Source organism: Thalassophryne amazonica, chromosome 12 (assembly GCF_902500255.1).
Source record: "Thalassophryne amazonica chromosome 12, fThaAma1.1, whole genome shotgun sequence".
Classification (NCBI taxonomy): Eukaryota; Metazoa; Chordata; class Actinopteri; order Batrachoidiformes; family Batrachoididae; genus Thalassophryne; species Thalassophryne amazonica.
Window position 1 is genome coordinate 12,578,784 of NC_047114.1, and position 70,032 is coordinate 12,648,815.

The following is a 70,032-nucleotide window of genomic DNA, read 5'->3' on the forward strand; positions in this document are numbered from 1 at the left end:
AAAAAAAAAACCTCTGCTGCTTCTCTGTTCCATTCACAGGAGACAACAGAGACAGGTGCACTTTTTTATTCACCTCTCTGATTATGCCGATCCAGGAGCCTGATTTTTTTGATGAAGCACAAAAAAAAAAATCAAACACCAATGCTGCTACCCCCCCGGGCATTTGGTGCCCTAACGCGCAGTGCGTGTTGCGTGTGTGTGAAACTACGGCACTGAACGACATACAGAGAGACAGTGAGTCTCACTGCACAACATGCCAGCAGTTAGCCCAGTGATTGTGCAATCCAAGGTGAGGCACAGTTGGCTGCTGCCTCACCACATGTCTCTGCTCAGTATTTGAACGACAATTCAGCGATTTTGAATAAAAAAATAATCTAAAACTGGTGAAGTTAAAAGTAAAATCACTTTACAGTACAAGTCACTGGATAAATATAACCATTTATTTTTTCATTTGACTTTTTTTTTTCATGACAGATGAGGCACAGCCTCACCTGACTGCACGTCACTGCTTAAATCTAGAGTCGGTAACTCCCTTCAGAAACACTTTTTGTTACATCGGGTGAAATGGTCCTTCTATCCTAACAGTCATCAATACAGTATGTATCCAGAAAAAGGAACGAAAAAAATCAGACATCTGTAGCAGCTGTAGAATCGATAAAACTCAGATCAGTATAAGCCCCGCGGTGCGCTCTCAAAAAACCAGATCAGATGCCTTCATGTCTAGTTCTTCCTGCTTGTGTCACTAGGCTCAATGCTCCCCTCTGTTCCTCCCTCCTCCGCATGTGTACACTCATCTCGTTTCACCGAAGACGTTCATTTCGGTACAATGGCAGAGGGAATACAGCTGAAACTATCACTTCCACCATTACGTTTAACGGCTCACCCGATAGAAGCCAAGGGAAAGAAAGCCGGAGGCAGAAAAGGCTGCGATGTAAAGGGCTCGGGATGGCCAAGAGGTCAGACAAGAGTCAACATCGGTGCGGCATTTTCTCAGTGGAAACAACTGAAGGATCTGAATGTTACTACTGTACTTTTAAAAATAAAACATTACAATAATACAGTTTACTTAAGGCCCCCTGATATGAGCATGTCTTTGATTCACGCATTAGCACGCACATCGTTGTGATGATCTGTGATCCCAGCTGGATGCCATTCTTTGTTCTACCGCAGGGGTGGGCAACTTGTTCCAGAAAGGGCCAAGAGGGTGCAGGTTTTCTTTGCAGCACGTGACTCCATCAGGTGATTTCACTGATTAACTGATTCCATCTGTTCAAAGTGATATTAATCAGTGAAATCATCTGATGGAGTCAGTGGCTGCAAAGAAAACCTGCACCCTCTTGGCCCTTTCTGGAACAAGTTACCCACCCCTGTTCTACCGCCTGCCACGCGCTCTGCACTGGCCGCTGTGTATATAAAATAATTATTTTGTGTTGGATTAATCATTTTCTCTGCAAATTGCAGTTGAAAATGGCTGTAATCACTTTCTGAATCACAGAGCATTTTCGCGCAAGCGCCTACCAAGTTGCAGAAAGCATTTTGAGCCATCTAAAAAGGTAATTATTTGTCATGTTTACATTGTCATGGCTTGGTAAAACAGTTGTGTGTTCTTTCCTTCTTGTGTGCAGCTGTTAAAGTACACTCAACAAAAATATAAACGCAACACTTTTGGTTTTGCTCCCATTTTGTATGAGATGAACTCAAAGATCTAAAACTTTTCCACATACACAATATCACAATTTCCCTCAAATATTGTTCACAAACCAGTCTAAATCTGTGATAGTGAGCACTTCTCCTTTGCTGACATAATCCATCCCACCTCACAGGTGTGCCATATCAAGATGCTGATTAGACACCATGATTAGTGCACTGGTGTGCCTTAGACTACCCACAATAAAAGGCCACTCTGAAAGGTGCAGTTTTATCACACAGCACAATGCCACAGATGTTGCAAGATTTGAGGGAGCGTGCAATTGGCATGCTGACAGCAGGAATGTCAACCAGAGCTGTTGCTTGTGTATTGAATGTTCATTTCTCTACCATAAGCCGTCTCCAAAGGCGTTTCAGAGAATTTGGCAGTACATCCAACCAGCCTCACAACCGCAGACCACGTGTAACCACACCAGCCCAGGACCTCCACATCCAGCATGTTCACCTCCAAGATCGTCTGAGACCGGCCACTCGGACAGCTTCTGAAACAATCGGTTTGCATAACCAAAGAATTTCTGCACAAACTGTCAGAAACCGTCTCAGGGAAGCTCATCTGCATGCTTGTCGTCCTCATCGGGGTCTCGACCTGACTCCAGTTCGTCGTCGTAACCGACTTGAGTGGGCAAATGCTCACATTCGCTGGTGTTTGGCACGTTGGAGAGGTGTTCTCTTCATGGATGATCCCGGTTCCACATGTCCAGGGCAGATGGCAGACAGCATGTGTGGCGTTGTGGGTGAGCAGTTTTCTGATGTCAATGTGTGTATCGAGTGGTTATGGGTATGGTATGGGCAGGCGTCGGTATGGACGAAGACACAGGTGCATTTATTGATGGCATTTTGAATGCACAGAGATACCATGACGAGATCCTGAGGCCCATTGTTGTGCCATACATCCAAGAACATCACCTCATGTTGCAGCAGGATAATGCACGGCCCCATGTTGCAAGGATCTGTACACAATTCTTGGAAGCTGAAAATGTCCCAGTTCTTGCATGGCCGGCATACTCACCGGACATGTCACCCATTGAGCATGTTTGGGATGCTCTGGACCGGTGTATACGACAGCATGTACCAGTCCCTGCCAATATCCAGCAACTTCGCACAGCCATTGAAGAGGAGTGGACCAACATTCCACAGGCCACAATTGACAACCTGATCAACTCTATGCGAAGGAGATGTGTTGCACTGCATAAGGCAAATGGTGGTCACACCAGATACTGACTGGTATCCCCCCCAATAAAACAAAACTGCACCTTTCAGAGTGGCCTTTTATTGTGGACAGTCTAAGGCACACCTGTGCACTAATCATGGTGTCTAATCAGCATCTTGGTATGGCACACCTGTGAGGTGGGATGGATTATCTCAGCAAAGGAGAAGTGCTCACTATCACAGATTGAGACTGGTTTGTGAACAATATTTGAGGGAAAAGGTGATATTGTGTATGTGGAAAAAGTTTTAGATCTTTGAGTTCATCTCATACAAAATGGGAGCAAAACCAAAAGTGTTGCGTTTATATTTTTGTTGAGTGTATCAATGTCAAAAAGGAAGCTCAGTGGGTACTGATTGTGTCTGTATTTAGCCACTGAATCCTAAATAACAGAATCATTTGATCATGAAACTTCAAAGATTTGCAGTTTTGGTTTTAATTTTTGTGATTTTTTTTTTTTGCCAGCTTGCAATCGGCTGAGACGGACGCATTTTTCTCTTCTCCCTCCCTCCTTATCTTTCCTGCTTCTGTGGTGTGTTGTCTGTGAGGCTGCAGCTTTGCTCTTCTGGAAAATGACAAAAATGGATCTGTTAAAGTGGTCTCTGAACGCAATTGACACTATTTTTTCCACAAGACATTCGGGGGCGGAGGACCCGACCTGTCCTGCCAGGACGCATGTGATGGGTTACGTGATGGACTCGTGGAGGAGATGGCAGGTCATGTGCCTTTACACGCTTTCTGTGGAGGACGTCGAAGATGTGTATATATTTGGCTTGGTGGTGACCGGCTTTCTGCTGTGTGGAGCGGGCATGGCGCTGGTTTACCGGAAAATTAAGAAAGTGGAAGGAGCATTAATTTGGCCGTCCAGGCTGCCCTACATGATTGATTCGATTGGGAAGGCAGTGGCTGCGCAGTTGGCGGGTGTTAACTGCACGCTGGAAAACATCTCGGGCAGGATTGCAGCTCTGGAAACCCGCTTTGACCGTCAGTAAAGACCACATCCTACATTCAGATGTATTGAGAGCCACTCTGTTCTCAGAACTGGGAATCTTTCAGGCGTCTGCTAATCTGGATATTAATTTGGCTTCCCCAAACACAGCTGCACTTCAAGGCCGCTGTGATAAAAAACCTACTCAAGAAGATCAACACTTAAGCCTCACTCCCTGGTCATCCCCCTCCCCTCAGCTTCTCCAGCTCTGACGTTGACTATGGACAGTGGACTGCTCAGGGCTGAGCCCCTCCCCCTTCAGGATTGTTGGACAAGGCCGTTGACGGCGCCTAATAGGCTCCTCCGGATGTGTTCTGATAAACTGGACCTTCAAATCTCGGTTGTCGGCCTGCGTCTTTGTTTGTCTGTGTGATTATTGTTTTCTGTGCTGATAGCCGCTGCGTTACACAGCAGCAATGAGGGTTTTTTCTCTTCTTCCTCGTGTGTGCTTTTTATATGTGTTTATGTACCAGGCCGGCCTATGTGTGTTATGTGTGTGTCGTTTGTTATGGGTCGGTCTTGGTTTGCTCAGCCCTGCTGTTGACCAAGGCAGGGATGTACATCTGGAGCTGGTCCCCGGGCGCGTAATGGCGACTTCTGCTCCTAAATGGCAATTAGGATGGGTTAAATGCAGTAGACACATTTCATTGTGCAGGGAACATGTTCTTTTGTGCATATAACAATAAAATTCTTTTGAATCCTTGAATCCTTGAAATGCCAAATGAGAGCTTCCACCTCACGTGGAATGACAGCAGCCTTTTTAGCTGGTATAGAGAATTTTAAAAAGCAGGGCTCTCCTCAAACAATGGAATAACCACCGTCATATTACCATCTCAGTGTCAACATGCCGATTTTCAAATTCAGGGTGTTCACTCTGTTTTCTTGGATAATTTTACTTAAATTTATTGAGACTCATCAGTTTGCAGCCACACGGCATCATTTTACTCTGCATCATTGTTTTTCTGATTGAGTCAGGGTTTGCACTTATGCCATCTTGATGTGAAATAAACAAGGCTGGATACAATATCGAATGTACCATGTCCCCGGGAAAACCCTATTTGAGCTGGGGTGGCAGCTTGCAGCATCTCTCTCTGTCTCACGGCGCGGTGGCAATGAGGGTTTTTACAGACATGTTTACACTTTGTTTTTCTTTTAAAAGTCTGTGCATGTCCTCTGGCTGTGTTAGTGTGGATAAAAAACAAGACGGGACCTGCTGCAAATTAAATAAATACATAAATACAGTACTTTGTTTTCTTCCTCATATACGTCCAAAGGCTGAATGGGACACACGCAGATAAAACTTTCTTACCTGTCAATCAGGTAGCACTTTCTGCATAAATAACCATGTTTATCCACGTGTGGGTTTCATTCTTGTTCACGACTGTGACCGTCTCTGACATAGGCGTAGGCAGCAGGGTGAGGGGTGGTAACAGCCCCCCCAACACCCTTTGTGAGTAAAGATCCACTTTTGAAGACATTTGGCACATACCACCACTACTACTACTATGGTCTATATGCACGGTCTATTTCCGCATTCCACCTTCGATTGCAGCGGAACGTCCGGTGGAGGCAACACAATGGAAGAGCGCACTTCAAACATGGCTGAGGTTACGGAGATTTCACGCTGTTTACTGGAGCTTCCGCAAGTATCAGTAAATGATGTGAGGCGGATTGTCAGGTTGTCTGCCTCAATACCCCAGAGCCTGATGGAGAAGGGATTTAAATTTTATGAGTTCTTATATAACCGGCTTTGAAGGTAAGTTGATAATGCTAATGCTAGCGCTAACTCGTAACTTGAGAAAATGTTTCAGACTTTTCACAACGATAGCTCACCTACAGACTTATGTTAACGCGTTTAATGATATCACATGATGTATTTGTAATGTTTCAGTGTCAGGTAAAAACAGTCTGTTAGGAGAAGTGACCATTAGAGCGCGGTGTTATCGGTCCATGAAGAAGTCAGAGGCTCCACACACACAGAGTAGGATGAGCTGTCAAACTGTCACATTCATAGTCTGGTTGGACTTGTTCTGTTGTTCTACATTCTAAAACATTTATATTTAAGATGAGCTCTGAATTCAGCTAAAATGGTGATGCAGATCATGGGCAAACTGAGTATTCATCTCCAGTTGTGATGGCAAGGAGTTCCTGTTCTTGTGTGGCTGGCAGGGCATTATGTAATCATTTGGTTGCCCTGCTCTATCAGACTGCACATTACTCAGAGTGGAATGTCAGTAGTCCCACCTGTCCTGTCATGCACCGAAACCAAGCAAAAGTGGCATAAACCTCGGACCATGGTTGAAATTATTGAATGTTGTACCATTTTAGTTGCAACAGTTTTTGTTATTAACAATGTTATTTTACAGGGTTTAAAGCCTGGCCCAGTGGACAACATGGTAGTTGTTAAAGCCAAACCAGGGGCTACTGCAACTACTGGAATAAGGTTTCTTTCACTTTTCAGTTTAATTGGCTCAGCACCTAATAACAAAATCACCTTAAGATGAGTTATGGCAAAGATGTATACCTTTATAGATAAGTAAATAAGTCAACAAATAAGTTAATTTAAAGTTAATAAATAAAATAAGTTAGTAATAAGTTGGCAAATAGTTAATAAATAGAATAAGTTAAGAAGTTAAAGTTAAATAGAATACGTCAATAAATAAGTTAGCAAATAGTTAAATAGAATAAGTCAAATAAGTTAGTAAATAGTTAATAAATAAAATAATAAGTCAAATAAGATACATTAATTAAATACTATACCTAATTTTTTTTGTTTTCCCCCCCCAGATCAACACACAACAGAGCATACCGGGGTGAGCATCCAGCTCTTTCAACTCTGAACCCTGCAGCTCACTATGCTGCTTTTAAGCCAGATGAACTCCCAGATAGCTGCAGGATGAACATATCAGCTAACAAACCTCTCGTTGATTCAGTGTTTGGTAAAGTTCAAACTGGCAGCATCCTGTCCTATCATCATCCTCCACCATCTCCTCAAGGACTTACCATGCACCATGATGCCCCGCTTTTTCCAAGACTACCGCTTGATGACTACCATATTCCTCCAAGTGACTGTAGTTTTGTGCCCACAACCCAGGAGCTGTTTCATGTGCGCTCACTGTACATCACCTTGTCTCAATCCCGCCACATTGAAGCCTCAACCAGAAAACAAAGTGCAACACCAGAGTGGCATCTCCTTCGAAGAGAGAGACCAACAGCATCACACTTCCGAGAGGTTTGTCATGTGCGAGGAGACAAATCTACAGAGAATCTGGCACAGAGGATCATCCGGGGCACAAGACAAACTGCGCTGATGAGGAGAGGGCTCAACATGGAAGCAGGAGCTTTAAAAGATTATGCGACCATGAAGAACCTCAACCTAACACCATGCGGTCTAATTATTCATCCAGATGCACCGTGGCTTGGAGCATCATCTGATGGGCTGGTGTATGATCCTTTGGAGAGACCAACATGTGGCCTGGTTGAGATCAAGTGTCCAAATGCTCAGAGTTATGTTGATTGTGGATACCTCACTGTGCACCAGGGTCAGCGCAAACTGAAGGAGAGTCACGCATACTACTGGCAGGTCCAGGGACAGCTGCTGGTAACTGGAATGGGGTGGTGTGATTTTGTTGTGTGTGCCAATAACGATATGTTTGTTCAGCGTATATATAGAAATGAGGAAGTCTTGTGCAAATTAAAACAGAAATGTGATTCGTTTTTCTTTTACACTTACCTTCGTAAGTACATTAGCTTTTTGAACTTGGGTCTTCTCTAATTCTGGCTCTCCTGGGTTGGTGAAATGCTTTGGGTGGGTGTACTGTATATATGAGGTCTGTCAATAAAGTATAGGTCCTTTTTATTTTTTTCAAAAACTATATGGATTTCATTCACATGTTTTCACATCAGACATGCTTGAACCCTCGTGCGCATGCGTGACTTTTTCCACGCCTGTCGGTGACGTCATTCGCCTGTGAGCACTCCTTGTGGGAGGAGTGGTCCAGCCCCTCGTCGGAATTCCTTTGTCTGAGAAGTTTCTGAGAGACTGGCGCTTTGTTTGATCAAAATTTTTTCTAAACCTGTGAGACACATCGAAGTGGACACGGTTTGAAAAATTAAGCTGGTTTTCGGTGAAAATTTTAACGGTTGATGAGAGATTTTGAGGTGATACTGTCGCTTTAAGGACTTCCCACGGTGTGAGACGTCACGCAGCACTCCCAGGCGCCGTCGTCAGCCTGTGTCAAGCTGAAAACCTCCACATTTCAGGCTCTATTAATCCAGGACGTTGTGAGAGAACAGAGAAGTTTCAGAAGAAGTCGGTTTCAGCATTTTATCCGGATATTCCACTGTTAAAGATTTTTTTAATGAAAGACGTGCGGGCGGATTGCAGCGTCGGCTCGCAGCCGCTGCGACGCTCCGCCACAGGAAAAACACCTCTGTTGGAAGCCTTAAGGACAAGTTGGAACATGTCCAGCTGTTAAACAATTTCTCATATACTCACTCCACTGAAAGCCATCAAAAGCCGCCTGGATTTTACAAATGGTTATCAATACGGAGGTGTTTTTCCTGTGCCGCCGCACCGCGCCGGCTGCGTCCCGACGTGCAGACCCGTCCGCACGTCTTTCATTAAAAAAATCTCCTTTAACAGTAGAATATCCGGATAAAATGCTGAAACCGACTTCTTCTGAAACTTCTCTGTTCTCTCACGACGTCCTGGATTAATAGAGCCTGAAATGTGGAGGTTTTCAGCTTGAAACAGGCTGACGTCGGTGCCTGAGAGCGCAGCGCGACGTCTCGCTCCGTGGGAAGTCCTTAAAGCGACAGTATCACCTCAAAATCTCTCAGCCGTTAAAATTTTAACTACTGTGCAGAGGAAAAAAAAACAAAAAAAAAAAACGGGGTGGGGGTTGTCCTGTTCGTGGTTACAACGCGCTCAACTTTTGTTCAGAATCAGCTTCTTATCACTGGTAACGACACGACTTTCCCCTCACTCATTCCCGCAGCTTCACAGTGCTTTAAACGGTCCACAGAGTTCAATAGCGACACAAAGCACGCAGCGAAACGAGACGAGTCATTGGATAAATGCTGGGCTTTGTCCCGCCCATTGGACGCTCAGCGTGTCGGGGGGTCTATGGGGCAGTGGGCTGGCCATTACCAAAAAATAGTACTGATAAGTATATAAAAAGTAAACTAGAACTATACTTGAAACATACTTGCATATACTACTTTTTGGTAAGGGGGCCTCGGCTGGCTCGGACGCTCAGCTTCTGCATGATGATTGGATGATCTGTCTGAGGCTGAATCCCTTTTTGATTGACAGCGAAATGAGCGAATCAGCGATCTTTTGGTGTAAACATCCGTGGGAGCATTTTTTAATTTTCATTCTGTTCTGAGTTGAACCGGTGACTTTCCTAATCCTCTTAGCGGCATTTTCTTTGTTAAAAACGACTAGCGACAAATCGAGCTTCTATTTCTGGTGGGGTTTTTTTGTAGCTGCTTGTGTTTGGAGACTGATTTCTATCACTCTTTCTTACTTCTATCGCAGTTTCTGTCCCTACCGAGCAGCGGGTGCTGCTGAGCTCCTTCACCGTCACAAAGCACTCACAGGCGGACAAACTTCACACTAGCCTCGCGCCAGTCCCAGCTAGCGAGCTAGCTAGGTAGCAAGCTGCACATAATGGCAGACAATTTGAATGTTGTGGACTGGATTTTGGCGAAGCTATTTGATAGTCTTCCTTACGAAGAAGCCGTGGCTGCTGTCATGGCTTCAGCTCTCAATGGTTTGCACGCCAAAGTTAAAGCAATAGCCCCCAGTGCAATGTTTGTGCATTGCTATGCACACAGACTGAATCTGGTTCTGTCTCAGGGGGCTAAATGCTTGAGTGCAGAATATTTTTTGCATTACTCTCTGGGTTTGCCACATTTTACTCAAAATCCACAAAGAGGATGTCTTTTCTTGAGTCTGCAGGCTGCTCAAGGTTGCCCAGAAATGCTCCTACTCGATGGAATTTCACATCACGCATAGTGAGCACTGTGGCAAACAATTATGATGCCCTCCTGTAAACCTTTGAGATGATCATTGCAGATAAGTCCATGGATGATGACACATTAGACTGTGCCAATTTCTTTGCGTTTGTTATTGCAGTAGTCATTAAAACCTGAAATTTGTTCTTGAAAATAGCTGTTGTGAGTTAATTTGTGGGATTGTGGGTGTTCTGGACGAAGTTAGTGTTTTCATGGGTGGTGGGGCGGAGTTGGTGGCCATGTTAGTGTGTGCGGGGGGGGGGGGGCACGCAGGGGGTTTCACCCAGGGAGTAAATCACTCTAGGACCACCACTGGGTCTGTGATGGTAGTTTGTTAAGAGGCAGGTTACAGCAAACAGTTGATTGATGCTCCCAGTTAAGGACAAGGGGATCACTGAACTGAAAAGTTTGTGTTCTTTCACCCTTCCTATGACACGCTCAACATGGATTCTGAGCTGCGCAATTGACTGGGTCTTCCTCACCTCTGCATAAGATAGCTGTTTCTTCTTCTTAAGAAAAGCAGGTATGTGGACTGTGCAGGGGACCAGATCCTCTACAAGGAATCCCTTGTCCACCATTATGGCCATTGAGGGCTTCAGGAGAGACACCAGTCTAGACTGTTTGAGGATTTCCCGGTCACTGATGGAGCCTTCATAGAGAGGGGAGATGAAGGTGACTGGTCCATGGGGGGCGATTCCGACCAAACCTTTGAAAGTGCTGAGACTTGTAGCTGGAGTACAGCTCACTTTTCAGCACTAGAGAGTCAGGTGTTTGGCAGTATATCTCTGTGCAGTCCAGAATGAGTGTCTGCATAATCACCAAAGACCTCTGGCATGTTCTGCTTGATGGTCTCCTCATCCTGCCAAATTCCAATTGAGCCCAGCACCTCATACAAAAAGTTAACCCAGGTAGTGATGATGTGGCTCACAGTTGACTGGTGGATCTTGAATCTGTTAGCCAGATCCTTCTGCACCAGGTGTAATGACAGGTAGCACATGAAGAGGAAGAATTCATCGATAGGCTGAAGAGACTGTAAAGAAAATACAAAATAACATTAACTTTGTCCTTCGGGAAGTCCTTTTATAATTAGCATTTTGCAAATACATATTATACATTTAAAAATCTACTTATGGTTGCAAAAGCATGTCGAAAATCCTGTCCTTGATTTGCAGTGTGTGTCCTAGACACACGCACCATGTCAGGTAAGGCTGGTGTGCATAACTAGCAAACCTGTTCATCTGAAATAAAGAAATATTAATAACTTTAATCAACTTTTGATTTCCCTAAATCTAATTACAATGAATGATACAATGCAGGAAGAATTGAAGAAACTTGTGTAAAGTGTGAATTTACTGACAATTGAAAGTTGCTGTTTGAGCGTGTGACAAGCAGATGGCACTGTTGCATTCCTTATAAACAAGCTTAACTACAATGTGACGTTCATCAAAATTAAACTTGTAAAAATGAGACAATGCAACAGCTTAAATTAGGTTTATAGTCTGTCAAGTGTTAGCCAATTATCATCATGATACTTAATTGTTAATGTTCAAAATAATTTTAAAACATTTTTAGTCATTCAAAAATTCTTCTTACCTTGTATACAACCTGATGTCATCATCGGAGCAAGCAAACCTCTCCAAGCCAAACTTGCAGCTGATGGTCATCTCCTCCATCTTCCTCTGTAGAGCTGCCACCTTTGACCGGAGCGCGTCGTTCTCCTCCAGTGCCAAATCCACTGCAGCTGGCTCAGCAGAGCCGCAGTAGTCGTGGTCAGGCACAGTCTCCATCACTGGTTCCTCCACGTGATCGGGGAAAGGGTTAGGTCGCTCTGTTCGTTCCCAAACACAGGGACGAGGGGCAGGAACAGCATAATTGTTCCACTCAAAACGAACGGGGACAGCTCCTTTCTTTAGCATACGGCGCCCCTTTGTGGATGAGGGCTCGATGATATCAGCGGGCAGAAAATGACGAGAACAAACTCTAGTGTTAGTTGTAACTACAAAACGATCCCTGCTAATATTTATGAGCCATTTCCTCTGCTGCTCAACATTAGTGGGGAAAGTGAAGAAACTCGAAGAGGAATTAAAGCGCGCAGAGGCTGTACATTTAGGTACACAGCAGTGATAGCTTGACGTGCTATCCTCTCTCCTCATGAAAATAAACCTATTCTTTAATGTCATGGGCGAAATACACAAAAATATGAAACAATACAATACGAAAATATGGCAAAAACACTAAAAACTTTGTAAAAAAAAAAATGTTTTCTTTGAATAGAATCACTCACTCATAATACGGTGGCCCTGAAGTGCAAAACACAACAGCAAATCGCACAACACAACAGCAAAAGAGAAACAACAACATTAACCAAAACAGAAAAGGTAGGTACCTTCAGGTGACACGAATCGTTGCTGATTGGACCGTGGTCCGTCCTGTCCTGTGAACCGGAAGGTTTACATGTTTTCAAAATATGAGCGCCGCTAGTGAAAACATACGCGCTTATTAAAGAATATTTTGATGCAGGACAAGAATATGACGTTATATTGGATATGCTGTCAATTCATAACATAAACAGTCTTTGTACGCCGAAGACACGTTTAAAAGAAGCAGGGCTGAACAGAAGACTAAATTATTCCCCACTCCCGGAGTTGAGGCCTGCAATTCTGATTGAGCAGAATCGGGCAACTCTTCGGTTATCAGACTATGTGGTAAGCTCTCCAACAAAAACACAGGATTCGCGTTAAACGTGATGTAGTCATGAGGTTATTGAAACAACTGAATTTGAAATAAACTGAAACCATTTACCCACCTACATGCCATATGTAGTTTGGACCATAGGTACATCTTGTAAACCTCCTGCATGTTCTCAAAGCCGTCCCTCGTGGATTCAGTTGTAATTTAGTCTTCTGTTCAGCCCTGCTTCTTTTAAACGTGTCTTCGGCGTACGAAGACTAATGTTTATGTTATGAATTGTCGACAGCATATCCAATATAACGTCATATTCTTGTCCTGCATCAAAATATTAAATCAAATTAATTTTATTTATATAGCGCCAAATCACAACAAACAGTTGCCCCAAGGTGCAACCTCTAATTTTAAACTCAGATAAAACTGAAGTTATTGTACTTGGCCCCACAAATCTTAGAAACATGGTGTCTAACCAGATCCTTACTCTGGATGGCATTACCCTGACCTCTAGTAATACTGTGAGAAATCTTGGAGTCATTTTTGATCAGGATATGTCATTCAAAGCGCATATTAAACAATATGTAAGACTGCTTTTTTGCATTTACTCAATATCTCTAAAATTAGAAAGGTCTTGTCTCAGAGTGATGCTGAAAAACTAATTCATGTAGTTATTTCCTCTAGGCTGGACTATTGTATTCATTATTATCAGTTTGTCCTAAAAGTTTCCCTGAAAAGCCTTCAGTTAATTCAAATGCTGCAGCTAGAGTACTGACGGGGACTAGAAGGAGAGAGCATATCTCACCCATATTGGCCTCTCTTCATTGGCTTCCTGGTAATTCTAGATACAATTTAAAATTCTTCTTACTTATAAGGTTTTGAATAATCAGGTCCATCTTATCTTAGGGACCTCATAGTACCATATCACCCCATAGAGCGCTTCGCTCTCAGACTGCAGGCTTACGTGTAGTTCCTAGGGTTTGTAAGAGTAAGAATGGGAGGCAGAGCCTTCAGCTTTCAGGCTCCTCTCCTGTGGAACCAGCTCCCAATTCAGATCAGGGAGACAGACACCCTCTCTACTTTAAGATTAGGCTTAAAACTTTCCTTTTTGCTAAAGCTTACAGTTAGGGCTGGATCAGGTGACCCTGAACCATCCCTTAGTTATGCTGCTATAGACTTAGACTGCTGGGGGGTTCCATAATGCACTGAGTGTTTCTTTCTCTTTTGCTCTGTATGCACACCACTCTGCATTTAATCATTAGTGATTGATCTCTGCTCCCCTCCACAGCATGTCGTTTTCCTGGTTCTCTCCCTCACCCCAACCAGTCCCAGCAGAAGACTGCCCCTCCCTGAGCCTGGTTCTGCTGGAGGTTTCTTCCTGTTAAAAGGGAGTTTTTCCTTCCCACTGGCCAAGTGCTTGCTCACAGGGGGTCGTTTTGACCATTGGGTTTTTTACGTAATTATTGTATGGCCTTGCCTTACAATATAAAGCGCCTTGGGGCAACTGTTTGTTGTGATTTGGCGCTATATAAATAAAATTGATTGATTGATTGATTGAATGCCCTCCTCGTCGGGATCCCCGGCAAAAGTCTACAAAAGCTGCAGCACATTCAGAACTGTGCTGCCCGGGTCCTGACAAGGAGGCGCAAATATGACCACATCACTCCAGTCCTCAGATCCCTTCATTGGCTGCCCATTCAACAAAGAATTCAGTACAAACTCTGTCTCCTTACGCACCAATGCATACATGGAACTGCCCCTGCCTACCTTAGTGAACTCCTCACGCCACACACCGCCCCAAGAACCCTCCGCTCCACCACGTCCACCTACCGCTTGCACCAGCCCAGATCCAAGCTCTCCGCCATGGGAGACAGGGCCTTCCAGGTAGTCGCCCCACAGCTCTGGAATGCCCTTCCAGAGACCCTGAGGGCCCCACAGAGTGTGGGGGCATTTAAAAAAGGCCTCAAGACATTTTTACTTAAAAGGGCCCTTTAAAAAGTTAAAAATGTTTAAATGTTTGATTTTATCTGTCTGGTTATGTTTTATGAATATATTTTGTTTTTGACCCTGTACATTGTTTTTAGTCTCTGCTCTGTAGCACTTTGAGATTCCATGAATGTAAAGTGCATTACAAATAAAATGTATTATTATTATTATATTGTAAGGCAAAAGCCATACAATAATTACAGAAAAACCCCAATGGTCAAAACTACCCCCTATGAGCAAGCACTTGGCGACAGTGGGAAGGAATAAGAGCACGTACGTTTCACTAGCGGCGCTCGTATTTTGAAAACATGTAACCTTCCGGTTCACAGGACAGGACGGACCACCATCCAATCAGCCACAATTCGTGTCGCCCTAAGGTACCTACCTTTTCCGTTTTGGTTAATGTTGTTGTTTCTCTTTTGCTGTTGTGTGATTTGCTGTTGTGCTGTGTGATTTGCTGTTGTGATGTGCACTTCAGGGCCACCATACAACCCGCTCAAACCGCATCAAACACGTAACTGGAAATGCAACCCCTGACAGCAAACCGGAAATACGTCACACCACTGCATGCATATGTCCATTGATATTTTTAACAATGAAAACATTCAACACCGGTTTACCCTGAGTGTCCTAGTTTTACTCCTACAATTCTGTGCTAAGTGGAATTGAGGATATATAATAAAACAAAAAATGGTTTACTTAAAAACAAAATTTGTATCATGATTTTTTTCTTGTCTCTTTAGTTTGGAATTTTAGATAAGATGTAAAACTGAACGTGCCAGAAATAGCTTCCACTGGTATTTGAAAAAGGCAGAAATGCTGGAGCGTCGCCCCAACCTGACCTTTTCCTGTAAATTTCTGGGGAGAGAAATAAAAACGGGACCGAAGACTTTTGAATATGAAAATTTCTGCTCGATTTATTGAGTATTAAAATCAGCACAGCTATGCAGCAGTTATGATGTCCATGTAGCTATACTGGGGTCTGCAAGTCCTGTTGGCTGAAGCTAACTGATAAATGTGGTTTTTGGATCCTTTGACCCCATCACACTCGGCTCCTCTGGTTTGGGTTTAGAACAAAACTTGGACCCTGAAGTGCTTCTGCTTGGTGGTGTTGTGTTTCATGGCCATCTTCAGCATCCATCTGGACTTCATCATCTGCACGTACTGCATATCCTTGTGCTTCTGCTGGATCCCGGCCTTACCTAAAACACACAGAGGCAGCGGGTAATCAAGTGCTGCTACAGACGACTTGTTGTGGTTAAAATGGGCCTAACAATCTAACATAAAATACTAAATTACAGCCAGACAAACAGGCCGCCATTTTGTCTTTTGATATTAAACTATTATTTAAGTATGGACCATTTATTGGTTAACCATAGGGGATTTTCATGCACCTACGGCTAACTGCAGCTAACAGAGTTTACTGTGCATCAAGCTCCACAAAAAGTTTATGTTTACTCTTTTTACAGAATCTTTCAAGAGTGAAGTTTCAAGATGTGTACGGATTAACAGACACTCCCCCACAGCCCGCTCCAAACTGGATGAAGGATATAGTTTATTTTTGAGCACGTCATCTACAACTATGAGGGTTAGTAGCTTAGCTAGCTTAGCATTAGCTCTGATATAAACACTGTCAACGTAATGTGTGCAGTCAAGGGTAACATTAAACCTAACTAAACCATTTATCCGCTTTTGCATCCTGTCGAGTGACACAAATGACTGAGTACCTTATTCATGTACCGACCATCCCTGGTTCTCAAGACCAGGCACCTAAGTGGCTCTACTCTATTCTACTCTTCTGTTCTACTCTTTTCTTTTTTTTTTTTTAGATATTTAGATATACCTTAGTATACACTACTAGAGTTCTACTTTAGAATTGGAATATATTATAGAAGACATACCTTACTGAATTTTCATGTGTCTGAGGGCTGGGCGCTCTGGAAAATTCTGCTTGCTGGGGGTGGCCAAGTTCAGCCAAATATTACGTTTATCGGAATGCCCATTTCAATAAAATATCTGATTTCCTCACAAATACAGAAGAAACCACCTGTCTGTCTATTATTTTTCTCCCTTTCCATACCTCCACCAACAAAGTTCTGTTTTTGCCTCCGTTTGTCTGTTTGTGAACACCCCGTAACCCACAATTCTTCATATATCGTCATGATTTATTTATTTATTTGTTTTTTAACAGAGGATTCATATCCTGATAGGCAAGAACTGATTCAATTTTCAAGGTCAAAGTCAGGAAAAATCTTGGAAAATTGGGAAAATCCCTGTCTTTAACATTAAATGAATTTTCAAAAATGTATAACTGTCAAAAAAGATCAAAGTTCTTTCATGTTAGAGAGTGTTATGTAGGATAGTATCCTTTATTGTCAAAGTTTGATCTGGATCTGATCCAGATTACAAATTTTGGGGCAGTTTTGGGGCCATTTAAATTTCACATTGAAATTTAATGTATATTTTACATTACATCTTAATCAAACATGCCCCAATCACACTCACATTTGAAAGTGAGGTGCAGACTGGCACTCAGTATCACCTGACAAACTTTGATCCAGTGTGGCAGACCGAACGGTCCCCCTGATGACGCGGTTCACATTGAAAACCCTATTTAATGAATATTTTACATTATATCTTAACCAAACATGCCCCAATCACACTCACATTTGAAAGTGAGGTGCAGACTGGCACTCAGTATCACCTGACAAACTTTGATCCAGTGTGGCAGACCGAACGGTCCCCCTGATGACGCGGTTCACATTGAAAACCCTATTTAATGAATATTTTACATTATATCTTAACCAAACATGCCCCAATCACTCTCACATTTGAAAGTGAGGTGCAGACTGGCACTCAGTATCACCTGACAAACTTTGATCCAGTGTCGCAGACCGAACGGTCCCCTTAAAAATCGGTCCCCCTGATGACGCGGTTCAGATTGAAAACCCTATTTAATGAATATTTTACATTATATCTTAACCAAAAGTGCCTCAATCAAAAGGTGCAAACTGGCACTCTCAATGAGATTCCCAGGTACTTGTAGCTGTCCTGCATGTCCCCTATCCTGCCTTCTGGCAACTCCACCCCCTCAGTCCAGATCACCTTCCCTCTCTTGCCACCATTGAGCCACACTTATCCAGTCTGAATGACATCTTGATATCCTCACTGTAGATCCCGGTGAGGTATATCACTGACTACGTTTACATGCCGTTAATATTAAGGTCAATATTCCGGTTTCTGAATCATTAGGAATAACCCGTTTACATGCTTAAGTAGACAGTTACTCCTGTATACATGGTCATTGATATCATTTGGAATATCCCCATCTAAACAGCGACGCATGTCGTCCACTGGTGCTTGATTTGGTCTGGCATTCGTGCAAATCCTGCTTCGTGTAAAACCCCTCACTACACACTTTTCTTAAACAGGCATTAACATTTTCTCATTTCTCTCCTGCGGGCTGCCTCTGCATCAAAACAGCGAGCGTCGTCTCTGGACCTGTTGCCAGATTTGGCGCAGCTACGCACAGTAGAGGGGGGTGGTGTGAGTTTACTGAGCCCGCAGACGGTAAGCGCATCGGAGGCAGAGCAATCGTGGTGATATGCCAACCGGTGCCGCGACCGGCCCGCCTGATAAGGACACAGAAATGCCAACCGGTGCCGCGACCAGCCCACCTGATAAGGACGCAGAACACAATGCGCTGTTTATCTATGTTTCTGTGGTGTCCGGTGGGCTGCGCGCGCCGCATACAAGTAGTTGCCGTACTCAAAAGACCAAGATTCCTTGCGGATAGGACATGCACAGAACACATAATAATGTTCCTTTCTTTGGGGATATCCCAATGTGCGTTTATTTGACCTGATATTCGGGTTACAAAAGGAGTAACCCAGGGGTCTTATTCGGGTTTTTAAAAACCGGAATATGAGCATATTCGGGTTTTTGCGGGTGTTTACATGGCCGTGCGCAACTGGGTTATTGCTAATATTCCGGTTATGAAAGGGTTATTGGCTGCATGTAAACGTAGTCAGTGAGTCAACGTCTTGCTTACTGTTGGCGTACAGCTAGATGTCATCCATGTACAGGAGGTGGCTGATGGTTATTCCACTCCTGAATTGGTATCTGTAGCCGTCCTTTGTAATGAATTGGCTGAGGGGGTTGAGGCCTATGCAGAAGAGCCATGGGGACAGTGCATTACCTTGGTGCATTCTGCACTTGATGGTGACTTGTGTGATTGCCTTGAAATTGAGACGGTGGTGGAAGACATCAAACACAATACACTTTTAAACCATGGTACCAGTGTCGCAGACCAAATGGTCCACCCTGCCTTCACTGCATATGCGTCATTTCGGAGCATCAGCAGTGATTCACTGATTATTGCCTCATTTCTGCTTAAAACTGCATTCCAGTCATCTGTCTCAATGACAGATATCTGAAGCTTTTGTACAACAATCATTTCCACATAAATTCAGTATTATTTCATAATAAAAGATGGGAGCGATCAGAGCGCCACAGTAGTACGTCTGGAATCCATATCCAGCGGCACAGACAATTTGAACAAGAGAGCCGGGTGGAAATTTGCCGCCACCCATGGCTAGATCCCTGCGGAAGAGACCTCTCTCGAACAGCTCAGCTTCAGTTCAAAAACCTCCCCCTCCCCTCCTCACGATCAGCAGCAAACAGAGCAGAGAGCAAGCAGCACTTGAGAGGTTTACGTTGGTATTGTAAGCCAATACCGGATTGGACCCATGCTTAATTAGGCTTCTCAATAATTCTCTTACACACTGACTCCTCCACCACCTTGAGTAACCGTCATTATTATTATCAACCTCTAAGTATTTATCATAATTGCTTTGGTCACAATTTATGCATCCATGCACCTTGTGGTTGAGCAACACAGCTCCATAACTCCACAATATTGCACAAAACTGCCAATACTGCACATCTAAACTGTACATGCTTTGTGTTGTCATTTCGGCTGCTCCCGTCTCGGGACGGGGTCGCCACAGCGGATACAGCCAGATCTGCACTGGTAAATGGCACAAGTTTTACGCCGGATGCCCTTCCTGACGTAACCCGGAGAAACAGACACACACAGCTGCTGGTGTTCCAAAGAGGTCTCCCATCCAAGTACTTAACCAGATGCTGCACTGCTTAGCTTCTGAGATCTGACAGAATCAGGCTGACACAGAGCAGACCAGCTGCAAAATGTACATGCTTAATGTATCCTTTTTTTAAATTATCTGATGTGATGCAAATTTTCTAGGGAGAATGAACAGAGTAACCATTTCATTGTGCGGTATGACTGCCTGTTTGTGTTGTGCACATGACAATAAAAAAAATCGTAAACTCGTAAAATAAATAAATAAATAAAAATGTGCCACTTAATATCCCCAAAATACGGTACTCACAGACCATTAGGACTTGCTAAGACTTTGGCAAGGCTGCTTTTAACTATATAGGCATGTCTGAAGCTTACCCAGGTCTCCACCCCAGCCCAGGGCTCTGTACTGCCGGAGGACCCTTCCCACAGCGTTCTTGTTGTGTGACACAGCTACCGCTCTCTGGATTCCAAACCTCTGCTTGTAGTACCGCATGAGGGAGCGGTGACCAATCTTAGCCCCTGAAGAAACACAGCAGAGTAGTTACATGTAAACAGATTAAACTTGTTTCGGTTACAAGACAATCCAGCGTCTATCTTTGCAGGATTTTCTCTGGGGTCTAAAAGCTGTTAGCTACTGTGGCAAATTGGTGGCACTTTAATTTTGTCACACGACAAGTGAGTTAGCACACCATATCACAGCACAGCTCATCTAAACGATTATAACGAGATGTTAAATCTATCATGAACATACTTTACAGCTGCTCGTAATTGGAATGAAGATGCAACTGTTTTACCAAGCCATTACAATATAAACATTACAAAGAATGACCTTTTAGAGAGAGAAGAAAAAACCTCCATCTGAAACGGTCCTTTGTGATTCTGGAGGGATTAGAGGTGCTTTCATCAGCCAAACTCAGATAAAAAATGATTAATCCACTACGAAATAACTATTTTATATACACAGCGTCCAGCACACAAAGCACGGCATTCAGCTGGGACCACAGCGGGTGGGATTGTCACGACTAAGCGCGCGAGAGTGCGGAGCCAAAAATGTATACAAGTGTCAGGGAACCTTAAGGCACACCTGTGTTTTCTAATCAGCATCTTGATATGCCACACCTGTGAGGTGGGATGATTCTTGTCTGAAAGAAATAGATCTTTTTTTGTACATAGATCTTTGAGTTCAACTCATGAAAAATGGGAGCAAAAACAAAAAGTGCTGTTTTTATATTTGTGTTCAAGGTATATACAGTTGTGCTCAAAGGTTTACATACCCTGGCAGAATTTTTTTTTTTGGGCCATTTTTCAGAGAATATGAATGATAACACAAACACTGATAACACTGAAGTCATTTATTGTCAAACAACTGTGTTTCCTCTTTTCAAATCATGACAACAGAAACTCACCAAATGACCCTGATCAAAAAGTTTACATGCCCTTGTTCTTAATACCGTGTATTGCCCCCTTTAACATCAATGAAAGCTTGGAGTCTTTTGTGGTAGTTGTGGACGAGGCTCTGATCCATCATAATCATTCAGATGCGCTGTACTGTGTGTCACTGTGTGTCACTGCGTACAGCGCATCTGAACTTGAAATTGAGATCATGAACAGATGTTACATCTGTAACAACAGCAATCAGAAATTTCTGAGGTCCACCAATCAAAATCCAGATCATCTTCAAAATTCATGGAGTCTTCCATGCCCTAATATCTATCTGTGGTGCAAATTTAGTCACAATCCATGAAGTAGTTTTGGAGTAATCCTTCAAAGCCTACATCCCCAATTCCAATGAAGTTGGCGCGTTGTGAAAAATGTAAATAAAAGATTACAACGATTTGCAAATCCTCTTCAACCCATATTCAATTGAATACCAGAAAGACAAGACATTTAATGTTCAAACTGATAAACCTTATTGTTTTTGTGCAAATATTTGCTCATTTTGAAATGGATGCCTGCAACACATTTCAAAAAAGCTGGGACAGTGGTATGTTTACCACTGTGTTACATCACCTTTCCTTCTAACAACACTCAATAAGCATTTGGGAACTGAGGACACTAATTGTTGAAGCTTTGTTGGTGGAATTCTTTCCCATTCTTGTTTGATGTATGACTTCAGTTGTTCAACAGTCCGGAGTTTCCGTTGTTGTATTTTGCGCTTCATAATGTCTCACGCATTTTCAATAGGCGACAGGTCTGGACTGCAGGCAGGCCAGTCTAATACCCGCACTCTTTTACTACGAAGCCACACTGTTGTAACACGTGCAGAATGTGGCAGCATGTGTTGCTCCAAAACCTGGATGTACCTTTCAGCATTGATGGTGCCATCACAGATGTGTAAGTTGCCCATGCCATGGACAATAACACACCCCCATACCATCACAGATGCTGGTTTTTGAACTTTGCACTAGTAACAATCTGGATGGTCTTTTTCCTCTTTAGTCCAGAGAACACAACGTCCATGATTTCCAAAAACAATTTGAAATGTGGACTCATCAGACCACAGCACACTTTTCCACTTTGCATCTGTTCACTTAAAATGAGCTCGGGCCCAGAGAAGGTGGTGGTGTTTCTGGATGTTGTTGATATATGGCTTTCGATTTGCATGGTAGAGTTTTAACTTGCACTTGTAGATGCCTGAAACATTGCACTTGTAGATGTCTGATCCAGACAACCAATGATTTATAAATGAAAATCATGAAAATCATCAGGGGTGCCAAAACGTTTGCATACAACTGTAAGTAAAGTTAGTGATGGACAGTTTCAGTTCTGTTCCTGGTGTTGTATATTATTTTGTACTGCTGAAGTCCACAGGTTACATTTCAGTGAGATGTCTGGCAGTGTCATGTTTGTTAAGAAACACAGGGTTAATGTTAAAGGACAATTTGTTGTAGTCAAAAAGTGAAATGACATGAATTAAATGAAATGTTTGAAAATAAAAACAAAGCTAATGATACTGGTAGCAGTTACAGTCAAAAAGTAAGGAACTGACGAATAAAACATTTTCAAAGTCATCATAAGACTGTAATGTATCATTAAGTATTCGTATCGGCACTCAGTATCGATGAGTACCCAAATAAGTACTCGTACTTGTACTCAGTCTGGGGAAAAAGTGGTATCGGTGTATCCCTAATTCTATTTATTAACCCTATTAGCTCAACCAATAATTTGCACCACTTTTTACCAAAATTGGAGCAACTTTAACTTTTGACCCCTGTACAAAGTGAACCTGACCTTTGTCACCATTTTTTTCCCCTATAACATTCAGTCATAGATAGTCTAAACTATACCTTTTTGTAATCTGATCAGACAAATAATGGGGTGTAATTTTCATTTTTAAATTTTGACCCCTGTGTAATTCATCAATTCACCCTCTCTGGCTGCCTATTGAAAATTCAAGTGGCCAGTTTTTTTTTTCTTCAAAAGAGTAATGTCTTATGCTGCATTTACACATAACGACAACAAGTCAGGAATGCCACGAAGTATACATTCTTAGCCACTGATCACGAATGTGATGATTCAAGCAGAGGCGTCAGCAGTCCTCAGGAACTGTTGCAACCCGTTACCACGCGTTATGATTAACAGCACGTATCGCTGGTGAATTATCACGAACCATTACGCACTGTCAATAATAATGTTCCGCACTGTTGTGCACTTATTGCACGTAACAGTGCAGCGTTATGTTCTGTCATGAATCTGTCAGGAATGTTGTGAATCAGGTGAATTGTCTTCCACTCCCCCGCTATATTCATGCAACTGTGAGCTGCTGAACAGTTCACATCGCTCCAGATTGCTCCTCAACATCCAGATGAATCCACAGCAGAAGAACTTTGTGATTGTAGGCTTAATTGGGCTCGGTGTCATGGAGTTGTGCAGAAAGGAGGAAATGGAGAGAGCCAGATGTCTGGCTGCACGCGGCTCTCGTCTGGCTCAGACTCATTTTCCCAAACATCAGGCACGGCAGCAGGTGGAACACCTGCAGGAGCGCGCCGAGGAGCACTGGAATGAGGCTTAGCCCACTTGACGTCACTGTCATTCTTTGGCAAACTGCAGCAATGAAACTGAACATGGTGCAGCAAGGTTTAATGAGCTGTCTCAGAGAAAATCATGCAGAAAAAGAGAAGTTGGCTGGATGACGTTCACAGATTTCCATGAAGCTTTCCAGAAGTGAAGAACAAACACTTGGACCCATAACATTTCTTTTTTACTCCATAAAATGTTCTGAACAACTTTAGACAATTTTTTAAATGATCCACTTTTAGCCATTTCTCTCTCTACATTGAAATATAGAGTAAAAAAAAAGCCAATTTTTGAAAGTGAAAGTTCTCAATTTTCGACATCTGTATCACTATTCCACGTGTACCAGAATCTAGGAAATATATTTTTCTAAATGTTTTTAGAGTCTGTAGTGTGGTATATTGCAGTGTAAATTAGCAAAGTCTCTGACATTCTCTTTTCTGAGGCAATGTCAAATTCCCTACTGTCTTTAATGAGATGTCTGAGAGAAAATCATGCAGGGGGTGGCTGGATGACCGACTCAGATTTTGATGAAATTTTCACCATACGAGGTCTGTTAGAAAAGTATTGGACCTTTTTATTTTTTGCAAAAACCTGATGGATTTGAATTATGTGCGCATGCGTGAACTTTTTCACGCCTGTCGATTGCATCATTTGCTGGTAAGCAGCATTTGTGTGCGGACATGTGTTGTGCTCTCGGCGGATTTTCATTGCAAGGAAAATTGCGGAACAACTGGAGCAGCACTGCATCAAATTTTGCCAGAAACTGGGTGACAGCCAGGTGGAAACCATTCGGAAGATTCAGGCGGCTTTTGGTGACGACACTATGGGCATCACACAGATTAAGGAGCGGTACAACCGGTTTAAAGATGTCCGCACAACGGTGGAGAGCGCGCTGCGCTCCGGTTGGCCATCAACATGCTGAAATGACCAGATCATTTCCAAAGTGAACGCTGTGGTGATGTGGGACCGTCGTGTGACTATCTCAGAAATTGCAGAAGAGGTGGACATCAGCACTTTTTCGGCACATTCCACTGTGACAGAAGATTTGGCCATGAAAAGAGTGGCAGTGAAATTTGTGCCGAAGCTGACGGCGGAGCAAAAGCACCTTCGTGTTGAAGTCTCACAGGACATGCTGGACTCCAAAAAATGATGCCCACCTCTTCCACAATTTCTCAGATAGTCACACAACTGAAAAGCCACCGAAAGCCGTCTGAATCTTCCGAATGGTTTCCATCTGGCTGTCGCCCAGTTTCTGGCAAAATTTGATTCAGTAGCGCTGCTCCAGTCGTTCCGCCATTTTCCTTGCAAAGAAAATCCACCGAGAGCACAACACATCCTCACACAAAGGCTGCTTACCAGTAAATGACGGAATCAACAGGCGTGAAAAAATTCACACATGTGCACGAAGGTTCAAGGTTGGCTGATGCAAGCACACGTAATTCAAATCCATCAATTTTTTGCAAAAAATAAAAAGGTCCAATACTTTTCTAACAGACCTCGTATACCCTTCAAGTAGATTGATTAGTAATGGCAAAGTTTATATATATACATAGTTTTTCCATCAGGCAAAATTTTACTTGAATTTTGTTCAGTTCAAAATTTGACGTTAAAATGGCCTCACATTGCGTTACATTAAAATATAAAAATGGCCAAATTTGACATATTGGTTCTCAATTCTCGGCGAGTAGATAGAAAAAGTGATTATGATTCCTCATACAGGGTACCAGTGACCTTCAAAAAAAAACCACTGTTTGTTCTGTGGCATATTTCCTTATATTTCTGTAACTGACACTTTTTGAATCCTATATACTGTAGGGTAAGAGTAAGAGACTATTTAAAGCGGAATCCTGCAAATGAGGGTACAAGCATCAAATTTGACAAATACTCCTTAGACATTACTCTTTTGAAATAACCGATGAGCCACCTAATTTTTTAATTTTTAGGCAGCCAGGTAGGGGTCAATTGAAGAATTACACAGGGGTCAAATTTTTAAAATGCTCCAATCATGTTGAAAACAATATCACATTATTTACTTGATCGTAACGATTCCAAAAAGGTATAGTTTGAACTATGACTGAATTCATGGAATTACAGGGTAAAAACAGCAAAAATGGTGACAAAGGTCAGTTTCAGTTTGTACAGAATCAGAATCGCCTTTATTGTCATTGTAATTTGCATTACGAGATTTGAGTGCAACTCCAAAAAGGTGCTTTCCGTGGTGTGAGTAATTTTTAGCCAAATAAAAGATAGTGAAATTTAACGGTAAATTATTCAGAGTATATGTACAAGTAATACAAACATAAGGTAAAATAAAATAAAATAAAACGAGAATTATATACAACTGTGGAATCATACTGCACGGGAATATTGCACATGGTTTACAGATATTGCACAAGAAACTTGAAGGTGCGTTTTAGAGTGATTTGTTTTTGTTCAGTGCAGTGATCGCTCTGGGGAGAAAGCTGTCCCTGAGTCTGTTTGTCCTAGTTTTGAAAGACCTATACCATCGGCCAGAGGGTAGTAGGTCAAACAGATGGTTGCTGGGGTGGGATGTGTATTTGCTGATGCTGGCAGCTCTGCTGAGGTAGCGAGAGTTGGCAATGTCCTCCAGGCTGGGCAGAGAGCAGCCAATGAACCCCTGGGCCGTTTTGATCACCCTCTGCAGCGCTCTCCTGTCTGCTGCTGAGGACCCCCCGTACCACGCTGTGATGCAGTACATCAGGATGCTCTCGATGGTGGCTCTGTAGAACAACACCAGCAGCTTCTCCTCCAGATTGTTTCTCTTGAGCACCCTCAGGAAGTGGAGTCGCTGCTGGGCTTTCTTCACCACCACTGTGGTGTTGGCAGTCCAGGAGAGGCTGTTAGAGAGCTGCACTCCCAGGAACCTGATGGAGCTGACCCTTTCCACACAGTCCTCTTGGATGTAGAGCGGGTCTGGGTCAGCCCTGTTCTTCCTGAAGTCCAGGATTATTTCTTTTGTTTTTGTGGTGTTCAGCAGCAGGTTGTTAGCTGAACACCACGCTGTCAGTCAATTTACCTCGTCTCTGTAGTCGGTCTCATCCCCCCCTGAGATGAGCCCAATCGCAGTGGTATCATCCGCAAACTTTATGATGGTGTTTGTGAGATGGGTCGGAGAGCAGTCGTGCGTGTAAAGGGTGAACAGGAAGGGGCTCAGTACACAGCCTTGAGGGGAACCGGTGCTGAGTGTGATGGTGGAGGAAAGGTGGGGGCCAAGTTTCACGGACTGTGGGCGGTTTGTGAGGAAATCCTTGATCCACTGGCAGATGGGGGTGGAGATGCCCAGATGTGAAAGTTTCTGGACCAGGATCTCTGGGATGATGTGGTTGAAGGCTGAGCTGAAATCCAGGAAAAGCATCCTCACATAGCTCCCCTGGTGCTCCAGGTGGCTCAGCGCGGTGTGGAGAGCTGTGGTGACAGCGTCCTCTGTGGAGCGGTTTGCCCTGTAGGCAAACTGGTGGAGGTCCAGAGTGGGAGGCAGACAGGCTCTGATGAGCTGAGAGACCAGTCTTTCAAAGCACTTCATGACCACAGGCGTAAGTGCAACAGGCCTGTAGTCATATACAAGGGTCAAAAGTTAAAATTGCTCAAATTTTGTTAAAAAAAAAAGATGCAAATTATTGGTTGAGTTAATAGCATTTTAAAAAGGAATAGTTTGCACCATATGTCATGCTTAGTTATCATGTTACAGGGTAACATATGTCACATGTCATAGAATCCAATGGACGTCAACCTTGTTTGTCCTTTACTTTGGAGACTATGCATTCAACGCTGTCAAAACTATTCCATTTATTCATCCTATTAGCTCAACCAATAATTTCCATCACTTTTTAACAAAATTGGGGCAACTTTAACTTTTGACCCCTGTACAAACTGAAACTGACCTTTGTCACCATTCTTGCTGTTTTTACCCCGTAACTGGATAACATTCAATCATAGATAGCCCAAACTGTATCTTTTTGGAATTGTTATGATCAAGCAAATAATGTGATATAGTTTTCAATATTATTAGAGCATCTTCTAATTTTGGCCCCTGTGTAATTCTTCAGTTGACCTCTACCTGGCTGCCTATTAAAAACTCAGGTGGCTCATCGGTTATTTCAAAAGAGTAATGTCTAAGGTGTATTTGTGCTGAATTTTATGATTGTATCACCATTTGCAGGATTGTTTCAGTTATCTGCTGCACCAATAGGTGAGCATTTTCCAGGCCAAATCTGGGTGAGTGGGAAATTTTAAATTCCTCATAAATCAGTCAATTTTCTGAAATAAGATGTGCTTTCCTATGTTTTCCAGTACGCAGAATCGATTTATACGGTTATGTTGGTGATTAGAGGAGAACAAGGTAATTGATAAAGGTCAAGGTCATTTATCAAATTTTCCAATTTTTCACTTATCTTTTGTGATAACAGGACATTTTAGCACCTAAAATGATAAAATTTAGTTTCTGACTACATCAATTGATAGAACATATTGTTAGCATAAAGTTAATTGCTAACATGCATAGTTTTAAGTATCTTTGCATTCCGTGAGGTTATCAAATTGAGCATATTAAACACAGAAGTTGATGAAAAACTTGTGTTAAATTTTTTTATACCAATATATGTACATTTACCATAAGATATGCACATGTGTAATCAGAATACTGCAGTGTTACCCAAGGCCAAGACCTTTGTATCTGGGGTTTTGTCTGAATTTGCGCTGAGTATTTCTAATTTTGAAATGTCAGGGCCACTGAATTCACAGTGAGAATTCTTGAGATGTATATCTTGGTAAAGACTGAAGAAATCATTATTCATGGGTTGACTTACTTCAAGAAGTTGACAAAAGTTTGGACTGAGAGGTCACATTGTTCTTGTCTTGTTCATATGACCATATCTGTGTGTGGCTAAGACAACCATTTCTTTGTACAGAGCCCCACTAGCTACCTATCAAAAACAGAAAGGCAGCTATATCAATACAAATACAATTTCTAATTAATTTGCAATCTTTGGTGTCATAGATATGTCATTACCTTGGTAAGCTAACACAAAATGTACACTAGCTTTATCTGTTTTAAGAGAAGATTTATCGTTGCACAGTACTAGTTACATATAATAGGACACTGTGAATGTAAACTTCTACTTTTACATTATGGAGTTTGTAAACTTTGCATATCATGGTAGGAGTGGAGAAAATACCTCTCTGTAATAAATGTATATTGGTATAAAAAAAAAAATTTTAACACAAGCTTTTCATAAACTTCTGCTGCATTTAGAATGATCTATATGATAACTTCACGAAATGCAAAGATACTTAAAACTGTACATGTCAGCAAATAACTTTATGCTAATATGTTTTATCAATTGATGAAGTCAAACTAAATTTTAACACTTCAGGTACTAAAATGTCTTGTTAACCACAAATGATGTGTGATAAATTGTAAAATTTGAGAATGACCTTGACCTTTATCAATGACCATGATCTCTAATTACCAAAATAACCTTATAAATCTTATTTGCTGAATTACTGTAAGCTTCTTATGAGAAATTTCAAATTTCCCACTCACCCAGATTTGGCCCTGAAAGTGCTCACCTATAGGATTCAATAAGTGTCAATTACAGAAATAAGGAAATATGCCACAGAACCAAGAGTGGTTTTTGAAGGTCACTGACACCCCGTATGAGGAATCACACTCACTTTTTCTACTACCCGTCAAGAAATGAGAACCAATATGTCAAAGTTGACCATTTTTACTATATTTTTAAAGTAACACAATCTGAGGCCATTTTGACATCAGATTTTGAACTGACCAAAATTCAAGTAAAATTATGCCATTCCACTTTGCCATTCCTAAATCAAATCAAATTTATTTATATAGCGCCAAATCACAACAACAGTCGCCCCAAGGCGCTTTATATTGTAAGGCAAAAGCCATACAATAATCACAGAAAAACCCCAACGGTCAAAACGACCCCCTATGAGCAAGCACTTGGCGACAGTGGGAAGGAAAAACTCCCTTTTAACAGGAAGAAACCTCCAGCAGAACCAGGCTCAGGGAGGGGCAGTCTTCTGCTGGGACTGGTTGGGGCTGAGGGGAGAGAATCAGGAAAAAGACATGCTGTGGAGGGGAGCAGAGATCAATCACTAATGATTAAATGCAGAGTGGTGTATACAGAGCAAAAAGAGAGAGAAACACTCAGTGCATCATGGGAACCCCCCAGCAGTCTAAGTCTATAGCAGCATAACTAAGGGATGGCTCAGGGTCACCTGATCCAGCCCTAACTATAAGCTTTAGCAAAAAGGAAAGTTTTAAGCGTAATCTTACAAGTAGAGAGGGTGTCTGTCTCCCTGATCCGAATTGGGAGCTGGTTCCACTGTGTTGCACTGTGTTGGTATATGGCATTGGAGAACATAAAGAAGGAATCATATCCTTAAACCTAGTTACAGCGCTTTCCGAAAGACTTCTACTGTAATGAAACTTATTCCCCACTGCTGGGTAGTCCATTAAAGTAAATGTAAATGTTATTAAGAAATGATCAGACAGAAGGGGGTTTTCAGGGAATACTGTTAAGTCTTCAATTTCCATACCATAAGTCAAAACAGATCTAAAGTATGATTAAAGTGGTGGATGGACTCATTTACATTTTGAGCAAAGCCAATTGAGTCTAATAATAGATTAAATGCAGTGTTGAGGCTGTCATTCTCAGCATCTGTGTGGATGTTAAAATCGCCCACTATAATTATCTTATCTGAGCTAAGCACTAAGTCAGACAAAAGGTCTGAAAATTCACAGAGAAACTCACAGTAACAACCAGGTGGATGATAGATAACAACAAATAAAACTGGTTTTTGGGACTTCCAATTTGGATGGACAAGACTAAGAGTCAAGCTTTCAAATGAATTAAAGCTCTGTCTGGGTTTTTGATTAATTAATAAGCTGGAGTGGAAGATTGCTGCTAATCCTCCCCCTCGGCCTGTGCTATGAGCATTCTGACAGTTAGTGTGACTCGAGAGTGTTGACTCATTTAAACTAACATATTCATCCTGCTGTAACCAGGTTTCTGTAAGGCAGAATAAATCAATATGCTGATCAATTATTATATCATTTACTAACAGGGACTTAGAAGAGAGAGACCTAATGTTTAATAGACCACATTTAACTGTTTTAGTCTGTGGTGCAGTTGAAGGTGCTATATTATTTTTTCTTTTTGAATTTTTATGCTTAAATAGATTTTTACTGGTTGTTGGTGGTCTGGGAGCAGGCACCGTCTCTACGGGGATGGGGTATTGGGGGGATGGCAGGGGGAGAGAAGCTGCAGAGAGGTGTGTAAGACTACAACTCTGCTTCCTGGTCCCAACCCTGGGTAGTCACGGTTTGGAGGGTTTAATAAAATTGGCCAGATTTCTAGAAATGAGAGCTGCTCCATCCAAAGTGGGATGGATGCCGTCTCTCGTAACAAGACCAGGTTTTCCCCAGAAGCTTTGCCAATTATCTACGAAGCCCACCTCATTTTTTTCTTTTATATCTAGCTTATCTAGATTATATCTAGCTCTCCTAATCAATCTACTTGAAGGGTATATGGTGAAAATTTCGGCAAAATCGGAGTCGGTCATCCAGCCACCCCCACGATTTTCTCCAAGACAGCTCATTAATTGTGCGCATGTGAGAGAAAACAGTGATTTGTAGTGGCACGCAGAGAAATGTGATGCTGCGTTATAGTTTGTGTCAAAACTTGACAGTTTCCATGTCAATTCGGAACAACAAGAACCATCACAGAAACCACTACGAATGCTGACACTTTGTTAAGGATAACCCTGATCAAGACGTATCAACATGCTCAGTTTGGAGCTCCACGACATGAGGCGAAATGAGGGTGGTGCGTGACATTTGTGGACGATTTTTCACAGCCAAAGACATGCTCCATGAATATCACGCACTGTTAAGAAACCTATTCAGATGCATTAAGTCACATTAAGAATGTTAGGAATGTGCCAATAATGTCAGAAAAATGACATTCATGACGCGTCCTGTCTATGTGAAAACACAGCATAAGGTGTATTTGTTTTAATCTGGTGCTTTGTTCACCATCTGAAGGATTGTTTCAGTTATCTGCTGCACTATAACTTTTCTGACACCTCCTGGTTAAAACCCAAAAAGTCATGAGGCCCCACTTTCAGAGTCTGTATTCATACTGAAAATCAAGATGAAGGGAGCTTTTGCCCTTCTGCTCCAAAGGAGGTTTCTATCCTCCCTGAATTCACCTTAAGGGACACCTGCGTTTGACAGGTGTCCCGCTGAGCAAACTCCCCAGCTGTCACTGTCCGTTAAGGGGGTCACGCTCAGCACGGCCAGGTGCTTGACACCAGCAGCGAGAGCCCACTTGGGGCTCGCCTCCACGCCTCACCATAGTGACCCCCCCCCCCCCCCGACCCAAAAAATATATATTTGTGGAGATAGGGCTTGCGATCAAGATTTCCTGAAGCAATTGATTGATAAACTGAAATCTGTAAATCAGCGCTCTTCAACTCCAGTCCTCAAGGGCCACAGTTCTGCAAGATGTGTCTCTGCTTCAACACATGTATAATAAAAGACTGTGCTGCTGTGCACCGTTCACTTGAGCTTCTGATGTCTGACACTTTCTTGTGTACATGAATGCATCACTCCCTCTGTGCCTGCACATGTAGAGCAATACAGGCAGGAGTGATTATGGCAAGGTTTGACTTTTCTTTTGTGATGATGTCGGATGGATGTTTCTTTGTTGTGTGCGTCCATGACTATGTAAGTTACAAAGTTCTACAAGCTTGTTATGTTCTGTGATAGTTTATTTGTCATCATAAGTGCAATATAGGGAGTTATAGGAGTTACATGGACTTAGCTAGCAAAGCGATGACTTGGCAGAATGAATCAACTATGCGCTGTTTATGTGCATGTACACTATAAACCTGTTCAATATAATTGAGCATTTATTCAGTATTGTTTTTCATATCTTTATGCTAATATTAATAGCTTTCAGTTCTGATATAAATTGTATGTACTTGTGTTTTCTGGCCGATTGGTGTTTATGGTAGATTGTAGTTGTTAATCACTCTGTATTTTCTATATAAACAGTCAATTCTCAAAAGAGACTCTGCATCTTCTTCATCATACTCTCACCTGAACCATCGCAATTAGTGTCCTGACCCGATACCCCTAAGTGTTTGCTGCCACACCTAGTGATCCGTCCACGCAGACGTAGCCACCCACCACCCTACCTCCAGGACTATGAGGTCAATTACCCTAGGAGGCACCACAGCCCAGTCGATGAGCATGCCAGACAGACTACTACCACTGCTGTTCTCCAATGTCTTCATAGCATGAGGGAAGAAAATGAGCAACTGAGACTTGATGTGCAACACCTTACTAAGATTATATCTAGCTCTCCAGTATGCAGTATGCTACCTCACCATATGCTGTGTCACGGCCCAGATGCAATGAGGAGAAGATGCCTCCCACACCTGCACACACTAGTACGTTGACGCCATTCAGTGGTCATCAGGACCCACGTCAGCATAACAGTGCCTCACAGGTGCCTGTTGGTGATGGGTCTCCACACTCACCATGCAGCCAACGTGACCCTATTGTAGAGCTCCGCGACAGTTTACAGAGAGCATGGCTGCACAATCAGCATGTTTCACTATCACCAGCCAATGCAGGTGGATCCCCTCCTCACTACACAGACTGCGCCCCAGAAATACCAGAAGATGGCGAGTCCTCTCAGTTACAAGGCTCAAACCCTAGGTCACCGTCGCCACTACATTATCAAGATAGCGGCTGCCCTACATCTGGAGCTGTTCATGGTCAGCTTGTTGACAGCTACAGACCTTCTCATGGTGTTACATTCGATCTGCCCGATGTGAAGCACTAGCCGCACCTTGATGATCCCTTTCATCACCATGCAGACAGCTTTCACCAGTGTGATGACAAATACCTCACTCAGTATCGAGCTGCCTACAGCCAGTATGATGACAGGCCCTCACCTCTACACAGTGCTTCGTACCATCAACTTGAGGTCAAGATTCACTCTCTACCTGATGAGCATTATCATCACAGCCACAGTCGAGCTACTGCATCTTATCCACAGCCTGGTCGGGGAGCCCACCATGATGATTGCTACCATCGACAAGATGACAGACATCATTACTCTGACCTTATAGGTCGCCATGACGATCATTCTCATCCTGTTCATGGCTATGACTACTACTATGATCATGATGAACAGTACAGGCATCTGGATGACCATTACCAAGACGATCTCCGCCATCATTCATATGATCACCAACTTCATGCTGATCGGTATAGAGCTCCACCTATGTTTGGCAGACACCCACAGGCTGATTATATTGGCCCTAAGCCAACAATCCCGGATTTTGTGCATGAGAATCCATGTGAGTTTGCAAGACTGAAGCTTGCTTTGGATAACATACTCTCCCCTGACAGTCCAGAGCGCCTGAAGTTTCAGATATTGATGGATCACCTGAAATGTGAAGACAGACAGACAGACAGATAAGAGGCACTGCTTATTGCTGATTCATACAGCAACAGTACATTTCCATACCGTGACACCATGAGAGCACTTACTGACATGTATGGTCAACCTCAACAGCTAGCTTTGAAACGGATCTCTGATCTGATGGATGGACCCTACATCAAGAGTGGTGATGTTCGGGCCTTCAAGTCATTTGCTCTCCAAGTTTGTACATTAGTGGGCATGTTGCATCAGTTGGGAAATCAGGGTTGGACAGAGTTGAGGTGTGGTTCACATGTATCTCGCCTCTTAGCTAAGTTGCCACATGACCTAAGAGCCCACTTTCAGAGATTTGTGAATCCCATCCGTACTCCTATCCCAACACTGCTTGACCTGGCGGAGTGGCTTGAGTACGAGGTTCGTGTACAGGTAGCTGGAGGTCAGTACTACTCAGATAAAGGGAAACCAACTCCACGCAAAGACCGCCACCCTTAGTACAAGCCTCAGAAGACCACAAACATTCTTCATGGTAGCGAACAAAATGGAAGGTCAGGAAAGGCCATTGCTCCATGTGAGGTGGCACCTGAGAAGCCAAAGAAATACTGTCCCTTCTGTGACTCTATGCAACACTACCTGAATCAGTGCAGCATCTTCAAGCTCTTGACAAAGAAGCAGAAGGCAAATTGGACAGAAACAAAAAGGAGGTGCTGGAGATGTGGTAGAGAGCACCAAGTGGCCAAGTGTACCCTCAAAGCTAAGTGTAAGCAGTGTGAAAGAAGGCACCTTGAGGTACTCCATGAGGTCAATGCCAGTCAAAATGCTGCAGCATCTGGTAAGTCCAAAGTACATGAAGAAAGCGCATGCCTGGTGAGTTCGATCTCAGAGACACTGTACCTAGATCGGCCAACAGGTAGCAGCCAAGTACTGCTTAAGTTGAGTTGGGTCATCCTCAAGAGTGGCAACAAGGTACTTGAGACCTACGCTATATTAGACGATGTGTCGGAACGCACCATACTCCTACAAGAAGCTGCTAATCTCTTAGATCTTCAAGGGGAAACTGAAGATCTGGCTCTCCGCACCATCAGACAGGAGATCTGCACCACCAATGGAGCTGCAGTTTCGTTTTCAGTAGCTTCTGCCTCACAGCCTAGCCACTACTTCCAGATCCACAGGGCTTTCATTGCCACAGGACTTGGTCTTGCCCGACATACTTATCCAATCACAGCCCTGCGAGAAAAGTACCGCCATCTCAAGGACTTGCCACTGGCAAACTTCAACGAGGTACAGCCACTCTTGCTCATCAGGTCTGATTACCCCTATCTTATTACGCCAGTGGAACCAGTACACCTAGGTCCCCCTGGAGGGCCTGCAGCTGTGCACACTAGACTAGGATGGACACTTCAAGGACCATCCAGAGTCTTACGCCACCAGCTGACTACACAGCAGTGCCTGTTCACCTCTTGCACCCCTCTAGATGCTGCACTCTTTAGCCAAGTGGAGAAACTATGGCAACTGGATACCCTGCCATATCGGAGTGAGCGGCTTATTATTCGATCAAAGCAAGATGCGCAAGCAGTCAAGTGGCTTGAAGAAAGGACAGCAAGAGTTGCAGTAAATGGAGTAAACTGCTATGCCACCCCTTTGTTGTGGAAGAACAATCTCCCAACACTAAATGCACCCAAGGAAGCGGTGTTGGCTCAGCTACATGGGATGGAAAGACGACTAGCCAAGAAACCAAAAAAGGCAGAAACCTACACAAAGGAGATTCATAAGCTCCTAGATGCTGGCTATGTCACACCCGTGTCAGCAAAGAAAGCAGAAGAGAGCAGTTGCTCATGGTATATTCCAAATCACATGGTCCAGCATAATGGTAAAGACCGTATAGTCTTTACATTCAAGGGTCAGAGCCTGAATGACCACCTCTTACCTGGGCCAACACTGGGACCTAGTCTGTTGGGAGTCCTCCTTCGATTTAGGGAATATCCTGTCGCCATCAGCAGTGATGTAAAGGGGATGTTTCACCAGGTTCGACTGATGGAAGAAGACAAACCCTACTGCCGTTTCCTGTGGAGAGATATGAAAGTAGACAAGGAGCCCACAGTTTATGAGTGGCAGATGCTTCCCTTTGGGATGACATGCAGTCCCTGTTGTGCCACCTTTGCACTCCAAACCCATGTCAGGAACCACACAGAGCCAGAAGAGGATGCTCGTTTTTCGATAGCACGGTGTTTCTATGTGGACAACTGTTTGCAGAGCCGGCCCTCTGAATCACAAGCCAAGAAGTTGGTTGACAGACTGCAGTCCCTTCTCATGGAGGGTGGATTGGAATTGAGGCAATGGGCCAGCAATGTTCCTACAGTCATTGACCACTTACCAAGAGAGTCACAGTCAGAGAGCAGTGTACTCTGGTTCACCCAGGAATCAGCTGACTCCCAAGAGCGCACGCTTGGACTCACATGACATTGTAAATCTGATACGCTGCAATACAAACACCAACAGAGTGAAGGTTCAGAGCCTACCATGCGCAATATCTATTGACTGCTTGCCCAGCAGTATGACCCTCTAGGGTTCATTATCCCATACACGACCAGAGCCAAGATCATCGTTCAATGCCTCTGGGACAAGGAAAGGGGTTGGGATGACCCCCACCTACCTGAAGACCTGCTTCAAGCTTGGCACCTGTGGGAAAGTGAGCTTCCTCAGCTATCCCAGTCTCCAGCAGTAGAACCCAAAGAAGAGGTAGAGGAGCTGAGGAAGATGGTGTTCTGTGGCTTGCTGACAGATTTAACCAGTCCAGCAATACCTGACATCCAACAGTTCAATACCTATCCAGCGCTCCTGGAAGCCACCACACAGGCTCTGCACGGGGCGGCTGACAGCACTGTTAATCCAGCTGCCGAAGACTTCCATAACGCAGAGTTGGCCCTGCTGAGACATGCTCAGATGGAGAGCTTTCCTGAAGAGGTTGCATTAATCAAGGCAGGAAAGAATATCCAGCCACGAGCAGATCGCTTACTCTTACTCCTGAATATGATGAGTCTTCTGATCTGATACAAGTTGGAGGTAGACTTCATAGGTGTGACAGCCTGAGCCTAGAAGCCCTGCACCCAGTCGTTCTAGCCCCATCTCACCCAGTCACAAAACTTTTGATCAAGCACTGTGATGACCAGTTACATCACCCTAGAGCTGAACGTGTGTTTGCAGAGCTGCGCAGGACGTACAACCCCTGGCAATAATTAACAGAATAATTAAAAGAAAAAAAAACAAGGTTATAATGGGCTAAGGAAAAGCAATCGTGGACTGTGGATGCCTGGATGAAAGTCATATTCAGTGATGAATCTCAAATCTGCATTGGGCAAGGTGATGATGCTGGAATTTTTGTTTGGTGCTGTTCCAATGAGATTTATAAAGATGACTGCCTGAAGAGAACATGTAAATTTCCACAGTCATTGATGATATGGGGCTGCATGTCAGGTAAAGGCACTGGGCAGATGGCTGTCATTACATCATCAATAAATGCACACGTTTACGTTGACATTTTGGACACTTATCCCATCAGTTGAAAGGATGTTTGGGGATGATGAAATCATTTTTCAAGATGATAATGCATCTTACCATAGAGCAAGAACTGTGAAAACATTCCTTGCAAAAAGACACATGGGGTCAATGTCATGGCCTGCAAATAGTCCGGATCTTAATCCAATTGAAAATCTTTGGTGGAAGTTGAAGAAAATGGTCCATAACTTTTGCCAGGGGTTGTACTGGGTATTGAGAGGCCGAGAAGCAGTAAGGAAGCATCAACATAACTGTTCTGAGTGCAGGAAATGGAGAGGCCAACCAGAGGTTCCAAAGATGGCAGATTTACCTCCTTCAAGCTTGAGGCTCTTCTGACCTGCCTTCTACTCAACGGGGATGGATTGTTTCGGCCCTACGCTTGTCAAAGTTGGGCGTAGAACAGAGAAGAGGTGGGGCATCCTGTACAAATGTCTTACCACACGGGCAGTCTACCTTGACTTGTTAACTAACCTGGATGCTGATTCACTCCTGATGTCACTAAGACGTTTTATTGCTTGCACGGGAAAGCCCTTTGAACTATTGTCTGATCAGGGTACCAACTTCAAAGTAGGACGTAGGGAACATCACGAAGCATTCAAAGCCCTGGATCCTGACATCCAAAACATGTTAGCAGCGGAACAGATCAGGTTCCATTTCAATCCACCTAACGCTCCACATTTTGGTGGGTCCTGGGAAAGAGAGGTGCGACCTGTGAAAGCAGTGCTTCGCACCACTATAGGAGCTCAGACTGTGCCAGAGGAGGTTTTGAGGACTGTCTTGACTGAGGTAGAGAACATCCTTAACTGCCGACCATTGGGCTATGTTTCGACCGATGCTGCAGACCCAGATCCTGTCACACCCAACTCGTTGTTGATGGGGCGACAATATTCCTCTCTGCCTCATGTAGTCTGCCCAAAATCAGAACTGCTCAGTCGCAAGAGGTGGAGACATACTCAAGTGCTGGCTGACCATTTCTGGAGACATTTTATCCAGCACTTCCTGCCCGCCTTGCAAGTACAGCAGAAATGAAACGCAGAGAAAACAGACATGACCGTCAGAACTGTAGTTCTCATTGTTGACCAACAGACGCCAAGGGCTCTCTGGCAAATGGGAACAGTGAAGACTGTCAAACCTGGGACAGATGGTCGAGTCAGGACGGCAGTTGTGAAGGTAAAGGACCGAACTTATACTGGCCCGGTGGTGCGACTCATTAGACTGCCCGTTCTACCTGAAGATGCCACTGAGGCATAAATGTCAAATTTGCACACCAAATTTGGGGGCGGCTGTATAAAAGACTGTGCTGCTGTGCACCGTTCACTTGACCTTCTGATGTCTGACACTTTCTTGTGTACATGAATGCATCACTCCCTCTGTGCCTGCACATGTAGAGCAATACAGGCAGGAGTGATTATGGCAAGGTTTGACTTTTCTTTTGTGATGATGTCGGATGGATGTTTCTTTGTTGTGTGCATCCATGACTATGTAAGTTACAAAGTTCTACATGCTTGTTATGTTCTGTGATAGTTTATTTGTCATCATGAGTGCAATATAAGGAGTTATAGGACTTAGTTGATTCATTCTGCCAAGTCATCGCTTTGCTAGCTAAGTCCATCTATGCACTGTTTATGTGCATGTAAACTATAAACCTGTTCAATATAATTGAGCATTTATTCAGTATTGTTTTTCATATCTTTATGCTAATATTAATAGCTTTCAGTACTGATATAAATTGTATGTACTTGTGTTTTCTGGCCGATTGGTGTTTATGGTGGATTGTAGTTGTTAATCACTCTGTATTTTCTATATAAACAGTCAATTCTCAAAAGAGACTCTGCATCTTCGTCATCATACTCTCACCTGAACCATCGCAATTAGTGTCCTGACCCGATACACCTAAGTGTTTGCTGCCACACCTAGTGATTTATCTTATTCTTCCAAACAACACACCTGAGTCAATTAATCATTTGCAGCACTCTGAAGAACCTGACTGCATACTGAGGAAGTAATTCGGCCATTTGAATCAGGTGTGTTGGACCAGGGACACATCTAAAAGGTGCAGGACACCGGCCCTCGAGGGCTGGAGTTGAGGACCCCTGCTGTAACCTAATTACAATGAAAGAAAATATATATCCATCCATCCATCCATCCATTTTCTTCCGCTTTATCCAGAGTCGGGTCGCGGGGGCAGCAGCTCAAGCAAAGCCGCCCAGACCTCCCGATCCACACACACCTCCCCCAGCTACTCCGGGGGAACCCCAAGGCGTTCCCAAGCCAGCCAAGAGATGTAGTCACTCCAGCGTGTCCTGGGTCTTCCCCGGGGCCTCCTCCCAACAGAACGTGCCCAGAACACCTCTCCAGCGAGGCATCCAGGGGGCATCCGGAAAAGATGCTTGAGCCACCTCAACTGACTCCTTTCGACGTGGAGGAGCAGCGGCTCGACTCCGAGCTCCTCCCGAGTGACCGAGCTCCTCACTCTATCTCTAAGGGAGCGCCCAGCCACCCTGCGGAGGAAACTCATCTCGGCCGCTTGTACTCGCAATCTCGTTCTTTCGGCCATGAGCCAACTCTCATGACCATAGGTGAGGATCGGAACGTAGATCGATCAGTATATCGAGAGCGTTGCCCCCCTACTCAGCTCTCTCTTCACCACGACGGTCCGATACAGCAACCACATCAATCAATCAATCAATTTTTTTTTTTATATAGCGCCAAATCACAACAAACAGTTGCCCCAAGGCGCTTTATATTGTAAGGCAAGGCCATACAATAATGATGTAAAACCCCAACGGTCAAAACGACCCCCTGTGAGCAAGCACTTGGCTACAGTGGGAAGGAAAAACTCCCTTTAACAGGAAGAAACCTCCAGCAGAACCAGGCTCAGGGAGGGGCAGTCTTCTGCTGGGACTGGTTGGGGCTGAGGGAGAGAACCAGGAAAAAGACATGCTGTGGAGGGGAGCAGAGATCGATCACTAATGATTAAATGCAGAGTGGTGCATACAGAGCAAAAAGAAACAGTGCATCATGGGAACCCCCAGCAGTCTACGTCTATAGCAGCATAACTAAGGGATGGTTCAGGGTCACCTGATCCAGCCCTAACTATAAGCTTTAGCAAAAAGGAAAGTTTTAAGCCTAATCTTAAAAGTAGAGAGGGTGTCTGTCTCCCTGATCTGAATTGGGAGCTGGTTCCACAGGAGAGGAGCCTGAAAGCTGAAGGCTCTGCCTCCCATTCTACTCTTACAAACCCTAGGAACTACAAGTAAGCCTGCAGTCTGAGAGCGAAGCGCTCTATTGGGGTGATATGGTACTACGAGGTCCCTAAGATAAGATGGGACCTGATTATTCAAAACCTTATAAGTAAGAAGAAGAATTTTAAATTCTATTCTAGAATTAACAGGAAGCCAATGAAGAGAGGCCAATATGGGTGAGATATGCTCTCTCCTTCTAGTCCCCGTCAGCACTCTAGCTGCAGCATTTGAATTAACTGAAGGCTTTTTAGGGAACTTTTAGGACAACCTGATAATAATGAATTACAATAGTCCAGCCTAGAGGAAATAAATGCATGAATTAGTTTTTCAGCATCACTCTGAGACAAGACCTTTCTGATTTTAGAGATATTGCGTAAATGCAAAAAAGCAGTCCTACATATTTGTTTAATATGCGCTTTGAATGACATATCCTGATCAAAAATGACTCCAAGATTTCTCACAGTATTACTAGAGGTCAGGGTAATGCCATCCAGAGTAAGGATCTGGTTAGACACCATGTTTCTAAGATTTGTGGGGCCAAGTACAATAACTTCAGTTTTATCTGAGTTTAAAAGCAGGAAATTAGAGGTCATCCATGTCTTTATGTCTGTAAGACAATCACTGCAGATGCTGCACCGATCCGTCTATCGATCTCACGCTCCATCCGTCCTTCACTCGTGAACAAGACCCCGAGATACTTAAACTCCTCCACTTGAGGCAAGGACACTCCACCGACCTGAAGAGGGCAAAGCACCTTTTTCCCGATGGAGCGTGTAGAGCTGGTCCAGTGTGCCGCGACCAGGACGAAAACCACACTGCTCCTCCTGAATCCGAGGTTCGACCATCGGTCGAATTCTCCTCTCCAGTACTCTGGAATAGACCTTACCGGGGAGGCTGAGGAGTGTGATCCCCCTATAGTTCAGACTTCAGACAACTTTATTGATCCCAAAAAAGGGCAATTATGTTTACATTCCAATTACCTCAGACAAGATACAGCAATTAATCCACAATTACTACTTGTTTACTGTAATAATGGCACACATCAAAATTAAAGACAACACATATACATTTGACATTGTTTATGTGCACTAAACTTGAAGCAGTCCGTCATCCGAATTGAGGTAAAGTGGGTGAAGGCCGCTGCAACTGTAAGTCGCGCCGCCAAGACCAGCTTGAGAGAGGACGAGGCCTGCCACAGGGAGGGAGGGGCAGAGAGTGGTCCAGTGTCCAGACAGACAGCCCGGAAGGCGTGAGGCGCCATCGACAGGCCTTATCTGTCCATTCTGGGGGGGGGATCCCAGTCCTGAATCACTCCACCAGAGTCTCAAGGTCCCACAGTCAACATCTCCGGACTGGGAAGGGAGAGAGGAAGGGGGAGGGACGAGGAGCGAGGCTAACAGGAGTGTTCCTCGGGGGGAGGATTTTATCCCAGCAGCCTTTAAGGACAGCTGGTGTTTGGAAACCAAATAGATATCCAGATTAACAGACGCCTGGCAGATTCCACAGTCTGAAACTTCAGAGTGGCTCCGAATACATCTGAATAGAGGAGAGATGTGGTCTTACAGACGATCAAAGCGGTTTTCCAGTGCAGCCATTCTCCCCGAGATGGATTCCAACGTGCGGTTGACACCCGCCGACTGAGCTGACACTGCCCTTCCAATAGAATCAATCATGTGGGGCAGCCTGGACGGGCCGATTAATGCCACCTCCACCTTCTTAATTTTCCGGTAGACTAGTGCTGTGGCCGCTCCACACAGCAAAAACCCGATCACCACAGCTCCAAATAAGTAAACATCTTCAACGCCCTCCACAGACAACGTGTACAGGCACATGACTTCCCACCTCCAGCTGTCCATCACATAACCCGCCACATGTGTCCCGGCAGGACAGGTCGGGTCCTCCGCTCCCGAGTGTCTTATGGAAAAAATAGTATCAATTGCGTTCAGAGACCACTAGATCAGATCCATTTTGCCGTTTTCCAGAGGAGCAGGGCTGGCAGCCTCACAGACAAAACACGCTAAGGGAGAGTGGAGGAGATGCGACCGCCCTCGTCGGAGTCACACCCACCGGCCCCCCTTCTTAAACAGAGGGACCACCACCCCGGTCTGCCAATCCAGAGGCACTGTCTCCGATCGCCACGTGATATTGCAGAGGCGTGTCAGCCAAGACAGTCCCACAACATCCAGAGACTTAAGGTACTCAGGACGGATTTCATCCACCCAAGGAGCCTTGGGTCCTCCTCTGAGTCCCCAGTCTCTGCTTCCTCTTTGGAAGACGTGACAATGGGATTGAGGAGATCCTTGAAGTACTCCTTCCACCGCCCGACAACATCCCCAGTCAGGGTCAACAGCTCCCCACCCGCACCGTAAACAGTGCGGGTGGAGAGCTGCTTCCGCCTCCTGAGGCGTCGGACGGTTTGCCAGAATCTCTTCGAGGCCGACCGATAGTCCTCCTCCATAGCCTCCCCGAACTTCTCCCAGACCCGAGTTTTTGCCTCTGCGAACGCATGGGCTGCGGCAAGCTTGGCCTGCCGGTACCTGTCAGCTGCCTCTGGGGTCCCACCTACCAACAAAGATAAGTAGGACTCCTTCTTCAGCTTGACGGCATCCCTTACTTCCAGTGTCCACCACCGGGTTCGGGGATTGCTGCCACGACAGGCACCAGAGACCTTGCGACCACAGCTACGAGCAGCCGCATCGACAATGGAGGTGGAGAACATGGTCCACTCGGACTCGGGGAGGTGATGGTCTAGTGGTTAATGTGTTGAGCTTGAGTCCAGAAGAACATGGGTTCAAATCCCCGCCTGACTGGAAAATCACTCAGGGCCCTTGGGCAAGGCCTTTAATCCCCTATTGCTCCCGGTGTGTACTGAGCACCTTGTATGGCAGCACCCTGACATCGAGGTGAATGTGAGGCATAATTGTAAAGCGCTTTGAGTGTCTGATGCAGATGGAAAAGCGCTATATAAATGCAGTCCATTTACCATTCCATTTACTCCATGTCCCCAACCTCCCCCGGGATCTGGGAGAAGCTCTCCCGGAGGTGGGAGTTGAAGACCTCGCTGACAGAGGGTTCCACCAGTCGTTCCCAGCAGACCCTCACGATACGTTTGGACCTACCAGGTCTGAGCAGCTTCCTCCCCTCCCAGTGGATCCAACTCACCACCAGGTGGTGATCGGTTGACAGCTCTGCCCCTCTCTTCACTCGAGTGTCCGAGACACGTGGCCAAAGGTCAGATGATACGACTACAAAGTCGATCACCAACCTCCGGCTCAGGGTGTCCTGGTGCCATGTGCACTTATGGACACCCTTGTGCTCAAACATGGTGTTCGTGATGGACAAACTGTGACTAGCACAGAAGTCCAACAACTGAACACCACTCGGGTTCAGATCGGGGAGGCCGTGCTTCCCGATCACCCCCCTCCAGGTCTCACTGTCGCCGCCCACGTGGATGTTGAAATCCCCCAGGAGAACAATGGAGTCCAGTCGGAGCGCTATCTAGTACCCCTCCCAGGGACTCCAGGTCGGGTACTCTGCACTGCTGCTCTGCCTGTAGGCCAAGACAACGGTGAGAGACCTGTCCCCGACCCGAAGGCGTAGGGACGCGACCCTCTCGTTCACCGGAGTGAACATGGCGACTGAGCTGGGGAGCAATAAGCAATGCGACCCCAGCTCTCCGCATCTCCCTGTGGGCAACGCCAGAAAAATGAAGCGTCCAGCCCCTCTCCAGGAGTTGGGTACCAGAGCCCAAGCTGTGCGTGGAGGTGAGCACGACTATCTCTAGTCGGTATCTCTCAACCTCCCGCACAAGCTCAGGCTCCTTCCCCCCTAGCGAGGTGACATTCCACATCCCAACAGCCAGGGGCTGTGAGCATGGACCGGGCCGCCGGGCCACCCGCCCTCGACCGCCACCCAATCCTCTCTGCACCCAACCCCCATGGCCCCCTCTGCAGGTGGTGAACCCACAGGAGGGCGGGCCCACGTCGCTCTTTCAGGCTGAGCCCGACCGGGCCCCATGGGCTAAGGCCCGACCACCAGGCGCTCGTGCGCGAGCCCCAACCCCAGGCCTGGCTCCAAGGTGGGACCCCGGCTCCACATAGCGGGCGACGTCTCGGTCCTTGATTTTTTACTGGTCATGGAGGCTCTGACTGCCCTTAGTCTGACCCGTCACCTAGGACCTGTTTGCCTTGGAGACCCTACAGGGAGCACAAAGCTCCCACAACATAGCTCCTAGGATCATCCGGGTACGCAAACTCCCCCAACAACGATAAGGTGGCAGCTAGAGGGGGAGAAAAAATATATAAAAAATTTATATCATGAATGATATTCACGTTTTGTGACTGAGGTTTTGCGAGACCTGCGTTCACGTTTTGTGAGATATTTTATTCACGGTTTGTAGCAAAAACTTTTCTCAGCGAGATTGAAAAATCACCTTAAGAAGATGGGGGTTCGGGGACTGCTTAGGCTTTGACCCCACTGAAGCTTTTGTTTTATGGGCTTATAAAGGGCCTTCTTTTGTATATTTTTAAACTTCAAAATGTAAAGTAATCAGAAATTAATCTAAGTTAAAACAAAAAAAATCTGTAAGGATTTTCTACAGTAAACTGCTGTGTATAAATTAGCTCCTGTGCAGTGACACACATTTCTACTCTTCCATGTCTCGTATCTTTTGGCTTTAAAGTAAGGCTGTAACAAAGACAAAACAAACAAACAAACAAACAAACAAACAAACAAAAAACTATGGCTTTACTTAAAATTTGGCCATCAAAATGCAGGCAACAGTGTTTCAGAGGGATATAAATGTAAAATGTTACTTTGGCCCCAGTCTCCCCTACAATACTCACACCTGGAGTGCTGCTGTGGTCAGCCTGGAGCGACTGTGACGCTGGGATCAGTTCTCCACGACGGAACAGAAGACATCTTATTTTGGGGAAAAACAGTTTTGGTCGATTGTGGTTTGTTGTCTGTTTTACAACGTTTAGAAAGAGGTGTCATTTGATTTAAAACAGCGATTCGCTGTGAAGTTATTAACTGTGGAATGATCCGTCTTTCCACCTTAACTCGGCAGACAGCCGCAGCAAATCCACAGACATGGAGCGGAGGATATCATTATTATTATTTTCATGAGATAACTTCAATTTAGGAACCAGAGAAGGGAGAGATATTAATGTTCCAGTCCACAGCAGAGAACCAGGTCATTGGCTGCCCCACATAAAAAGCACGTTAATGACGAACATATAAAAAGCAGCTGAAATGTTTTTGCCATGCTAATGCTCCCTTGAAGTATTTACTCAAAATAAAGTCTGAAGGACCTAAATGACATGGTGAGATGCTGATGAGCTTCGCTCATTCATGTCTGCGACATATGCATATTAGTTTGCTGTGTGTTTTGAATAAATGTGTTCGGAAAATTATTTCCCGCTTTACTTTTTCCTTTGTTATTTCTGATTGTAAACCTTTATTACACTTATAAAACACAACAAAAGCATATATATTATGAAAGAACAGGTTGTCCTGAAAAAAGAGACATAAAACTTGATTGTAGGATGCAGGGAGAGTTGTTAACAGCCAGTGATGCTAGTAACGCGTTACTCTAACCTAACCACTTTTTTTTAGTAACGAGTAATCTAACGCATTAATCTGTCCAAATCAGTAATCAGATTAAAGTTACTTCTCCAAGTCACTGTGCATTACTATTATTTTTGCATTGTGGGTCGATAGCAGCATTAAACTTGGTCCGTGGGCAGGGGGTCGGGGTTCGACTGAACTGCCCACTTTAAGCGAGCTGTGAGCTTTTCATCCGTGGTTTTTTGCAGCAGCTACGACTTGTCCTCACCTCTTAAAGCGCGGTCACAACAGCACACCTGCACTGAGCTTTACAACCTCGTTTTTATGCTTTATTTTTCTCCTTTATTTAGAATTCTGAGCTGAGCCGCTCCGTATCTGCTGCTAAAAACAGCTGATCCTCCACGACACGTCAACAACTAACACTATATTCCACTCAAATGCACCTAAACTCTCTTTCTGAGGACCACATGATGTGAAAACGCAATAAAACTTTCTTACCTGTAAATCTGGTCATGTTTTCTGCATAAATAAATGTTATCCATTCTTTGTGCTCAAACGCCAAAGCAGGGGCGAATCCAGTTGGAATGGGGGCGTGGGGCAGGGATGTGCCCCCCCAACACCCCTAGATTAAAGGTCCAGTTTTGAAGCCTTTTTTTACTACAACTACTAATACTACTTAAAATAATAATAATTTTGACAAGTAAAATGTTTATAGAGAATTTAAATGTTAGAAAAATGTTAGAATTGAATAGTTACATTTATAAACAATGTAGGTTAGAAATTGCAAGTTTTACTGTTACAGTGCTGTCAACAGTTAAATATGAGTTCAAGAAAGAGGTCTTTATTTTACTTTTTATAAAAAAAAGTATTTATTTTCATTGAAGTCAAGAAAGGGTGACTATAAAGTGAGTTTTGGCAAAACAGGTATCATTGTCATGTTGAGGTGGCAGCGGGTTGTTGTGGGCAGCTGGGGAAAGTAACTAGTAATCTAACTTAGTTACTTTTACAATTGAGTAATCAGTAAAGCAAATAAGTTACTTAGTTACTTTTACAATTGAGTAATCAGTAAAGTAAATAAGTTACTTTTTTAAGGAGTAATCAGTAATTGGATTACTTTTTCAAAGTAACTGTGGCAACACTGTTAACAGCAATAATAAAACATTTATGCCAGGCGAGTGAACTGTCCAAAAAATGCCCTCGGACCCCAGAGGGTTAAAGAATTATTGCATATTTTCTGTAAATCCTATAAACTTCATTTTACTTCTCAAATATCACTGTGTTTGTCTGCTATATGATATATTTAACTAAAATTGCTGATCCAAACAACCAATGCTTTATAAAGGAAAATCAAGCAAATTATCAGGGGTGCCCAAACTTTTACATACAACTGTAGATTGATGAATAAACTGTGGACTTGCTGCTTTTAAATCAGAACAAGCGGGTCCACAGTCAAGGTAGAGAAGTGATTATTTTCCCCTTACACACCCTCAAAAACGACGTAATAGCCCAGTGTAAGTTTTTATTCTAACAGCTTAATGGACCGTTACGCTGTTAGAATGCAGGTGACAACCCTGCAGGGGTATGTAAACTTTTGATCAGGGTCATTTGGGTAGTTTCTGCTGCATTAATGATTTTTAATTTTTCTATTCCAAGTCAGACTGAACATTTCTGTCAATAACAAACGTGATTTTCTGCGACTGCAATTTAATTCAGATCAATCTGAGAAGGACAACTTGTGTAACCTTGTGTCACCTGAGGGGAGTGTGAGCTCCAGCGTTTCATCATCATACTCCAGGTTCTTTTGTTCAAAAAGGTCGTCTTCATCCATTTCAGCTTCTTCTCCCTCAGTTTTGCCAGGATAGCTGCTCCTGTCGGGCAAGAAAAACAAAAACAAACAAAACTGTTACCCTGATGATGCAACATGAGCAGTTTGACCTGGAAGAATCACAAAAGTTGCCAAAGCCACAAGATGCAGATTAATTACACACTCACACACAATCATCTTCAATGGCTTAGTCCAATTAAGGGTCGCGGGGGGCTGGAGCCTATCCCAGCAGTCATAGAGCGGGAGGACAGGACGCCAGTCTGTCACAGGGCCACATACAAGCAAACACATTCACACCTATGGACAATTTTAAAGTGTCCAATCCACCTAACCTGTGTGTCTTTGGATATGGGAGGAAGCCGGAGCACCCGAAGAGAACCCACATAAACAGGGGAAGAACACAAGTGGGAATCGAACCCGTGACCTTCTCGCTGTGAGGCAACAGTGCTAACCACTAAGCCACTGTGCTGCCCTCCAGATTAATGCAGAGGAATTATTTAAAGATGACTTGTGTCTGTTCTCACCTGAAGTCATAAAAGTCTGCAAACTCTAAAGCTGCATCACCGTCTGTGAAGAGCTTACAGTGGCTTTTGTCGATCATGTGACTCTGGACCGCTTCTGTCGAGTAAAACGATCGCCCCTTTTCATTACACCATAAACACACATTCCCAGCGCCGACTTTCTCTCCTGCCACAAAAGAAGAGAAACATCAGAGTTAAAGAATCAGGTGTGAGTCGAGCAGGTAGACATGATAAGCTGTACAGTTCCTGAGCCTGAAGCAAATCTTGACCCAATCTGTACCACTTAAAGGGACTAAACAACACTTACAATCCACTCTAAGTGTACACACACAAACACACACGAAAGTATGGCGGCCATCCTGGGGTGGCAGCTATATTCATGTATGTGTCTTCAATTAAAAATGTTCCAACCCATTTGAAATATATATCACATTATATAACGGCTGAGTGGATCCTTGTCATTTCATTGGTGGTTTGTATGTCACATGACATGGATTAATTCATCCCATTTGTGTTGCATTGCATTTAGAGTGCAGCTTGGTTCTATGTTTGGTACCATTGCACTCTGTGCACGTGCGCGCAAGCACACATACATGCGCAAGCACGTGTACATACGTGCTCGTGCACTGACATGCGCACGTGGCCACACATGCACACACACACACAAAACAAATCCACTGTGCTGTCTGGAGGCTGTTGGCAGGAAGTTAGAATGAAAAGCTAGACTCATTTCTGATGTGATTTTTTTTTTTCACTGCACTGAGGATGTACACAGCGTTTTTTTTGGTAGTACACGCGTGCAGAAGCGCCGACCAGGTTGCGTGTGTGTCCGCACGTGCAGGGGACAACGGCATGATTTGATTGAGCTAACTGATGATGCTAATTATTGTAACAAACACACATATGTGCACGCACGCACACACAAAACAAATCCACTGCGCTGTCTACGTAGAGGCTGTTAGCAGGAAGAAAGAATGAAAAGCTGGACTAATTGCTGATGTTGCTTTGCCTCGTTGAATGGTATGTTCCAGCTTTCACCTCATGAAATATTCATACCATTGAACTCAAACATTCATTATTTGTATATTTGTCTGATCATAAAGACTCCAAAAAGGTATAGTTTCGACACCTCCACTTCTCCATGAAGGGGTATTTGCTACAGGGCTACATCACTTTTCACGAGGTATAAATTTGTAGCCAAATACATTAACCTCCATCCCTCTCACACTCACTATCACCTGTCATCAGATGACAATAATCCAGTAATATCGATCACAGTGTACAACTGCTATAAGTGGATCAATGTGTTATTCTGACTCTGTCTCTACAGGAGTGTGTCTAATGTATTTGAACCAATGAAATGTTTTAAAACTTACCATTTGGAGAAACTGTTGACGTTTGGCGGGATGCTGCTAACCACAGGCTTCTTTTTTTTTTTACTTCAGCCAGCAAGGCTAGTTTTGAATACTCAAGTACGACCATTGCTGCTGATAGACCAGTAGTAGTTATCCATATACGGTCATTTCCACCTTGTCACTGAACCAAACTTTATCTTTAAAATCCACTTATGTACACTGATTGTAAAACACTTACCCAGGTAACAGATTAGACCTTTGAGGTCAATGACGAACTCCACATCAGGGATGAAAAAACTGTGGACTTTCGTCATGTGGGTGACATTCTTCATGAGCGTCCGTGAGTGGTTGGAGCAGAACAGACAGTCTGTGATGGGGATGGAGCCTGGCAGGGTAGCAGGGTGGGGATCAGACCCAGATTCCTCTGCTTCATACATCACCTGTTCTGCATCATCAGCATCCTCCTCCATCTTGTCATCCTCTTCCTCATCAAAGTCCTCCCACTCATCTGGAAGAGTTTATGACTATGAGATCTGGTCACTTTCTGTATACTTACAGCTATGTAACCCATTACTTTGTGTGTACGTGTTTTTAATTTGTATCTTGTAAAAATCTGTTCCCTTTGAGACTCAATTTCTAAAATCCACCCCAGTGGCTTCTCACACATGAAGAATAAATCGCAGCATCAGGGTTTATTTATTGATGATATTTCACCTCCTTACCATCCTCTGCTGTTGCTCCCACTTCCTGTTTTCTCTTGCTTGTTTGTTCCTCCAACCACTTCATCCTGGGAGGTTTCTCCAGCCTCTGCTTAGCTGCTCCAGGTGCCTCCTGGAACTTTGCATGCTTAGCAGGGCTTGACTTGTGCTGCTCTTTCAGGGCCTGCTGCAGGGCTTCATTCCTGGCATTGTGGTCTACCTTCTCATTGCCAAGCCCCTTCTCCAAGTTCTTCTCATTCATCTTATCTACTTTCCTCTGTGCAGCACGCACTGCCTGTTTCTCAGCCTGCTTGTGTTTGTGGGACTGCAGGTGGTTCTGGTAGGCATTGGTGCTGGAGAACCTCTTGTTGCAGTTGCTGCAGCCCTGAGTGGTAGCAGCTTCACTCAGCTGCTGCTCAGCAGAAGCACGTTGCTCCAAGACACGCTCCTGGAAGTTCTCAGCAGTGACCGGTGGCATGTCAGCCACCTTACGCTTCAGGTTATAGCGATGCCAGTCAGTTTTATAGTGAGCTCGTTGCACCTCACCATCTGAAAACGCCACTCTGCAGCTGATACAGGTGTAGGAAGCCATGAGGGTCTAAAGATAAGACACAAAAAACAAGTGCTGACTTGTGATGAAGTGATTAAGTTTTATCACCAATACCTTTCAGTCTGCTACACAAAACAGGATTATTCAGATTTCAAATGTAAAAACACTGTCACTCAACATGCTCCAAAGATGGAGGACAAACAAAGTGAATGATTATGTGGAGATTCCCTTTGTTTTGGCACAGGCAATTAATTCTCCAGTGGTGCCACCTTCAAAGAAATTAAAGAACACGAAACTCCTAACTTCTCTTTGTTGGATAGAAAACCTTGTGATCCTTTGACTTCTTGTAAATAACTCTAAAACAGCTTAAAGGAAACCATTCATAACTTTTTTCTTCAGAGCAAAAAAAAAACCCTTCTTTGTCTACAAGATTGTAGACAAAAATGTAACTAGTATGTTCCCGTGGGCATCCACGGGCTCTCACTCATCTTCAACTGCTCATCCGGGATGGGGTTACAGGGGCAACAGCTCCAGCAGACTGGGTAGTGTTTAAAAAAAATAGGTAGCTGGTAATGTCAAAGATGGTAATAAATTATGCAGTTTCTATAATGAGTTGGAATGGTGTGTGAGTCCATAATGTTTTTAGAACCTTAGACCTCAACAGTTTTTAGAAGAACTCAATCCTTTTATTTTCATAACATCACAAAACGTGGAAAAAGTGAAGTGCTGTGAAAAGTTTCTGGATGCACTGTAACTACACTACCTCGGACAGGTAAACACCTGTTAATATTTTGGTTGCACAACAGCTTGGCCTTTTGCACACCAGTACCTTGCCCAATAACTGGACTTCGGAACACCCGTATATTTGCACAACAACAGATTTGCGTAACAGTTATTTTTTGAACAATAATTCTGTCATGCTCCTCATCACAACTGTTTAGCTTTTCATTTTTATTTATTTTATACTTGCTCTTATTGATTTACATTTGGTTATTTAACCCCTTCACGTTTTGAAACCTAATTTCATTTCATGTATCATGTCATGTGGAAGCATATATGGTGTAACAATAAAGAATCTTTGAAAAACAAAAGGGAAGACCGCTCCGTCAAACAGTACAGTCACTTGCCCAGTTCCGGATCACTGCTGTAGTATTTGCGCCACCGTTTCTCGTAAACAGCGCGAATAAGGTAATACTTGGTACCAAAGGAAAGACTGATGTTTTGTCTACAAACGACCACGAGCTCGACCGGATCCAGCCATCCTTGCAGAGGAATCAAAACATTCAGTGTCTGTGTTGTGCGCGCTTTTTATCACTCACTCATTCCTGCAAGTTTGAAAGGATCTCTAAAACAAAGCGAAGGTGAGTTAGCCATTCGGTGTTTTTGGTTCTAGAGTGGGAAAATACATACTTACTTGGGTAGAAAATGTCAGTGTGTTATGTCTTGCTGTTTAATTGCTGCATGCATTTATCTCTGACGTGAAAACTTGCCGGTTGTGGATCACTGAAGCAGCAGCCTCGTGTCAGTACTTGTGAGCCATGTGTATTTTGGGGGTCATCTCAAAATCAAGAATGGGCATGAATGTGGGGGCTTTTACTTTTTAATTCGGGAGAAATCTCACCTCCACACTTCATTTTTTGCTTGTAAAAACATATAACAGTGCCTTTCAAAACTAAGTAAATTCTCATTTAACAAGTATATTTTATATCATTTTGTGTTCAAAACACATTCTCGGGCACAGTGTGTATCATTGTTGTGTGTACTGCTATAGACGTAGACTGCTGGGGGGTTCCCATGATGCACTGTTTCTTTCTCTTTTTGCTCTGTATGCACCACTCTGCATTTAATCATTAGTGATCGATCTCTGCTCCCCTCCACAGCATGTCTTTTTCCTGGTTCTCTCCCTCAGCCCCAACCAGTCCCAGCAGAAGACTGCCCCTCCCTGAGCCTGGTTCTGCTGGAGGTTTCTTCCTGTTAAAAGGGAGTTTTTCCTTCCCACTGGCCAAGTGCTTGCTCACAGGGGGTCGTTTTGACCATTGGGTTTTTTACGTAATTATTGTATGGCCTTGCCTTACAATATAAAGCGCCTTGGGGCAACTGTTTGTTGTGATTTGGCGCTATATAAAAAAAAAATTGATTGAATTGATTGATTGTGCATTAGAAGGGCTCCAGCCAGATGCCAGGAATGACCCCAAAGCGACACAGTGTCGTAATCCAGAACCGGGCAAAGTGATCATTTCCGGCAAATATTTGCACCACACATAAAGTGGCTTCACACTTTGAGTAGAAGGGCTACACCATCCAGACTTTTTCAGCTAGATAACATCCAAATACTCAATACAACAATATGCAGTTAAAGGACATTCAGTTGCATTATGGCTCCGTATAGCGGGACTTTAAAAAAGGTGATCCGGAACTGGGCAACTGTCTGTACCTGTAGACTTCTTGGGGATCTCATGAATTATCATGACATCTCAGAGAGCAGCAGTCCAAATAACTGAACCAAACACTTTGTCAAAATCAACATAGGCTGCAATGAAACACTAATAAATGAACCATCTGAATAATTTTAGTTAATTATTGTCAGTCATATATTTGTCCACTCGTCTCTTGCTTCTTCTTCCTGGTTCTCCATCATTGTTGAAGAAATTTTTGACATATTTTAATTCTTTGCAGTTTTACTTTTCTTGTGACTAGTTTTGTAAAGTGTCACATTAAACGATTAATTATTTTTCCGTTTGGTGTAACCCAAGTCCAACTGTATGGTGTTAAAAGATTATTCTGATCAATTATCAAAGTATAAAAACTTAAGAAAACTGACATTAAAAAGCTTGTAACTTGTGACACGATATGCTAATGTTAGCCAGCTAACCAACCCGCACTTTCGCCTAAACAGTGAAATGAGTTTAAAAATGTCCTGAATGTGGACATTACAATGACAACGACAGACTATACCACACATAATGTTTGTTACCTATAAAGGAGCTGACCCTTCGCGAAATAATCTCTTTTTGATGTTTTTTTTTTTTTTTTTATCTACACCGACACTAGCCACGCACACTGCTCTGTATCCTTTGAACTTTTCTTCTTCGACGTTTCCCGCAAAAGGCAGCCATATTGTGGAATTACTGCCTCCTTCTGGCGACACAGATCCATTACAGTTTGTTACTTCCGCAGACCTATCAGACTTTTTTTTTATCATGTCCAGTCTGATTTGTACGGTCACTTAAAGTGATATTTTTTCTGGCCATGATCATTTGTGCACACCATCCATCCATCCATCTTCTACCGCTTAGTCCAATTAAGGCTCGCGGGGGGCTGGAGCCTATCCCAGCAGTCATAGGGTGTGAGGCGGGGTAGACCCAGGACAGGACGCCAGTCTGTCGCAGGGCCACAAATAGACAAACAAACAGACACGTTTTCCTTTAATTGAGCCACTTCAGCATTACAAGTACGCATGCGCGGTGCGCTCTTCCGGTATCGGAATAAAAAAAACCATGTCCGCAGCATTCACTGGATAAACAAAACAAAACAAACAAACAAAAATTTGACCGCTGATTTCGTAATTCCGAGAAAAGATCTCATAATTACGCCATCATGATCGTAATTACGAGATCAGGCTATTTTTATTTATTTATTTATTTTTATTTTGTGTGTGTGTGTGTGTGTGTGTGTGTGTGTGTGTGTGTGTGTGTGTGTGTGTGTGTGTATAATCGCTTCGAGTCATAATCGAAAATCGGCCAATTTGTAACCTCCGACACTGATCTGGATTTCTCCCTAAACTGTTCCTGGATGATTGAAAGTCCTCCAGCGAGGCGGAGTCCACAGACTGGCATGTGCCCGGGTGGGAGTGAGCCACGCTGTGTCCCTCTGTGGTCGGTGGGACTGTGTGAGTGAAAGACGCCCCATGCTCCTCCCTGGACATTCATCCAGGAGCACTTCAGGGGAAAATCCACACTTTGTGTTTAATTGCAGTGTTTTATCATCGACTGAGCTCAGGGCCGCTGCTAAGGTTTTGGAGGCCCTAAGCATAACTGGTCAGGGAGGCCCCCCCCCCACACACACAAAAGTTCTACTCAAACCGTTAAGTGCTCTAAGTAGTGCACTGACGGCTAACTAGGACTTTGTTGACTTATAATGCACTGAAAATCTTCAAACTACACTGCCCAATTTGCAAACGTGCCACATGCCTTGTAATATCCAGATTAGTTTAGCGTTTAAAGCTACATCAAATCAGCAAAGCCAACGCAACCTAGCTTAAGCAGCACCACTGAACATTAAGTAATCAAAACAATTTAAACCTTTAACACGTACTTACCAGCAAGGGATGCACGGGCATCATCTTTTTGTTTCTTTTTCCTCCGTTTTTCAGCTCCAGACTCCTGCTGTCACTTCATTGTTTAATTGTGGCATAGTGGCAACTTGTCATCTGGTGTCAGAATCGAACGTGGGCTAGCAGTGCTACTTCAGTTAGGCGCAGGGTTGCCAGATTGGGTGTTTTCCCATCCAATTGGTTTGTTCAGGGTATAAATATGGCACTGGACGAGTTTTTTGTATAGAATTGCCACACACATTTTAAAAATCAGTTCAAATTGCGCAGGATTTAGTGCCTCCATGCATTTTTGAGCATTTATTGGACTGGAAATCGTTACATCTGGCAACCCTGGTTAGGCGACACAGCGAACAGAGAAAGACGCAGACAGGGCTGTACCGTTTCAGGGAATCGGGGCGGGGGTGGATGGGGGCTTTATATTAGGCAAAAAAAACTGTTAATTTGCCCCAATTAAGTAATGGGGTAGGGGCCTACACAATGTTTAAAGACAAAAACGATAGGCCTATTCATAAATAATTCATATTGATTTTGAAATGTAATAATGTAATAATTTCAACACATTTTTCAGTCAATTGGAGGCCCTGCAAACTAGTGCAACATGGTTGGTGCCCCATGCAGGCTGCGTAGTCTGCTTATGCCGAACGGCGGCGCTGGCTGAGCTCAGCCCGCGTCTTTACTGAGGGACTGGATGTACAGAAGAACAGGGGCGGTCCTGGAGCGGGCCGACCGGGCAGCCGCCCGGGGCGGCATCGTGGGTGGGGGGGCACGTCCACAGGGTTCAATAGCAAAGCAAAGACTGCAGCGAAACGAAATGAGTCATTGGATAAATGCTGGGCTTTGTCCCGCCCATCGGACACTCAGCGTGTCTGGGGGTCTATGGGGCAGTGGGCTGGCCTCGGCTGGCTCGGACGCTCAGCTTCTGCATGATGATTGGATGATCTGTCTGAGGCTGAATCCCTTTTTGATTGACAGCGAAATGAGCGAATCAGCGATCTTTTGGTGTAAACATCCGTGGGAGCATTTTTTAATTTTCATTCTGTTCTGAGTTGAACCGGTGACTTTCCTAATCCTCTTAGCGGCATTTTCTTTGTTAAAAACGACTAGTGACAAATCGAGCTTCTATTTCTGGTGGGGTTTTTTTTGTAGCTGCTTGTTTTTGGAGACTGATTTCTATCACTCTTTCTGACTTCTATCGCAGTTTCTGTCCCTACCAGGCAGCGGGTGCTGCTGAGCTCCTTCACCGTCACAAAGCACTCACAGGCGGACAAACTTCACACTAGCCTCGCGCCAGTCCCAGCTAGCGAGCTGGCTAGGTAGCAAGCTGCACATAATGGCAGACAATTTGAATGTTGTGGACTGGATTTTGGCGAAGCTATTTGATAGTCTTCCTTATGAAGAAGCCGTGGCTGCTGTCACGACTTCAGCTCTCAATGGTTTGCACGCCAAAGTTAAAGCAATAGCCCCCAGTGCAATGTTTGTGCATTGCTATGCACACAGACTGAATCTGGTTCTGTCTCAGGGAGCTAAATGCTTATCTGAGTGCAGAATATTTTTTGCATCACTCTCTGGGTTTGCCACATTTTTCTCAAAATCCACAAAGAGGATGTCTTTTCTTGAGTCTGCAGGCTGCTCAAGGTTGCCCAGAAATGCTCCTACTCGATGGAATTTTTTTTTTTTTTAATATTTATTTCATTCATTTAAAAGAAAAACAGAAAAGCAAAAAACAAAAGCACCACAATACCAGAATGAAAAGGAGCAGAAAGAAGAACAAGTCTTATGATTTCTGCCCCTTTTAACAATACAATCTTTCAATATACAGCATCATAGTCAACATTATTTAACAGATTGCATTTCTTTAACTTGTCACATACCACTGACCCATTTCATAATTATGACCATTAATTAATAGATTACATCACTGATAGGTTACATTTAAACTTAAGACACTTGTTGTGTGGGCCGCTGAAGAGGAGGTACTGCTGGCCCACCACCACCAGAGGGCGCCCTGCCTGGAGTGCGGGCTCCAGGCACCAGAGGGCGCTGCCACCTTATGGGAGCAGCCTGGGTGACAGCTGTCACCCATCACTGGACACAGCTGTTCCACTCAGCACGGAGGTATATCAGTAGGACAGCGTCTCCACCTCAGTGCCGAGATATCGCCTTGAGATTAAGGTAACCTTCTCTGCAAGTATATATTGAGGACTCTGATAAACCTTGCTAAACCTTTTCAGGACAGCTGATTACAGAAAGCGACTTGCTTGGATAAGTACTCACCTTCCTGCTTCATTGTTACAAGAGGTGGAGGCGGCTTCTCCCCTCTCCGTCTACTGGGTGCTGTCGCATCCATACCTGTGTGTTTGTGCTCTTTCCCGCCAGCAGTACCGGATCCGACGAGCGAAGGCAGTGGCCACCTGGGAATTCGGGACTTGGCGGTTCCAGTACTCCTGGTTTTCGGTGGCAGAGGAAATCTGGGTGGTTCCGGTTCGACTGGGACGGACGTCTCCTACCTTCGAGCCTGCCCACACGACACCAGCAGATTTCGGCTTACAACTCCAAAGTATTAATTGTTGTATTGGTTGTGCTCTTTTCACAACAGTAAAACTTGTTATTCACTTTTCTCCATTGTCCGTTCATTGCGCCCCCTGTTGTGGGTCCGTGTACCTACACTTTCACAACAACACTCCAAACATTATTAAGTTTACTTTTTTTTTTTTACTTTCTTGCAGCCCACTGACTTACTTCATAGTTTCATACTTACTTAATACATCTAATTTAATGTTTTTTAAATAATTTAAGTGACCTTAATTCTTTAATTTCTTTATTAAGATTGTTCCATAATTTGACACCATTTACTGCAATACTCCTTTCCTTTACTTTGGTTCTAAATCTTGGTTTTTTAAAGACTTCTATTCCTTTCAATTTATAACTACTTACTCTTTTTTCAAACATATTTTGAATGTTTGTTGGTAAAGTATTTTTATTAACTTGGTACATCGTTTGTAATATTTTCAAATTGACTAAATCATGAAATTTAAGTACCCTATACTTAATAAACAATGGATTAGATGGATCTCTAAAACCACTGTTACTAATCACTTTTAAAGCTCTTTTCTGCAAAATAAATAAAGGTTGTATATAGGTTGTATATGTTGATCCCCAGATTTCTACACAGTAAGTTAAATATGGGACAATCAATGAATTGTACAATGTTAATAAACCATAACTATTTAATGAATATTTTACTTTATGCAAAACAGCAATGGCTTTCGCTATTTTTCCTTTTATGTAATTTATGTGTGACTTCCATGTAAGATCTTCATCAATCATGACTCCTAAAAATTTAATTTCTTTTACCCTTTGTATATCCATTCCATCTATTTATAATGACACATTATTTTTTTCGCTCTATCATTAAACAATATGAAATTTGTCTTAATCTGTTTATATCAAACCAATGTTTAACTTTTTCCAACTCTGTATTTATCACTTGTGCTACTTCCTGTATATCTGATCCAGAGTAAAACAGCGTTGTATCATCAGCAAATAAAATGCTGCCAAGCACATTGGATACATTCACAAAATCATTGATATACAAAATAAACAGTTTGGGTCCAAGTACCAATCCTTGTGGTACTCCATAAATAATGTTACACAATTCTGATTTGGTATTATTTATCTGAACAAACTGTTTTCTATTTTCTAAGTAGCTTTTTACCCACTGATGTGCAACACCTCTTATTCCATATTGTTGTAACTTGTGGAGCAATCTTGAGTGGTCTATAACATCAAAAGCCTTTTTCAGGTCAATAAAAATACTTACAAAATAATCCTTATTATCTATTGTTGTTATTTTCTCTATTAGTTCCATAATTGCCATAGCTGTCGAATGTTTTGTTCTGAATCCATACTGAGCATTATTTAAAATATGTTTCTCAATAAATTTATCCAATCTTGTTACAAAAACTTTTTCCATAATTTTAGAAAACTGTGGAAGCAATGATACTGGCCTGTAATTAGAAAAATTATGTTTGTCTCCATTTTTATATAATGGGACTACCTTAGCAATTTTCATTTCATCTGGAAAAACCCCAGTTGACAGAGACAGATTACAAATATAAGTAAATGGTTCAATAACAATTTCTATTATACTTTTTACAGTCACCATGTCTAAATCTTCATGGTCAGTTGATCTTTTGCTTACACAGTTTTTTACAATATTTCTTATTTCATCTTTTTCCACATTGTCCAGGAAAATACTATTGACCGTATTTACCAATGTACATAATTTATCTTCTATTATTGGTTTATTTCCCACCAGACTTGACCCTACATTTGAAAAATAATCATTAAACCCATTTGCAACTTCTTTTATATCATATATCTCTTTATTTTCCTTAACAAAGTAATTTGGAATAGTTTCTTTCATTCCATCACTATCAATCACACTTTTTATAATTCCCCATGTTACCCTCATATTATCTTTACTCTTATTTAGTTTTTCACTGTAATAATCTTTTTTTTTTGTTTCCTAATTATTGTTAATAGTTTATTTTTATATTTTTTGTATTTATGTTCTGATTCCTTTGTTTGCAATTTTAAAAAGCACATGTATAAACAGTTTTTCTTTGCACAAGCATTTTTTATTCCCTTTGTCAGCCATGGTTTATTTACTCTTTTCTTACTAATTTCAATTAATTTACAATTTTTATTGTATGATTTCATCAATATTTTCATAAATGAGTTATATGCTACATTAACATCACTGACATAAACTTCTTCCCAGTTTTGATTTTTAAGGTCATATTTTAATGCCTCTAAGGCTTTTACTGACTTATCTCTTTTAAAGTTTATATCAGTTTTTTTGTTGTACCTATTTTGTTGGGAAGGTGTCGTAGCACGGACCCACAACAGGGGGCGCAAATGAACGGACAATGAGTAAGCCAAAAGGTAACAATTTAATGTTGTGATATTACACAACGAAACGTGTCTTAATTTCACAGTCAATAAACACCAGGTGAAGTGTGGGCAGGCTCGAAGATAGAAGACGCCCGACGAGAGAGAAGCCGCGTCCCACACGGCTTCCACCACCAACGGCCTGAAGAACACCGGAGCCGCCAAGTCCCGAGTCCCCAGGTGGCCTCTGTCTTCGACTGTCGACCCTGGTACTGCTGGCAGAAAGCAGAAATATGATGTGTGAGTGTGAGTCCGCACACTCAGTAATCTATAGTCCAGATACCGTTAGGAGGGAGCACCTCCACCTCCAAATCACACACACTCGTGCAGCTCCTGTTTGTCCCTCTTCTGGGTCTTCACAGGAATGCGACTGCACACAGAACAAAGTTAGACAGCGTATTAGTCAGCAGAGAAATTACCTTGGTTCTGGTAGTCGATTTCTCGGCGGGGAGGTGGAGTTGCAGTCCGGCTTTTATGGTAGTGATGATAACGAGTGACAGCTGGTGCAGAGGATGAGTGACAGCTGTCACTTCTTCTGGGTCTGGCGCCCTCTCGTGCTTGGAGCCCGCACTCCAAGCAGGGTGCCCTCTGGTGGTGGTGGGCCAGCAGTACCTCCTCTTCAGCGGCCCACACAACAGGACCCCCCCCCCTCAACGGGCGCCTCCTGGCGTCCGACCAGGCTTGTCCGGATGTCTTGTGTAGAATTCGGCCAGGAGGGCCGGGTCCAGGATGAAGCTCCTCTTCACCCAGGAGCGTTCTTCAGGTCCATACCCCTCCCAGTCCACCAGATATTGGAAACCCCGGCCCTTACGACAGACGTCCAGGAGCCTGCGGACTGTCCAGGCAGGCTCCCCGTCAATGAGCCGGGCAGGAGGCGGCGTAGGTCCCGGAGTACAGAGGGGCGAGGTGTGGTGTGGTTTGAGACGGGAAACATGAAAGACAGGGTGAATCCGCAGTGAAGCCGGGAGTTGAAGCTTCACTGCGGCCGGGTTGATGATCTTGAGGATACGAAAGGGTCCGATGAATCTGTCCTTTAGTTTTGGGGAGTCGACACACAAAGGGATGTCCTTGGTCGAGAGCCACACCTCCTGCCTGGGCTGGTATGTTGGGGCCGGGGAACGTCGGCGGTCCGCATGGGTCTTGGCCCTCGTCCGGGCTTTTAACAGGGCAGAGCGGGCGGTCCGCCACACCCGGCGGCACCTCCTGAGGTGGGCCTGGACCGAGGGCACACCGACCTCTCCCTCCACCAGCGGGAACAATGGGGGCTGGAACCCCAAACATGCCTCAAAAGGGGAGAGGCCGGTAGCAGACGAGACTTGGCTGTTATGGGCATACTCGATCCAGGCCAGATGGTGACTCCAGGCCGCCGGGTGCGCGGAGGTGACGCAGCGAAGGGCCTGTTCCAACTCCTGGTTAGCCCGCTCTGCCTGGCCGTTGGTCTGGGGGTGGTACCCGGACGAGAGACTCACGGTGGCCCCCAGCTCCTTACAGAAACTCTTCCACACCTGCGAAGAGAACTGGGGACCACGATCTGATACAATGTCCGATGGTATCCCATGCAGCCGCATGACGTGGTGGACCAGAAGGTCTGCCGTCTCCTGGGCTGTCGGGAGCTTCGGGAGGGCCACGAAGTGGGCCACCTTGGAGAACCGGTCCACTATCGTGAGAATAACGGTGTTGCCCTGGGACGGCGGGAGGCCCGTGATGAAGTCCAGGCCGATGTGAGACCAGGGGCGATGAGGCACCGGCAGGGGCTGGAGGAGTCCCGTCGTCCTCCAATGGTCTGCCTTGCCCCTGGCGCAGATGGTACAGGCCTGGACGTAGTCCCGGACGTCGGTTTCCAGGGACGCCCACCAGAAGCGCTGCTGGACTACTGCCACGGTCCTACGCACTCCGGGATGACAGGAGAGCTTGGACCCGTGACAGAAGTCCAATACGGCAGCTCTTGCCTCTGGTGGGACGTACAGTCTGTTCTTGGGGCCAGTCCCCGGGTCCGGGCTCCTTGTCAGGGCCTCCCGGACGGTCTTCTCCACGTCCCAGGTGAGGGTGGCCACGACAGTGGACTCGGGGATGATGGTCTCGGTGGGGTTCGACAGCCCCGCTTTGGCTTCTTCTTTGTGTACCCGGGACAATGCATCTGGTTTTTGGTTCTTGGTCCCGGGGCGATACGTGATCTGGAAGTCAAAGCGCCCGAAGAACAGAGACCAGCGGGCTTGCCTGGGGTTCAGCCGCTTGGCGGTCCGGATGTACTCCAGGTTCCGATGGTCAGTGAAAACCGTGAAGGGCAACGATGCCCCCTCCAGCAGGTGTCTCCACTCTTCAAGAGCCTCCTTCACCGCAAGAAGTTCCCGATTGCCGACATCATAGTTCCGTTCAGCTGGGGTCAACCTGCGGGAATAAAAGGCACAAGGATGGAGGACTTTATCAGCCTCCACACTCTGGGACAGCACGGCTCCTATCCCTGAGTCAGAGGCGTCCACCTCTACTATGTACTGGCGATCAGGATCAGGCTGCACCAGAACTGGTGCAGTCGAGAACCGGCGTTTCAACTCCTGGAACGCGGCTTCGCACCGATCCGACCAGGCGAAGGGGACCTTGGTGGAGGTCAGGGCAGTCAGGGGGCTAACTACCTGACTGTAACCTTTAATGAACCTCCTGTAGAAATTTGCAAAGCCTAGGAACTGCTGTAGTTTCCTGCGGCTTGTTGGTTGGGGCCAATCTCTCACCGCCGCAACCTTAGCCGGATCAGGGGCGACGGAGTTGGAGGAGATGATGAACCCCAGGAAGGACAAAGAAGTGCGGTGGAACTCGCACTTCTCGCCCTTCACAAACAGCCGGTTCTCCAACAACCGCTGTAGGACCTGACGTACATGCTGGACATGGGTCTCAGGGTCCGGGGAAAAGATGAGTATATCGTCCAGATATACGAAGAAGAACCGATGCAGGAAGTCCCGCAAGATGTCATTTACCAAAGCTTGGAACGTCGCGGGGGCGTTAGTGAGGCCGAACGGCATGACCAGGTACTCAAAATGACCTAACGGGGTGTTGAATGCCGTCTTCCATTCGTCTCCCTTCCGGATCCGAACCAGGTGGTACGCGTTTCTAAGATCCAATTTTGTGAAAATTTGGGCTCCATGCAGGGGCGTGAACACTGAATCTAACAGAGGTAACGGGTATCGGTTGCGAACCGTGATCTCGTTCAGCCCTCTGTAATCAATGCATGGACGGAGTCCGCCGTCTTTCTTGCCCACAAAAAAGAAACCAGCACCCATCGGGGAGGTGGAGTTCCGGATCAGCCCGGCAGCTAAGGAGTCCCGGATGTAGGTCTCCATTGATTCGCGTTCCGGACGTGAGAGGTTGTACAGCCTGCTGGACGGGTACTCAGCGCCCGGGACCAAATCGATGGCACAATCATACGGTCGGTGCGGGGGAAGAGTGAGTGCCAGATCTTTGCTGAAAACGTCAGCAAGATTGTGGTACTCCTTTGGCACCGCCGATAGATTGGGGGGAACTTTGACCTCCTCATTAGCCGTAGTGCCGGGAGGAACCGAGGATCCTAAGCACTCCCGGTGGCAGGTTTCGCTCCACTGCGTCACAACCCCAGACGGCCAATCAATCCGGGGATTGTGCTTCACCATCCATGGAAAGCCCAAAATCACTCGGGAGGTAGAAGGTGTTACATGGAACACTATCTCCTCCCTGTGATTCCCAGACACAACCAAAGTCACTGGTTGTGTCTGATGTGTGATTAATGGAAGCAGGGTGCCATCTAGTGCTCGCACCTGCAATGGTGCCGGCAGAGCCACCAGAGGGAGCCCTACTTCCTTTACCCATCTGCTGTCCAGCAGATTCCCTTCAGACCCTGTGTCTATCAGTGCTGGGGCATGAAGGGTTAAATCCCCACAAAGGATTGTTACTGGGATTCGTGCAGATTTGCGGGGTTTTCCCGCGTGCGTGTTATGACCCACCCTTAGCCCAGTTTCTAAGGACGGGCGTTGTAGTTTGACCGTTTTAGGGCAGTCCTTCTGCATGTGCTCGCAAGAGCCGCAGACGAAACACTCCCCGTGGGCCAGCCTCCTTTGTCTGATGTTTGACTTTAATTTGGCCCTACTCGTGTCCCTAGCCTCCTCAGCAGGGGGAGCTGTAGCCACACGGAGCTCTCTGGCAGTGAAGCGTGGGGACGACGTCACCTTGTCGGAACCGGAAGGGAGAGGGACGACTCGTGCCCGGTCATGCCTCCCGGCCTGCTCCCGACGATGCTCGCTTAAACGGTTGTCTAAACGTATAACCAAATCGATCAGCCCGTCAAATTCCCGCGGTTCCTCCTTGGCCAGTAGGTGCTCCTTGAGGACCGGGGACAGTCCATTTACAAAGGTGGCGCGGAGCGCAACGTTATTCCAGCCGGACCTCGCTGCCGCGATGCGGAAGCCGACTGCATACTCGGCTGCGCTACGGCGCCCCTGTCTCATCGACAGCAGCACGTTCGAAGCGGTCTCGCCTCTGTTGGGATGATCAAACACTTGTTTGAATTCCCGTACAAACCCAGTATAAGACGTTAGGAGCCGTGAATTCTGCTCCCAAAGCGCCGTAGCCCATGCGCGTGCCTCTCCTCGAAGCAAATTAATAACATAAGCCACCCGGCTAGCGTCTGATGTACATGACGGGGCGCTGTGAAAAGACGAGCGAACACTGCATGAGGAAGTCCGCGCACGTCTCGACACAGCCCCCGTACGGTTCCGGAGGGCTTATGTATGCTTCAGGGGACGGTGGGGGGGTTCGTTGAACGACCAGTGGAACGTCTAATACGGGCCCAGGACCAGCCAGAGGAGTGGCTGCAGCAGCGCCCTGATCGCGCGCTTCCACCCTGGCGGTGAGATTAAGGAGGACACTCTGCTCGGTCACAAATTCTAACCGGGCCTTGAAGGCGGTTAAGATCTGCTGCAGCTCACTCAACCCGCCTCCCGCTGACGCCTGCGCTCCTGGCTCTTCCATTGGCCGTTCAAGCTGGAGTTGACGCCCCTCGGAGTCCATGACGATGGCCGAGAAATCCTGTTGGGAAGGTGTCGTAGCACGGACCCACAACAGGGGGCGCAAATGAACGGACAATGAGTAAGCCAAAAGGTAACAATTTAATGTTGTGATATTACACAACGAAACGTGTCTTAATTTCACAGTCAATAAACACCAGGTGAAGTGTGGGCAGGCTCGAAGATAGAAGACGCCCGACGAGAGAGAAGCCGCGTCCCACACGGCTTCCACCACCAACGGCCTGAAGAACACCGGAGCCGCCAAGTCCCGAGTCCCCAGGTGGCCTCTGTCTTTGACTGTCGACCCTGGTACTGCTGGCAGAAAGCAGAAATATGATGTGTGAGTGTGAGTCCGCACACTCAGTAATCTATAGTCCAGATACCGTTAGGAGGGAGCACCTCCACCTCCAAATCACACACACTCGTGCAGCTCCTGTTTGTCCCTCTTCTGGGTCTTCACAGGAATGCGACTGCACACAGAACAAAGTTAGACAGCGTATTAGTCAGCAGAGAAATTACCTTGGTTCTGGTAGTCGATTTCTCGGCGGGGAGGTGGAGTTGCAGTCCGGCTTTTATGGTAGTGATGATAACGAGTGACAGCTGGTGCAGAGGATGAGTGACAGCTGTCACTTCTTCTGGGTCTGGCGCCCTCTCGTGCTTGGAGCCCGCACTCCAAGCAGGGCGCCCTCTGGTGGTGGTGGGCCAGCAGTACCTCCTCTTCAGCGGCCCACACAACATATTTTTAGATTTAAATATTGAAAAAATTGGTAAATGGTCGCTAATATCTGTCATGAAGATCCCATTCTTGATAATTTCATCTGTTCTGTTTGTAAATATATTATCAATTACCGTTGCACTTTGCAATGTAATTCTGGTTGGTTTTGTTATCAAGGGGAATAACCCCAAACTATACATTGAATTCACAAAATCACTTAATCTTTGGCAGCTGGAGCTTTCTATGTTAATATTAAAGTCCCCACACATAAAAAGCGTTTTGTTTTTAATTTGATGGAATAATTCAATTATTTTATCTGTAAATTTCACAACACAAGAATCTGGTGCTCTGTATACACAACTGATTAAAATATTCTTAGATGTTTCATGTACAGGTTCCACTGTTACAATTTCTATGACATCATTCATAATTGTCATTTCACATCACACATAGTGAGCACTTATTTATATGGTGCGACTTTAATGGAGGTTTAAGTCTTGTTCATTATGGTGAATGGTACACTATGATAATGCAAAGTGCACTCTGTTGGTAAAACTGAATGACGTGCAATATTTTGACCATTGGGTGGTGCTGTAGTGCAGTTGTGCTTTCTTAAATACCTGTACTGTACATAGTTGTAATGTGATGTCAGAGTCTTTTGTTTTTTATGTTCAAAAACTTTATTGAGGTAATTATTGTTTATCTTTGTGTTTGTTATTGTAGTAGTCATTAAAACCGGAAATTTGTTCTTGAAAATAGCTGTTGTGAGTTAATTTGTGGGATTGTGGGTGTTCTGGATGAAGTTAGTGTTTTCATGGGTGGTGGGGTGGAGGTGGTGGCCACGTTAGTGTGTGCAGGGGGAGGGGGTTTCACCCGGGGAGTAAATCACTCTAGGACCGCCACTGCAGAAGAATATACATAAAACAATTTAGACACTTGATCTTTTCTTATAATTACGAGATCCTGATGTCGTAATTATGAGATCAGACCTCTTTTTTTTATCCAGTGAATGCAATACACTTCCGTAACAACACAGTCCAATGTACTGGGAAACAATTATTTTGCTACTTACGCTCCCGAGATGTTGAAGTGGCTTATTAATAAAACGTGCGCACGTTTTCTATTAATTGAGCCCTCGAATTAATAAAACGAGCACACGTTTTCCTTTCGTTCAAAATGAACTCCATAACATTTTTTTACACAATGTAGTGTACAAAACTCTAGATGAGCACATTTGAACATTTCACAACAAAGTTCAGTAACATACAAATAAAAGGTGGAAACAAAAGATAAAAAAAAAAAAAATACACAGGAAAGTATTTACAAGGCATTTATTTCGCATAAGCCATTTACACAGTGGCGGCTGGCCCATAGGGGGCGCTCGGGCGCTGCCCTCCTAGATGTGGAGGGGAAAAGCCATAATATATATATATATTAAAAAAGTATTAGCAATGTCAGTTTTACTTAATAGTATGTGCCTACATGTAATATGAATGATTAAAACAACACTTCCTCCAACTGACTCTCATGCAACAGTGCATTTCCACCGATAGAAGCAGAGAACGTATCATTCCTCGTCTTGGGCGCTCATTCAAAGCGCCCTTGAAGTGCAGCGAAATAACCAATTGTATGTAGTTGCTAGGGAAAATTAATATTTGGCAAATCAACATTGCCAAAATTAATGGCTTTGGGGCGCCGTAATTTTAGCCCTTGCTACAAAAATGCGGGAACGTTAGATTACAGTCAGTGATACACGTGACGCTGCAGCTGCTGTCAGTCAGTCAGGCAGGAGGAGATGATGGTGACGACGACGTTTGGGTTATATTTATTTATTTTTATTTTGTCTCCGTGTGTTTTGCTGGAGTAAGTTGAAGAACTCTTCGGAGGTTTAAAACGGGACAAAACTAATCAAATCAATGACACCAAAGTTTCACGGGGATCCTTTTGGAGGCGCATGGAGGTGCGCACATCAGATCTTTCTCGTGGTTTAATGACAATTGCACATCCCTGTTGGAGGAGAGACGTTTGTTTGACCCGTTATAAACCGTGTCAGGCTTCATTCACACTGTCAGCGCGCACACGTCACGGAGGCTGCTGATCTGCGCTCTTTACTGCGGGTGGAAAGGAGCGCATCCACCTCTGCCAGCTGCGGACTGACTCCTCTGGATCCACTTCAGCTCAGGTGACGGACGAGCTGCTCGGATTTATTCCCGAATGTTGCTCCTGGTGTGAAAACGAGGATGAAAATTTAAGATAAAACGAACGAGTGATGTTTTTTGTTTGTTTTAGGGCGTCAAAGCTGTGATCTTTTTTGGGACAGAAGACCAGTTATAATGGTACTAATAGGGGAGGCCGGGGCTGTTTGTAACAGTGTTCAAAGCTGCAGCCATGCTGGTATTTTGATTTCACTTTACACGTTATGAGGATCAGTTCACAGAAGTGAAATATTCTTTGGAGTATTCCACACTCTAAAACAAATTATTTGCTCAGTTTAAAAACAAAACAAAACCCTAAAATAGCAATTTGCATGTTTTTTAAAGAAATTCTAACTCAGCCACTGAGTACACACAAGACACTTAAAGTAAGACAAACCCAAGTTTAGCAACGTATTTAATTAAGTGGTTTTGTATACTTAATTTGCTTTGTCCTCTACACTGTTAATTCATTTTAACCAATTTAATTTAAAGTTTTTGGTGTTATTAGTTAGTCAAGTTATTTAATTTAAGTTTTTCAAGCTTCTTTAGTTTGCATCCATTCCACTCAGTAATGTTCATGCAAAATATTACCTTAATTTTCTCTCGCTCTCTCTCACACACGCACGCACACACACACACACACACACACTCGCTCTCTCTCTCACACTCGCTCTCTCTCTCTCTCTCTCTCTCTCTCTCACACGAACACTTTCTCTCTCTCATTCTCACAGGAACACTCTCTCTCTCTCTCACACACGAACACTTTCTCTCTCTCTCTCTCTCTCTCTCACACACGAACACTTTCTCTCTCTCTCTCTCTCTCTCTCTCTCTCACGAACACTTTCTCTCTCTCTCATCTCTCACTCTCATGCACCAGAACACTCTCTCCTTTTCCTCTCTCTCTCTCCTCTCTCACACACGAACACTCTCCTCTCTCTCTCTTTTTCATCTCTCTCTCTCTCACACACGAACACATCTCTCTCTCTCTCCTCTTTTTTCCTCTCTCTCTCTCACACAAACACTTTCTCTCTCTCTCTCGCTCTCTCACACAAACACTTTCTCTCTCTCTCTCTCATTCTCACAGGAACACACTCTCTCTCTCTCTCTCTCTCACACGAACACTTTCTCTCTCTCTCTCTCATTCTCACACGAACACTTTCTCTCTCTCTCTCTCTCTCACACGAACACTTTCTCTCTCTCTCTCATTCTCACAGGAACACTTTCTCTCTCTCTCTCTCTCTCTCTCTCACACGAACACTTTCTCTCTCTCTCTCATTC

General features: G+C 44.4%; 1 protein-coding gene across 1 annotated transcript; it reads right to left on the reverse strand.

The window, feature by feature from the left end:
- Window positions 1–15,488: 15,488 nt before the first annotated feature.
- znf622 (zinc finger protein 622) lies at window positions 15,489–54,588 on the reverse strand. The gene is made up of 7 exons (XM_034183506.1): window positions 54,506–54,588; window positions 51,006–51,579; window positions 50,522–50,791; window positions 48,932–49,094; window positions 48,335–48,450; window positions 20,071–20,214; window positions 15,489–15,793 (listed from the first exon to the last, which is right to left on the reverse strand). Exons 2-7 carry the CDS (start codon window positions 51,571–51,573, stop codon window positions 15,660–15,662), a joined length of 1,395 nt encoding a protein of 464 aa, XP_034039397.1. The 5' UTR covers window positions 51,574–51,579; window positions 54,506–54,588; the 3' UTR covers window positions 15,489–15,659.
- Window positions 54,589–70,032: the final 15,444 nt, after the last annotated feature.

Coding starts and splice junctions, on each gene's coding strand:
- znf622 (XM_034183506.1), bottom strand. CDS start 51,573: ATGGCTTCCTACACCTGTATCAGCTGCAGAGTGGCGTTTTCAGATGGT. Junction 49,095..50,521: donor AGGTCTAATCTGTTACCTGG/GTAAGTGTTTTA, acceptor CTTTTGTGGCAG/GAGAGAAAGTCGGCGCTGGG. Junction 15,794..20,070: donor GGGCTGGGGTGGAGACCTGG/GTAAGCTTCAGA, acceptor TGTGTGTTTTAG/GTAAGGCCGGGATCCAGCAG.